The following is a 57,199-nucleotide window of genomic DNA, read 5'->3' on the forward strand; positions in this document are numbered from 1 at the left end:
CCCCCCCACACTCTCTCTCTCCCCCCACACTCTCTCTCTCTCTCCCCCACACACACTCTCTCTCTCCCCCACACACACTCTCTCTCTCTCTCCCGCCCAATCTCTCTCTCCCCCCCACACTCTCTTTCTCTCTTCCCCACACTCTCTCTCTCTCTCCCCCACACTCTCTCTCTCCCCCACTCACTCTCTCTCTCCCTCACACTCTCTCTCTCTCCCACATACTATCTCTCTTCCCCACACTCTCTCTCTCTCCCCCACACACTCTCTCTCTCCCCCACTCTCTCTCTCTTCCCCACTCTCTCTCTCTCCCCCACTCTCTCTCTCCCACACTCTCTCTCTCTCTCCCCCCCACACTCTCTCTCTCTCTCTCCCCCACACTCTCTCTCTCTGTCACCCACACTCTCTCACACTCTGGATCTCTTATTTACCCTATATATCTTAACTGCCTAAACTACACCGAAATAGACTATACTGCTTTCTTCCAGATCTGACTCAAGCTTCACACGGAAGACATCGGAACCCCCCCTAACCCAGAAGACAGGTAGGGAACACCTCCCCTCCAATGTGTAACATTGCGGGAATGAGGGTACCTGGACATTGAGGGACTGCGGATCAGGTAAGATCCCAGACGGGATTGCTACTTTAGATATTGTGAAGCGGGGACATCCAGACACTGGTTAAGGGGTTCAGGAAACTAGTCATTCACACCTGGATTTTATTTCTAGATCCGACATTTACACACACACACACACACACACACGTAACAAGGACTAATTGTAGTATAATGTAATACAATAAATACATTTATGTCAAAAACGAATGTTGTTCTGACTAGGAATTTATTACATGTATTTTATTTATATATTTTATTTTAAAGCGGGATTGGGAACGGGACTAGGGGCGGGGTTGGGGTGGGACTAGGGGCAGGGTTGGGGGCGGGACTAGGTGGCGAGTAGATTTTTTGGTTGGGCGAGTAGATTTTTGGGTGATTTGTCGAACACTATATATATATATATATATATATATGTAGAGGTATCAGTACCGTGTTAGCCGAGCTTCAATAATCAAAAAATAAATAGATGATACCGTTCTGTGGCTAACGATAGCCACAGAATGGTATCATCTATTTATTTTTTGATTATATATATATATATATATGTAATATTTGGGGTTTCTTAGAGCTTGTTGGGTATCTGTGTGTTTATTAACTTTGTGCAGCTGGTCTCAGCTGTTTTTGGGAGGTTAGTGTCACCAACCCCCCCCCCCCCCACACACAAGGTTTAAGCTCGCCCCTCCCCACTTTCCAAGTTGGCTGTTTCAATTTGCTGGGCTACGACAGATCCAATGCAGATCATTCTTCCTGTAATTATACAGGTAAATAAGAATTTTAACTCGGGTAGTGTTAGGACCTGCTGACGGTCATGCCTTGAAGGGGCAGCAGGCTTAAGGCACTTTGGCCAAAGGGTTAAACTAAATGAACCTTTTTCAAGAGAATATATAGGTATTGCACTGTGTATTTTTGTCACATTGGAAGTAGCTTTGGGCATCTTTGTTTGTTTTGTGTGTGATATTACTCAGTGCTAACGCAGCAGGGGTTGTTACCCGCTGAGAGGTATTGCTAAGCAATGTTACCTAATTACACCGAAATCAGCTTGATTTAAATCCTCACAGGCCAATTAGATGGGGTTAATTAAATCAGAAGGCTCTTGTGTTAATTAGCAGATGCATGAGTTCCACACCTGCAGGGCAATCTGCAGAGCTACCTCAATTTTTCCTACTTGTAAAATCACAAGTCAAAAAGCTGCCACTGAGAAGGTAAAACTCCCCATGTGATCAAGATGATATTTATATATAACCTGAACTTTATGTGCATTATTCTGTTTTACCTTTCAATATAGACTTCTTGTTAAGATGAAGGTGGAAAAACATCACTGCACCACCCACTGGACCTATGCTGGAATATTTATATGTTAGGTACAGGCTCTGTGAGGGATAAGCTCTTTCAATATGCCTAGCTTGCTATTGCAGCCTGGATGCATTGTTACTGTATCCGGGGATGGGCATAGCACCAGCCTGAGGGTGTCAGCCTTGGGGGAATACTGGCTGGGTCACAAAATAAATGTGATGCCTGTCAGTGTCAGACCTGCCCTGTTATGGGGCAGGGTTACAAGCCACACCCTGGAGATAGATACTGACACTCTCCCATAAGTTATGCAGTCTGTCTCTCCTCCCCCTGCGTAGTGGGAGTATGTATTATCCTGTGTTCCATCAGGGATAAAGGTGCTGGATGGGGCCTGCATCCTTCTGAGGGCAATCACGTCTTATGTGACCCTCATCCCCACACTCATAAGAGTAAAGAGCGTGTTCGGGTCCCGAAGTAAAGAGAGGAGCCAGGCTCCAGGACGCCTGAGAAGGAGTCCGAGGGGGTGGCCGGAGAGACACTTGAGTCATAGATTCACCGGGATCTCTCATTACCACGGCTCCCTTGGGGGGGCTGGCCGTGTCCTCTCTGCACCAGGGTTATTTAATTCAGCATTGTGGGCAATGTAGTCCTGGAATATGAGTGACTGGGCAGTTACGAAATACAATTGGTGCATTGCTATAGAGAAGGTGGGGCTCAAGAGCCAGAGCCTATCAGAAGGGGAAGGGGTGCCACTTTGGAAATGCTTCCTACATTAGAAACATTAAAACATTTCTTTAAAACATTTTGTTTTAACATTTTTAAATGCTACAAGTATGTTCTCATAGTACAGAACTGATTTATTTAAAAAAACACACATGTGGGATATTGCTTGAACTGCTGCTTTAAGTATACAACATTGTAACCATATGGCACATTGGAAGTGTCTTGTGGAAGCAGAGAATGGGGCTGATCTGTTAGCAGCTGCATCTGTGCAATAACCAGTATGAACTTTCTTATCTTGTGTTATCTGAAAATTACAACAAAGTTCTCCAAAAACCATATCCAATGTGATATCCAATATACCCTCATCAGCTTTTCAAAATGCACTGAAGATCACTAAATGCAAGTGCTGCATGAATAATATTACCGGCCAGAATATGCATTAACCCAAGTGCCCCACTGCCTTGGAACGGAAAATAAAAAGTACCACCTTCCCCCCCCCCCAACTTCAAATTAGCCATTACAATATATCAACTTAAAATAACTAAAGACTAAAGGCATTGTAAGGACTTTCTGGTATCAGCAAATCAAACCCAGAAAATGCTTAGGCCTGATCTGTAAGTCATAGGCAATTAATTTCCATTATTTTATCACAAGTTAAATCATGACACGTTCAGGCCTTTTTTTTTTTACTAGTGCCATACTAGTGCTCAACTATGGTCAGTACAGTCTGATTCCTCTACTGAGATGTACACACACAAAAAATGCCCTCCTTTTATCTTCATAACAGGACCATATAATATACCTTAATGTCTCAACTTCCCATCTATAAATTAGAAGTCTAACAATTAGTGTGAAGCTTTTACATGACCTCAGCCCAGACACAGTCCAGTCCTGCATCGTCCAGCAACACCACAGTCTCCTGACAAAGGGCTGAGCATCTCTGGGGGCCTAGTGCACCATTGCACCGCCCCTCCGCCATTTGGTTCCCTTCCAGATCCAACTGGAGCACCTGCAACGCTCCCTGCGGCGTCTGCCACCCTGCTCACATCCTGGTCTGCGAGTAACTTCGCTGGAGGCATAGAGCACCGGTGGTGCTCTGGCTCCACATCACGTGCTTCTTCCGATGATACGTATGTAGCTCACCCACAACCCCCATCGCTCGATTCAACACCTGGAGCTCATGGGGCATGCAGGAACTGCCTGTTATCGGATCAGCTACAGAGAGGCCCAAACAACTACGTGTGAGTGTCACGGAATTCCAGCTCACACCCCTGCCATCAGCCCAAATAACCTCCCCCACACTGGAGAATACCCTCTGGCTCCACAGCGGCAAGAGAGGGAAGGGGGAGCCTTGACCTGCCGGTGATGCGGGACAGAGAGGAAAAATTCCTGCACTATGTGTGTCTGATTTGCAGTTGCCCGGGAGGCGAAATAGGAGATGACGCCCGTTGCCTACGGTGCAATGTAGCCTACCTGTAACCGTGGCTGCCGGCCTGTGACTGGCCTAAATCGGCCTTCGCCCCGGTGGCGATGCAGTCGGGTCCAACTGATCCGTAAACTCCAGTGAGTGGCAGACTTCCACTACGGATGCAGAGTGGGACTACCTGACAATATTATCCGATCTTTTTCACTCTGGCCGTGATGCTTCCCGCATTGTCTTTTGCGGGGAATACTATAACCCCAGCCCGGACTCAGGAGCAGAGTCCCTGGGCACTCACCATTTACCAGAGAGCAGCGATGCCAGAACAGCAGAGCCCCGAGAACCCAAGGAGGACTTACCTGTTTCCACGTGGGCCGGCATGAGAGGTCCTGAGTTTTTCTCGTTTCCCTAGAGGGGTCATTGCCCAGCTTTGCCCAGCCAAGAGAGCCCTGCTGGATGCTCTCCACCCTGCATCCCATGACCAACCTTCCCCATGAGGTGACACTGGTGATCCCAGAGTCCACGTGGACGATCAACGAGGGTGCATCTATCATCGAGGTACCAGATGGTGCCTCCAATGTTCCCGATATAATGTCATCTCCGCGGATCCAGCGGCTGATGACTACTCAGCCACTGAGGAGCGTGTGGATGAATATCTGCGAGTGGGCCGGTGAGTGTACTGCAGCTCTGCAGACCCAGGCAGGGGCACCCCGATCAGAGTGCCAGCTGGTACTACTTTTGTTGCTGCTCCTACCGCTCCTCCGGCGCTGCCGGTGGGGGTTTATTTCCGCTAATGATCTTGTTCATCTGGATCTTTCGAGTGACCCTCCTGCTCTGGTGAGTACTTCCACAGCCCAGCCTGTGGTGTTGAGGTGCTGTGAGCGGGAGCTATACCAATCGCTTGTTAAGGCTAGCACTGGGGCCATGGTCCCTGAACCTCGAGGCCTGAAAATCCAGATCGGAACTGTCCAATGTCCAAGGCCGCTCGAGGCCATGGGCAATTGACTGCTTTCATTTGGGCCAGCTATGCTCGTCTAGTAGCGGAGTGTGAACCGCCCGAAATGTCCTATTTTACTGCCGACAGGGTTGGGGTTCAGGACACTGTTTCTTCACCGAGAACGGAGGTGACTGCTACGCCAGTCATAATGAAGGAGATGCCAGCCCAATCTCCTACTGCCAATTCTACTGTCCCCGCCACCTGCCCAGAGACCCCTGCTTTAGATAACAAATATCGTCCCGTCCCCTCGGCCACCATCACCTACTATGACTGTAGCAACAGAACGTACTGTTGGAAAAGTATATGATATACATGTATCTGATGGTGTCAATGATGTGTACAGGTGATTGGATCCTATATTCAGGGGCTATGTACCGCATTTAAACAGTACTCACTTTGTTCTGGAAAGGGACGATCAGGTAGATAATTGGTGGGAAAATGAGGAAACTGAACCCACGGGAGAAGGAGTGGCTCGGTGAGTAAAGACACTGACTAGCACTGAGTTTGAAGCAGGGGAGCCTGGTTCAATTCCTGGTGTCGGCTCCTTGTGACCTTGGGCAAGTCACTCTATCTCCCTGTGCCTCAGGTACCAAAAACATAGATTGTAAGCTCCACAGGGCAGGGACTTGTGCCTGCAAAATGTTTCTGTAAAGCACTACATAAAACAAGAAGAGCTATACAAGAACATGCTATTATTATTATTATTAGTTATTTATTTATATTATTATTATGTATAGATCAGGGACTACTTGCACAGCCAGAGAAGGTGAGGATTTCTGTGTTTCCCCTTTGGATGGACCACTATTCTGGGTATTGCCAGGCAGGGCTTGTGGGCAAAATCTCATTAAGAGTAGCCGTCCAGCGTTTTAGGCGTTCCCATGGGTATGATTACCCTTATCTCCCCGAAGAGCTCATGAGAGCCGCTGAGGCACATAGACATGAGTGGGTAAGGACAGCAGTGATTGAGTATAATATACTACAATCCTAAATACATCATACATTACATAATACAATACTAAATATAATACATCAGCTGTATTTAGGGCAGGCCGCGCTGAATATCTGGTTAAGGTCTGGAAGGTGGGACGCAATATTCATCTGGACCGAGTAGAGTACGTTAGTGAGTATGGCAAGAAAAGCTGCTATATAACAGTGACTGATAAGGAGGGTAAGCTTGTCCGGAAGCCAGACCCTGACCATTACTATTGATACAGCAGGGGCGGTACTGCGAATTGAAAAATGTGATAAAGAAGGGATATACTGCATAATGAGTCAGGAGTTATTACAGCAGGAATGGTACTGCACCCGGGCAAAAGGTTTTTTCTTGGTTATTGGTTAAGAGGAACCAGTTATGCCACCATTGTATTGTAATGTACTGTATTTTATGTGATTTATAATTCTGTGGGCCGGCACAATTATTGATGGTGCATAATTATGCTCCTCATGCGGGGTCGTGAGGAAGATTTTCACCAGAGGAGGATGTAGCCTAGGTCCACTGGCTAAAGCCTTCTACTGGCCTCAACACTATAAGTCCTGATAGGAACAGGCAGTGTTGGGGTTAATCTCCTGCACTTGGCCTAGCCTGCAGTTGCAGCCTGGATGGGTACTATGTTGTTATCCAGGGGCAAGCCTAAACCGGCAGTTGGAGTGTCATACCTGGGGAGGGTACTGACTGGGTAACATGTATATGGTGTGATGCCTGTCAGTACCTAGACCTGCCCTGTAATTGGGTGGGGTTACCAGCCCTTCCCCCCGGGTATAAAAGCTCTCACTCCACCAAATTGAGTGTGGTTGATTGTGGGACATTGTTATACTCTTTTCCGTACGAGTGTCAAGGAGATTAGGGGTCTGCTCTAGGGCTGGAGAACGATGATGCTGTTATGCAATAAAACTATCGTTGGACCTACTATGGTGTGTGATTATTGGGAAGGAGTATTGCATGTGGGAATCATCCTGCATCCAGCAGGATCTTCATGGGATGGAGGCCCTGCAAAGTAAGAGCCAATAGAAAGCCTGCCCTGTTGCTGCTCCCAAACTTCAACTGCGGAGCCCCTCAGACTTCCTGAAGCAGCAGGTGAGCTACAGTGCCCAGGGAAAACACCCATGTAGTGGCCAGATCTTCAGTGGCAGGGGGGAACAGGTGCTACATAAGAAACTAACATTTCTGGACAGTTCTAAATTATACATTATTCATCCTCTAATAAACTGGGGAAAGTCACATAAAAAGAAGGCTCATAGTTAGCATCTTTACAAAAGTTTCTAAAGTAGGCTTTTGTATGTGTCTTCACAGGGACACTCCATGGCTATGCCCAACCTTCCCGAGGCTGCTTTACACTCACAACTATGGGGGATCACTGGAACAAAATAGACTGGAAATGTTTATTCAGAAAACCTTTCAGTCTATATTGAATTCACAGATGCTTATGCAAAATCTTCTTTCTCTCTCGTTTTCACTTTCCCACAGATTACAATTGGAACTATTCGATATAATGTTTATTTTTATTTTACCTAGAATTGGCAAAAAATGCCCCCGACTTATTTACCAATATTGATGTATTTCAGCGTGACCCAACTTATTGTTTAAACATTTCAAAATGATCTTAAGCATACATTAAAGGGCATACTGTATGTTTATAATGGGTGCATCACTGTAACATGATATACTAATGTAGGGGAAAGCACTGTGGGCCATATTTAGTCAACTATGCTAATCTACAAGGTGCTTTACAGCTTAGTAAATATGGCACGGTATCTACAGTATACAGCTCAATCCCGTTATAGCACGATCCGCTACAACGCGGATCTGCTTATAACGCGGTTTGAGCGTGGCTCCCAATTTCAAAAGCCAAAAATCAGAAAAAGCAGAAGATCTTTCTGAATTCCCTTTTGCTTGCTTTTCTTGATTCTGTGCTCTTGCTGCCAGCGCCCCTCCACCCCCTCCCCCTCCTCGGCTCTGGCATCAAATGGCCCTGCAGGGTCATATGACGTCATGTCACCATGGCAATGGGGCGTGACGTGACACCGTGGGAGGAGGGGGGTGGCACCGGCAGCAAGAGCACACAATCAAGAAAAGCTGGCATAAGTGAATTAAGCGCTTTGTGGTGGGGCACAAATAATAATAATAGCAACCAAAATATTTTTCTCCCGGCTGGTTGAGATTGATTCTGCCTGCATCATTGATAGAGGTAAGGGTTAGGGTCCCTTTAACATTTGGTATTGAGGGTTTGTGAGTGGTCAAGAGGGGTACTTTTACCTACTGTGTACTCCATCATGGATAGAATTAGATTACATGTAAATGTAGGCCAATGATTCAGGCTGTTATCTATAACTTGTGGTGGATAAGCAACTTTTTTCCTTTACTGGTGTACACACACACACACACACACCAGGGAGAGGAGAGAGCTGATGCCGGGTAAGCCGGGATGCCTGCGTGAGAGTGCTGCTGCGCCGCCGGGTCTGGGACAGCTGGGAGAGTTATCCCAGCTCTCCCCCTCCGGTGGACGCGGAACCCCTGATCGCAGCCATTTTTTCCCCGCGATCCGGGTTATAACGCGATCGCATTGGGTGGACCCCAAGCACAGCGTTATAACGGGGTTCAGCTCTATGTGAAAATAAACAACAAATGGCAAGCAATACAGAATAATCAGGAGGAATTAGAAGGAAGGGCCAAACCACGAGGACATGTACATGCTGAGTATCATTCAGAATTCTATAAAGCAAAAAGAACGATTCCTGCGCTCCTACCAATTAGGCTAAATTAAAAATAATATTCTCATGAAAAAGGGTATTTTGTTAAACCCTTTGTCCAATTGGTAGGAGCGCAGGAATCGTTCTTTTTGTTTTTCTATATGTTAAGGCCTATCTTTTTACCAGCAGCAAACTTCTATAGGGAGGAGCGCGGTATTATGTACAGTTTTCACAAATATTAGGCAATCCTTTTCCTTGCTGCATACTCCCATGGGGAATTTTAAATATAGTATCTCTGAAACGTCATAGGGGGTAGGTTTATTGGCTCATCTGCTTTACATAGCAGTTACTGAGCCCCTACCAATTTTCTAATTAGTGCAGGTATAATACACCCCAGTGTCAGTCTGGACATCACCCTCCATTGAATGGTAGGTGAATGTGTAAGGCTGACAGAGAGATATATGTGTAAGTTTTATTATATTCACACCTGGGAATTTGTGCACCCAGTTTACCTCCATAGTAAAGGTAAGTATGATACTGGCTTTAGCCAGATTTTAATTGCACTACCCACATAAGCTTATGCTTTAATTAACCCCTTCAGGGCTTATACACTTTTTTCACTAGTCCATGGGACAACTATTACATGTATATATAGTGTAGGTACCTGCATTAAAAGGGTTGCTTTGACGTGGCATGCAGTCTTACTTGCTTTGGCCAAAGGGTTTAACAAAATACCCCTTTTCATGAGAATATTATTTTAATTTAGCCTAATTGGTAGGAGCGCAGGAATCATTCTTTTTGTTTTTCTATATGTTAAGGCCTATCTTTTTACCTGCAGCAAACTTCTATAGGGAGGAGCGCGGTATTATGTACAGTTTTCAGAATTCTATAAAGATATTACAGTTTCCAGCCAATCAAAATTGAGATGTTATAATTTTACATTACTACTATGTAAAATGACGCACACTAGATGACATTTACATTCAAACTACAATCTCTATGTGAGATAGTTCGTAGCATGAATTTAGGATGATAGAAGGCGTACTGTATGTCTCTATTCTAATGAATATATTCCTTTACAATAAATAAAACAGAAATAAAACAGACACATGGACTGATTTTAAAATTAGATTCCAGGCACATTTAGATACTTATTTTTGCAATCTCAAAATAAACCTTTTGTTATACTTCTAAATTATATATTTAAAATGTTTTCTAACGTGCTACTCACAAAGAAACTCAGTACTAAAGCGCATGTGTGTATATATATATATATATATATATGTATATATATATATATATATATATAATTATTATTATTTTTTTTACCTTGTAAGCATCTTTTATATTCAAAGGTTGACCAAATTCTGCCACGTGGCCCACAATCCCCTTACTCCATTCCAAACGGATGCAGTTGTTTGAAGCTTCTTCCAAGGTTGAGCCTTCAGCTACATCAAACAGTCTGCTGACCAGAAACTTCTCGTTGGAACTGTCCTCACAGACCAAAAAAAGTGAGTATCGATCAGCTGCTATTAGTTCATGGATGTGCAAGAAAATTTTGTGACACAGGGCAGTGACGTCGAGATGACTCGAAATATCTTTCACCAATTCCAGAAGCCTTGAGCACTGATCACCTGCACTGGATAAACTGGGGGGTTGTAGAGGCATCTGTTCCTTCTTTTCAGAATCGGAGAGGAAGGTCAGTGTTCCTACAGAGTCTTTAACAACAATGGGCCTAAGAGGCCTGTCAAACTCAGAAGCAGAGATCTTCCTAGCTGGAGTCCCCTGGATGCTGTTTTCAGAATAGGAAACCTGTTGGTTACAGCAAGGCTCTGTATTATATTTCCCTCCTTCCTTGGTAACTGGTATTGTATGAACTCTTTCAGCAAACCATGCATTGACCATTTCTCTGAAAGGCAAAAAAAATAAATACAAAAATTGATAAATATTTTAGTGTAAAAGGAAAGTGATTGATTGGAAATGAACACTGAAAATTGTCAATACTCAAACACCATTCATATTTAAAGTTTCCATTTGCACATGTAGTTCCTTTAACCTTTCATGTGACCACTTGATTACTTTTTTTTTTTTACTGTAATGTTCATTATAAAAAATTTTTAGGAAATTATGACATCATACTACACAACATAACTCGTTTAGAGTACCTTATCTATAAGATTTTGTAAAGTCAAGATAGACATAGTGTAAATATGTAATCACATTCATTTAAATATCAGAGTTTATTGTAGGCGACAGCATAATTATCACGATTAAATTAATATCTATAACAACTAAAAGGTTCATTTAACTTTGCAAGTGTCAGACTTATTTGAAATGCTCTTCTTCCTAAAAACTATTTGTAAGGAAACTTGCTATTTAAACAGTAACACATATTTTCTCTTGCTTAATTGTACTGATAAAAAAAGCATATCACTTTATTTGTAGTTTACCTAAACCTTAAAAGCATATTCATTATAAAATAATATATATGTTAAGTTGGTATGGATCCCTGGACAAGGGTTGCCACCTGACTGGTATTAAACCAGTATTTAACTGGTATTGACCTGTTTTTCAATGTTTTAGCCAGTGTTACAAAAAACCTTTCAATATAAAAAGTTGTCTTTATGGGCAGGTTCTCACCACTGGGGCTTATGGCTGCTTTTAAACTATTTCCTGCCCCACAAACCGCCAATTACTGCTGAGGCACATCCAGAATTTGTACATATCTTCAGCAGGCATCTGCTCCTTCTTCCTCCCTTCCAACTGGTTCGCACTTCTACTTGAGCATGGTAAGAAGGGAGGGAGAAGTAGCAGCATGCTCTCTGCTCTACCTTTTCCTCTTCTGCTAGCTCACAGTAGGCATGAATGCTCCTCCACACACAGCAGCACAGGCAAGATCACCCCCTTTCCAGTCACCCGTGGCCCAACATCAGTCCAACTTTGGAAACATTGGCACTTGACCACCAGAATTTGTCACAAAAAAGTGCTTAATGGGGTCAACAACGCTCTTAATAGAGCATAAAAGTGCAAATAGATTTATAGAGACTTTATCCAGAACTTGCCCACTTCAGTACCATTATATTATAGGCCCCTATCCTATATGGAATAAAGCTGTCTGCTCTGGAGTTAAATGGAGCTAAAATATACTCCATTACAGGACAGACAGTTTCACAGTCTACTGGATATGTCCAAAGTTTATGAAGACACGATTGACATAGGCTTTAGGTATAAATGTCTTCCGTATGCTTAGCTCGGGCAGAGGTACTGTAGAAAAAGTTCATTGTTAAGATTTCCCCTTGTGTTAGTGTACAAAATATATTACTCTGTTTTCATAAAATGAAACACAGCCACCAAGCAGCTTAATACCAAAAAATGCCAGCTTTCAACTTGAAACAAATGATATAAATATGAGAATGTGATAAACCATGAACTATTTCTGTTCACAATATGTGGTTATAGTGATACAGTATATACAGTCATGTGAAAAAGAAAGTACACCCTCTTTGACTTCTATGGTTTTACATATCAGGACATAATAACAATCAACTGTTCCTTAGCAGGTCTAAAAATTAGGTAAATACAACCTCAGATGAACAGCAACACATGACATATTACACCGTGTCATGATTTATTTAACAAAAATAAAGCCAAAATGGAGAAGCTATGTGTGAAAAACTAAATACACCCATACTGCTTCCATAGGAATTAAGATGTTAAGAAGCAGACAGGTGCTGCTAATCAAATGCCCTTGATTAATTGATCATCAACAAGTGTGACCACCTCTATAAAAGCCGAAGTTTTAGCAGTTTGTTGGTCTGGAGCATTCAGGTGTGTGTTAACACAATGCCAAGGAGGAAAAACATCAGCAATGATCTTAGAGAAGCAATTGTTGCTGCCCATCAATCTGGAAAGGGTTATAAGTCCATCATTCTACAGTGAGAAAGATTATTCAAAAGTGGAAAACATTCAAGACAGTTGCCAATCTTCCCAGGATTGGACATCCCAGCAAATTCACCCCAAGATCAGACCATGCAATGCTCAGAGAAATTGCAAATACCCAAGAGTTACATCTCAGTCTCTACAGGCCTCAGTTAGCATGTTAAATGTTAAAGTTCATGACAGTACAATTACAAAAAGACTCTTCTGCGCTCGAGAAGTCTACGACAGGGGAGAGGAGAGAGCTGAGAGTCGCAGAGAGGAGAGAAATGCAGAGAGGAGAGAAATGCAGATGCCGGTAACTCCTTGTGCAGCGAAATTTACGCGATCCCAGTTATAACGCGGTCTCATTCCGTGGACCCCAAGAACCGCATTATAATGGGGTTCAGCTGTATTACTCTTCAATGAGAGGTATTCTAATAAAGTGCTCATGATAAAAAATGATGACACTGAGCGTTTACAAGTGTACGACTTATTGAAGATGCCCAGAAGGGTAATAAGGCTCTTGTGGGGCTTACTTTTCTGCAAACAATCATCATTTGCCAAATTGTTTGAGATTGTATTCATATGTTTAAGGCATTGAAATAAACATATATTTTTCATTTTTACCTATACTTAGCTCAAAGTTATATTATCATGTATTTATAAAACACCAACATATTCCATAGCACAGTACAACGGGGCACAATTAGAACAGGAACATACAGTGATAAAGTAGGTCCAGGGTCACTGCTCCAAGGAGAATCAATCTCAAAATAGGGGACAGTGGAACCATAATGTACAGTGGATGTAAGAGGATTGTGCCCTGATAATGGTGTATATAGTGTTATATAATGGTAACTAAACACCTGTAGTGTTCAGCAAGTAGAAAACAGGTGATTACAAATGTAGCTTGCACATCCCCGGCAAGATGTAACATTGAAATTATTTCAGCACATGGATCATGGATTACATAGTACAGTATTATGGCTTGTTCATGTCTTTAATGTAGGTTCACACCGAGGCAAAAATTAGGTTTATGAATTAAAAATAGCTCATCATTGTTAGTAGGAAAAAAAAGTGCAAACTCTTGTACTGTACTACATCCAAATTTTCCTTGCCGTTTGTGTTGAGCTACATTAAAGAGGCAATCCAAGCAGCTCTACACTGTTCAAGATACGTTTATTATCATTTATATTAATTACTAGAAGCCTAACAAAGAATAATGCAGCAGCAAATTCTGCGCAAAACACAACTTTTCTCATGGGCATTGTAAGACATAAGGGTTTATTTACTGGGATTTCCCGACTACACAACTGAGCCAAAACCAGCAAAAAAACTGCACCAGTTTTATCAATGGAAAAAAATACCAAAGCATTCAAAATTCCTTTTCTTCAATAAAGCTTTTGCACCAACTTTGCTTCTTTTGCATAAATGAGTAAATAGACCACATATTTCTAACGATTTCTGGTCTGGGGCACTTGTACAAGTATTAAACAGAAGATTTCTCTTGATATGCACAGATAATATGTGGTTTTATTTGTCACGTTAGCGGTTACATTCTCATCAGGCAGTGAACGGATGAAGTGATTTGAAGTCTTTCCTTTTTTCCATTTACGCCGACACATTTGTGATTATCTTGTATTCACCTCCCTTTACTATTCCAGCTTCCTGTGCCAATTTGTGTTTGATTGATATGTTAAGTAGGAGTTTCCCTATTTTTAATTCATATCGAATTAAGATAAAAGACTGCTACATTGTGTAAGGGGAGAGAAAAGCATGAACATGAGCTATTTTTCCAAGTATTGTTCTGAGTGGCTGTCCATTTAAAGGGTCTTAAAGCGGAAATCCAAGCTGGCTGTTTTCCTCCACTGGTGTTTAAATTGTTTATATAGGATTGAAGCACAGAGACCCCTGCTTCTGGAGATACTTACCTCCGTAGGGTGTGCCTTTAGCCGCTTTGGCTTGTTAGCTGGGTACACGTAATGGCCAATTTTCAAAGCTCCCACGGTCTTGTGGGCCAATAGGAAGCTGTGACGTCATCCATTTCGGCTTGATATTGGTCCACGTGACGCGGGAGCTTTAAACTTGCAGGAGACATCGGCACCCCCTTTGAAGGTACGAATCTCTTGAAGCAGGGGGCCCCGCAGCTGAAATGATTGGGGTTCAGCTATGGAGACCCCATGCTTTAATCCTGCAGAAAAATATAAAAATGAAAAAACCTCCTTTAATATAAACATTTTGTTGACATTGTATTTTTATCTGCATAACATGCTTCATTGTAAAATACGCCAGCAATTCTGCTTTAGATTATATGTTGATATAATATTTATCTATATATTTTTCAAACCGACGTATGTGTCTGTGTCTGTATGTGTCTCCTTGTGTCCCTAGAGGACATCGCATTGGACCTTTGGCCTGTCACTCCGCCTCAGGCCAATGAGATGGCTCCCTTGGCCCGCCAGCCCCCGCACACCTCTCATTGGCCTTTTGTCAGAGTGACGGGCCAAAGGTCACACACACACACACTCACACACTCACGCCCCCCCCCCCCCCCCCAAGCTCACACCCCGGCGCCGCTACAGTCAGCGGGGGAGCGGAGCGAGCGCCCAGATGCAGCGGGGGAGCGGCCACAACACGCTGCCTCCCACCTCACATCCACGTGGGAGCGGCCGGACGGGTGAGGGAGCGGCCGGATGGGTGAGGCAGCGGCCGGACGGGTGAGTGATCGAGCAGGCGGACGGGTGAGTGAGCGGCCCACAACAGGCGGAACGTTTCGGGGGGACGGGGACAGACGAAAGGTTTCGGGGGGGGGGACAGACGACCGGCAGACACTGGGGGAAGGGGGAGCAAGCGGCCACATGATACATTAATTGTCACTTACCTCCCCCCTCACCTCCCGCACCCCACTACCCTTCCTCCCCCCCCTTCACACACGCTCACACCCTAGCAGGACACACGCCTCACATTTTTACATCACTTATGTCACCAAAATATACATTGTACTGTGGTGTGTTTACAATAAACCATTTTTATACAACATCGTATTACATTTTCTTCCATCTTTCTTTTCAACATTATTATTCAACCTTTCCAACAAATACTCAATCTATTGTTCCACCATTTATAAATAATACTACCTATTACACATTTACATCCCGGGCAACGCCGGGTATATCAGCTAGTATTTTATAATGTTGAGGTAAAACATTTTTGGAGAACTCTTCAAAGCACCCTTCATTGTGAATATTAAAACACTACTCTATACCTCAGTTCTAATCACTAGTATCTTTGAAATTACAGTACCCCACATTCCTCAGCTTAGTATCATTCTCCAACTACAGGTAGCATCATACAAAAGCACAATCTCCGGGATTCACTAACCTCCAATGTGGGTTATCGCAAACTACAATCTCGAGTAAACTGCCATTAGCTTGAATAGTAGTTAACGTGTGATTGCACGATATTGCACTGCAATACCCCATAGGGGAGCTAAGTGACTGTCCCCCATTGTGTTTTACAAGGACATCCATTAGTGAGGGATATCTGTTACACTTCTGGGTTAAATTACTGCTCATCTATCTATAAGCAACATGGTAATGCTCATGCTAGTGGAATTCATGCTTCTATTATTGTAGCCTCTCTTGCTTTATCTGAATTAACTTAACAGTTATGATCTAACACGGTGGTTCCCGAACCTTTTTTACATTGTGCACCGCCTGCTAGAAAATTCTGAGGTGCGATTTGGGGCCTTATTAAACGTATGTTCACCAACACCCTTTTGACTTATTACATTATTGTTTACAAAGGCCTTGTCATATAAAAAAGAAATACTGTATTTCTTAAAGAAACTTTTGCATCCTTTGTCAGACATTTTGCCACAGAAAATGTTGCATCTTTTAACTTTCGCCTATTTCAAACATTGTTCAGTAGTTAAAAAAAATGAAAAAAAAAAAAAAAACAGCATTTTCTTGTGTTTACTTTTACATTGCCAGAGGAAATGCCTCCCGTGCTCCATTTCCCCATAACAGTTAGAATGTCCTGTATATTTTAAAGCTGCAGTCCAAGCTGCCGTTTTTTTTGTATTTTTTATATGTGCATCAATACAATCCACATAATGATAAGTAATTAGATAAGTTGTCCATCTATCTGTTCTCCTGTGATCGATTGACAAAAATCCAGCTTGGGTGTTCACTAAATGTATGTCAGTGCAGCAGAAGAGGACCAAAGATGCAAAGTTCTGTAGAGAAGATCATGTGACCAGGCAGTCACTAGATACAATTGGTGCACTGCTAGAGAGAGGGCAAGGCTCAAAAAGGGGTGTGCCAGAGCCTGTTTCAGAAGAGAAAGGGGATGTGACTTTGTAAATGGTTGCTATAGAAACAAAAAATGCTGGTTACATTATAATACATTAAAAATGTCAACCATAAATATATATATATATATATATATATATATATATATATATATATATATATATATATTTTATTATTTTTTTTTATTTTATTTTTTTTAATGCTATGAGTATTTTCTCATAGTACAGAACTGATTTATATTTTTTAAAAAAACATGTAGGATATTGCTTGGTCTGCTGCTTTAACATTGCATCTCTAAATTGCAATTATAATATTTTTTATAAATTAAAAATAGTGTATGTAGGTACTATCTAAAAGCTCTAACACTGTCATCTTGACTATTATTCTCTACTACTAATGTAAAAAAAAAAGTATATTTTGACAAAAAGCTGTTTTATTTCTAATGTGTAGGAACAATGTTTCCCTATTGAGGCCTAAACATTTATTGCTGTGTTCAAATATTTTTCCACGTGTAAATAACTCTACTTAACCCTCATCTCTGTGTAACCGCAAGGAACGTACTCTAAATAAAGCTGACGGGCACAAACAACATATTATCACAGCTTTAGAAAATGATCGTTTATTTCCTGCATTGGACAACTGGGACTTTTTTCCTTTGGTATTTACAGAGAGAGAGAAAAAGACAGTTACTCCACAGCTGTTCTATAAATTGTCCGGCATCAACAAATCATGTCACTGGGAACCAATTTTATAATACAGGGTTGTGAGAATATTGTTTTACAACTTTATAACATGTTAAATCTATGGAGGAGTCAGTTTCCAGAAACACTAAACAGATTCTGTTTGATAATTTAATGTCACAGTCTCCTAGATTTGGGTACAGTATTTATAGAGAGAACTTGGAGAAGAAAAAGCTATAACACGTATTGAAAAAATATGCAAAAATGGAATACTTGGGCATGAGCTGCATGCGGATAAAACTGAATATTGCGACGTAACACAGGACATCGCAGTTTCCATAGGATTCAATGGCAGTGATTTATTTATTTTATGTGTTATGATGACAAATAATACATGGTTACAAATACATAGTTACATAACACATAACATAACAACATATCCCATCATATTGTTAACATAACCCGGGCTTCATCTGTATTTTAAAACAATTGCAACAGCAGTGACCATCTGGATTACGATTTACATGCATCATTTATTAAAGGAAATGGAAGTCCTTATTTTGCCGATGTTTCTTTCTTTTTTTCTTCTTAGTTCTTAGCCGAGTTAAAAGAGAAAATCGATGGTGATTATTTGATATTTTATATGACCTTTCCCCCCAATGAAAATAAATAAGAAAGGTCTTAAGCAGGTCATCAGGTCGAAAAATGGTGCATTAGTAGTTATTAAACAAAACACTATCGCAAGTAGAGGGGTTAAATGATGTCACTGGTATCTCTGTATTTACCCTTCTTCCCACAGAAACATGCTGTTCAGAGTGAAGTCATTTTTCAGAGATCCAGAATTCCCATGATTAGTACAGTACGTGTATTCCCACTTATCCCCACAAGTACTTCAAACCTGACATAATAATGTAGGAATTAAAACTACATCAAATATAGAACAGAATATCTGCAATGCTGACAAACAAAACAAGAGAATACACTTAGGGGCCTGTCGGAAAAAAAATCGCCGTCCAGTTTAAATTACCATTTTTGACAGCGTTGCTATCACGGTATGCATAAAGCCCAGAATACCTGTGATAGCAACATTTGCAAAACTGGCGAGTAGCCGGTGACGTGATGATCGCCTCTCTAAAAAGGGCTCACCCGGCGATTTATTTCTGCTGCATAAAGAGCCGTCTCTCCCTGCGCAAATCTCGCCAGAGATCAAACATTTGTAATGTAGCCAGGTCACCTGTTGCCCCCTGCGACCTCCCAGGGAGCCTCCGTGGCCAGGACTGATGTCGGGTACTGCCAGAGGCCAGCGGCAGACCCGACGGCCATTCCGGAGGGTGGGGGCCAAGGAGGGAGCAGCGCCTCTTCTCCGCGAGCGGGCCGGTTGCCGGGGACGCGATCGGGCCGTCGCTAAGGCCGCGGTCGCGTCTCTAAGGTCCCGGCGGCCGGCGAAGAGGGCGCCGCCATTGCCTAGCCACTCGCGCATGCGCCGTGATCGCGCAGGCGCGGGAGGAACCCCAGAGTCAGGGAGAGTCGCGCGAGTGCCAGAGCAGAGTAGGGAAAGGTTGAGGCGGCCCCCAAAGACTCGCGCATGCGCAGGGCAAGTGCGCACGCGGCCCCAATGCCAGGATAAGCTCTATGGGACTACAACTCCCATGGAGCATAGCGAGGGAGGCATCAGGTGCCTCATAGGAGCCAATAGGGCTGAAGGATTGTCCTGGAGCAAGTGGATACATTTGGCGGGCTTTCAGTTAGGGAGCAGTCAGAGACCGGAGCAGCCCAGGGAAGGAGGTAGGGTACAGGAGTCAGGGACCAGGGGACAGCACCCCCAGGGCCCGAGATAGCTCAGCTCCCCAGTAAGGTGAGTGTTGCCAGGGACAGCCCTCAGGTTAGGGACCCTGCCACTTACATTAGTGGGAACTGGGAAAGGAAGGTTACAGAGAGTTGGAGTCAGGGGCTGTGAGGGAAGGAAGGGTGCGGGGAGCGAGTGCAGCTCCTGCCCCATATAGGTACCTACACCCCAGGTAGGCCCCAACTCCCCACTAGTTTAGTGGGTAAGTGCTTAGGGAGGCCCAAGATAGGGACGCTGCCCTTAGTATAGAGTGCTGCCTTGTCAGAGTCACGGCTGTTAGTGCTGTGAGGTCTGACCGGCAGGCACCTTGTTGTGCAGCACGTTGGCTGCAGCATCCAGTGAGCTACAGCTTGCTGCTGTAGGCGCTGGGACTCGCTAAGTGTTATTGAGCATAGTCAGGCTGGGAAGAGCTAAGGGAGTGGGGCAGGTTATTAACCGCTTAGCTCCCAGATAGGCTCTCACTCCCCAGTTGTGGTGCGACAGGCCCTAGGTTAGGGTACCTGTCACGTTAGTGCCTAGGGTAGTTAGGGACTCAGCGGATGCTGGGGTTCCAGTGACGGAGTTCGGACCCACGTTGGGGTCCACAGAGACTTTCTTCAGAATAGGATCGCCCCTGGCGGTCCGCGCGTGCCAGGAGTTCGGTTGGAGGATCAGACGGATTCATCACACGTCTGATCCTTTGTGAAGAGTTGCTGACCCGAGCACCGGAGTGCTCGGCAGGTATCACACATTCTTAAGTGCACCACCGGGCCCTTAACGTAATTAGTGACTGCGCAGTCACCCACGTTCCCTCTGCAAGAGTGCGGGACATTGGGTGGGGGTTCTTTGGACACTGGGTGGGATCACCTAGTGTTGGGGAGCATCCTGCGAGACGTCGCAGTAAGTGTCTCCTCGTGAGAGGGACACAGGTCATTATGAATGTGATGAGTTGTTATGCATGTTAGTAAAGCCATAAGTTATTATACCCCACTGTGTATGTGATTATTAGTGATTGTCCTGCGAGGAACCACTCCCCCTCTGGCGGGAGCCATCGCAGGTGGAGGCGCTGCATCGTGTAAGTGATCACCCCTAGTATTGTGTTATGTCCCAGGTTCCCCGTGGCGGAAGCTCAGCCCTCCTGTGAGCCAACAGGTAACGCACCACACATATGGTAACACTGTATGTTCTCTTGCACCCCACATCAGATCTGCGATTGGGGGGGGGGAATACCCGTTACATTTGGAGGCCCTGCTGAGATAGACCTGGGGTGCCCGGTATATTTTTTTCTAAATTGTGCTATTTTTGTTCGCCATGAAGAAGTCACGTGCTGATTTCCCGCTCGCGCGGGAAAATGTTGCAATCTGTCCGAGCTTGGCGGGAAACCCTAAGCACCGCCCCCGCCAACTGAATAACTCTGTGCCGAGCCAGAGTCACTCCATGAAAGAGTGTGCTGCCCCTCCTTCAGATTCCACCAGGGGGAGCAAGCACAGTGAGCCTTCACCCGTAACTGCTGTCTCCATCAAAGAAAGTACTGGGGGCAAAGAAAATTGCTCGCCGTCATATGGACTCTGGCAGACGAAGGCCGGGGGCGTATCCTTTTTGTTGTGTCCGTGTATGATAGAATCATTGAGTCCGTCGGGTAGTATGAACTTTGCGGTTTTGACGTGCCTGATAGAAGGGCGGCTGGAAGACACAAACGAGGATGGGTGCCGGGAATGTTTCTGTAACAACGGTGACTGCTCCTTTTGTAAATTGGCCTGGGGACGCATATGTGGCTGCTGCAGGATACCGACTCTGCAACCCGTGCCGTGGGCGGCTACAGGACAGTCCGAGGAAGAGGGCACTGTGGCCGACATAAATGAAATACAGTAGACTCTTGGTTTTCTGATAATGATGATGAAACAGACTGTAAGGGAGTACACCCCAATGTGTATGTGGCCTGGCACGCGCCAGGAGTGAAAGCCCTTACATTAATGTGCACATGCCTGCAAAAAGCTTATGTCCAAGGAGCCGACCTATTTCAGCTACCGCTGGATTTCAAGACCGGCACCGTGGATGGAGAACTGAGCATACAGTATTTTAGCCCTACATGTGACTGTTCTAGAGCGGCATTGGCGTGGGAGCCTCAATGTGAAGATTGCGGTGCCTGGTTCTTAAAACCTATTGTGCCCCAGCCTGAAGAGCCAGCAGAGGACGATGAGCCGGTCAGTATAACTAACCCATCTACCCTTCTCATAGACATTTCGGAGGGCCAGTGCGCCCAAGTGAGCCTTCTAGACCTGGTTCCTGAGCAGGAACCACAGAACCCGGATCAGCCAATCCTGGAGCAAAGCAACACGTTGGCGGAGGATCCGATCGTGATGTTGCCAGCGGACAAGGTTGAAGTCCCATCGGTGGCGATGCGCCTACTGGCGAACCACCCCAGCAATGATACAGAGGAATCACATCTGTACCCCCATCTTCTTTTAGTGATTCCAGTGACCAACCCCTCGTGGTGATGCGCCTGCCAGCGGACCACGCGAGTGAAGTCATCAAGCCAACTATCTCAGTGAATCCTGATATGGGCCTGTGTGCCCTACAAAGGGCCGCCCGGCCTACAGAGGTGCCATCGGTCCCAGGCATGGGATCAGTACCTGCTAACGAAGACCAGGATGAGTCGACTGCCCCAGGGGTGTTGGGGGTGAGCCTACAGGCGACCGCGGAGCACGATAGCTCCTTGAGTCTGGTCACCAGGGCGACGGGCTCCCCTCTGCATCGCGTCCTGGCCGAGGTGCTCTCCCTGGAAGGTAGCTGTCCGTTGGAGATGACAGTGAAAACCGCTCCAACTACCGTTCATGCGGAGCAGAAGAACGTAGCTGGACATCCATGTGTCAGCACAGCTGATCTGAGTGAGAGCCCGTGCGCTCCAGCCCAAATGGTCCCAGGACTGGGATCCAACGCTCCCGAGTTTCAGGACAGTAAGTGGACTGTCCCAGAAGTGTTGTGGACAGACCCCAAGACCGTCGAGGTGGGAACTGACAGCGTCCCCGAGGACCTGTTGGCCACCGTGAGTCACCACAGTGGTAAGGTACCTACCCTTTACCCCTTGCCAGGTGACGCAGAGACTTTGAATGATGAGACGTTGTTCCTTTCTCGCTTCCCAGTGGAAGCCTCGCAAGTCTGTAGGGACAAGGACTGTGTAAAGGAAGATCCAGGGAGACTGGCCTCCTTTGTGTCCAAAAAGAAGTGGCCCAGTCGCCCAATAGTGGACCGCGGAAAAGGTCCTGACCGCCCGACCTGTTGCTTCCAGGCCATGGACGACCAGGTAAAGGCCGGTTTGATGGACAATGTGCTACTCCTTCCACCAGGGGGAGGAAGTAGCGAGGAACTGGTGACTGTCACTCCAGAGTGTGCTCTTCAAGAAATTTTTCTGGGGGAGGCTCACGGACGCAAAAGTGAGGTACCCCCACCTGATCAGTTAGGGGCACCCCACAAATGGTCTCAGCAAGCAGCTGATACTCAGCTGGTCTCGGGAATTAGTGGGTGTGATATGCCATGTAATTTTTCATTGTGTGAAAATGTGCCATGTTTTGAGGATGTTGCAGCCGATCTGTTAAGTGTACGGGTTATGCCATGCCATTTTTCAGTGTGTAAAATTGTGCCATGTTATGTCGTTCCCCAAGCGAGGGCGTTGGGTTTTTCACCAGTTTGAGAGTGTAGCCAGGTCACATGTTGCCCCCTGCGACCTCCCAGGGAGCCTCCGTGGCCAGGACTGATGTCGGGTACTGCCAGAGGCCAGCGGCAGACCCGACGGCCATTCCGGAGGGTGGGGGCCAAGGAGGGAGCAGCGCCTCTTCTCCGCGAGCGGGCCGGTTGCCGGCGACGCGATCGGGCCGTCGCTAAGGCCGCGGTCGCGTCTCTAAGGTCCCGGCGGCCGGCGAAGAGGGCGCCGCCATTGCCTAGCCACTCGCGCATGCGCCGTGATCGCGCAGGCGCAGGAGGAACCCCAGAGTCAGGGAGAGTCGCGCGAGTGCCAGAGCAGAGTAGGAAAAGGTTGAGGCGGCCCCCAAAGACTCGCGCATGCGCAGGGCAAGTGCGCATGCGGCCCTAATGCCAGGATAAGCTCTATGGGACTACAACTCCCATGGAGCATAGCGAGGGAGGCATCAGGTGCCTCATAGGAGCCAATAGGGCTGAAGGATTGTCCTGGAGCAAGTGGATACATTTGGCGGGCTTTCAGTTAGGGAGCAGTCAGAGACCGGAGCAGCCCAGGGAAGGAGGTAGGGTACAGGAGTCAGGGACTCCCTGTACAAGGCCAGCACCCCCAGGGCCCGAGATAGCTCAGCTCCCCAGTAAGGTGAGTGTTGCCAAGGACAGCCCTCAGGTTAGGGACCCTGCCACTTACATTAGTGGGAACTGGGAAAGGAAGGTTACAGAGAGTTGGAGTCAGGGGCTGTGAGGGAAGGAAGGGTGCGGGGAGCGAGTGCAGCTCCTGCCCCATATAGGTACCTACACCCCAGGTAGGCCCCAACTCCCCACTAGTTTAGTGGGTAAGTGCTTAGGGAGGCCCAAGATAGGGACGCTGCCCTTAGTATAGAGTGCTGCCTTGTCAGAGTCACGGCTGTTAGTGCTGTGAGGTCTGACCGGCAGGCACCTTGTTGTGCAGCACGTTGGCTGCAGCATCCAGTGAGCTACAGCTTGCTGCTGTAGGCGCTGGGACTCGCTAAGTGTTATTGAGCATAGTCAGGCTGGGAAGAGCTAAGGGAGTGGGGCAGGTTATTAACCCCTTAGGTCCCAGATAGGCTCTCACTCCCCAGTTGTGGTGCGACAGGGACAGGCCCTAGGTTAGGGTACCTGTCACGTTAGTGCCTAGGGTAGTTAGGGACTCAGCGGATGCTGGGGTTCCAGTGACGGAGTTCGGACCCACGTTGGGGTCCACAGAGACTTTCTTCAGAATAGGATCGCCCCTGGCGGTCCGCGCGTGCCAGGAGTTCGGTTGGAGGATCAGACGGATTCATCACACGTCTGACCCTTTGTGAAGAGTTGCTGACCCGAGCACCGGAGTGCTCGGCAGGTATCACACATTCTTAAGTGCACCACCGGGCCCTTAACGTAATTAGTGACTGCGCAGTCACCCACGTTCCCTCTGCAAGAGTGCGGGACATTGGGTGGGGGTTCTTTGGACACTGGGTGGGATCACCCAGTGTTGGGGAGCGTCCTGCGAGACGTCGCAGTAAGTGTCTCCTCGTGAGAGGGACACAGGTCATTATGAATGTGATGAGTTGTTATGCATGTTGATGTAGCCAGGTCCCCCTCGCGTGTAGTCAGGTTCCCCCCCCCTCGCGCACTCACCCCCTCCTTCCCAGTTGCGAGCGCGCGTGTGGATCGGGCTGGAGCGGAAGCATAGTGATCCCTGGTAGCTAGGGACGCGAGCGGCGAGCAGGCCGGTTGCCGGGGACGCGATCGGGCCGTCGCTAAGGCCGCGATCGCGTTGCCACCGGCCCGGCGGCTCGGGAAGCAGGGCGCCGCATACACAGGGCTGTTGCGCATGCGCAATGGCAGTGCACAGCGCGGGAGGCTCAGACAGCTTGCGCATGCGCGAGAATAGACTGCCAGCCCCCAGGGTGCTTTGGGGCAGAGACACCTGACGCCAGGGAGCCAATCAGAAGGCCGGATTCCCCTGCTCCCAGTTAGATACATTTCCCGGGGTTTTGCAGCTACGCAGGCACTCAGGATCCGGACCAGCTAGGGGTAAGAGGTGGATGCAGGGGTCAGTGACCCTCTGCATAGGCCAGCAGCCCCCAAGGTCCCAGTTAGGTCCTGAGTCATCTAATAGCTTGTGGAGCTTAGGGACAGGCCCTAGATAGGGACACTGCCCCTTTATTTGGTCAAGTAGTCAGGGACACAGAGCGGAAGCCGTGCGGCCTTGCGAGGTGGGTTCTGGGCTCAGAACACCACCCAAGACCCTAAGACTAGGAGAGACATTGTTCGCGCTGGACTTTCAACCCACGCGGTGTGGAGGACAACGTCGGATCGTGCGGATTGATATCGCGGTACCCGTGGCTGGAGCCCGGGCAGGTAACCTGCAACTCACGTGCACCAACCAGGCCTATCACCAAACATAGTGGCTGCGCAGTCACACACACATATGCACAGTGGTATTTGACTCTGGGAGTACGAGACATTTGGGTGGGGGTTACTGGACACAGGGTGGGGTCACATAGAGGTGATAGCGTCCGCCGTGACGCCTAGAGGTGGTAGCGTCCGCCGTGACGCCTAGTGTGGTTAGTGTCCGCCGTGACACCCAGTGTGGTTAGCGCCCGCCGTGGTGCATGATGATGTTATGATGTTATTGAGTGATATATGTGTTTCCATGCAGTAAAGCCAGTCCTGTTTTATATTCGCTCGTGTGGTGTGGTTGTTTCCTGTGAGGGCCTCCTCCCACTCCGTTGGGATCCCTCCCAGGTGGAGGCGTTGCACCTAGAGATGTATGATATGTATGTACCCCAGGTTCCCCAAGCGGAGGCTTAGGCTCCTGAGAGCCACACAGGTTGCACAGCAGGTAGTAGCGGCGGTATTCATAGGGAATACCCGTTACATTTGGAGGCGCTGCTGAGAGAGTCCTGGGGTGCCCCACTTTGTAGTACCGTTACCCTGTCAGTCAGCATGTCTGCGCTCACGCCCAAACAAGTGGCCGACTGGGCCGAAAAGCTAGGAGAGCTTCTGCGACACGTGGTCGCCGTAGACGGAGTGCCTGCTGATGTCTCCATGTTTACTGTCTGCAGCGCAGTAAGGACATTACCTGGTCTGGCGGACGCCCGCCTCATCAGCAAGCACTATGACATTGACCGGCAAGAGAATACCCTATTGCTAGCCACTGAACAAGCTATACTTCCTGATAGAGGCCCACGAGTAGTGTATCTACCAGAGACTTTGCCGCACGGATGCCCTCTAATTTACCCGGGAACTGTTTCCAGTCACGTCACTTCCCTCCCCAGACATGAGGATTGGGACGACAGAGATATGGCCGCCAGTACACCCATCCGATCAGATATATCCCTACCCAGAGTGACCTTCTCTTCAGATGCTAGGCAAGGGGCCACCAGTTGGGCCGGCAGTCCGACCATATCACCGGTTACTAACCGGTCCGTGAACAGTTCTACCCCAACCCCTAACAGGCAGCGAGCAGTGATAGCCAGTGGCTCCAACAATGACGGCTCCCTGTTAGGAGTGACATTCCCACAGCTAGTGGAAGCGATAACTACGTCCGCTCAAGCCCAAAATTATAGGAAATTGAAGGCGTTCTCAGGGACGGTCCCTGTCCCCACAGGCGAAGAGAGTATCGATTCTTGGAAGGAGCACACCCTCAAGGTGATCGACGAATGGCCCTGCTCTGAAACGGTCAGACGACAGAGAATCCTGGAAAGTCTACGACCCCCAGCGGCCACCATGGTCAGTGCACAGCGTGACCAAGACCCTGATCTCTCTGCTCACCAGATGGTAGACTTGTTAGTCCAGATCTATGGCAAGGAGGAAGAGGAGAGCGAGCTGTGGTTCAAGTATTACGCTCTCAGACAGAAGGAGAAGGAAGACCTGTCCGACTTCCTACAACGCATCCAGCTGGTCCTGTGGAAATTGCGAACTTGCGGCCTCATCCTATCTTCAGAGATGGACGAATATCGGCGCAAGCAGTTCCTCCGAGGGGCCATCCCCACGCATCACATTGTGATTATGATCAGGTGCTCACTAAAGGAGGGACCTCCCCCTACCTTCATGGACATTCTGGGAATCGTAAAAGGGCATGAGGCCTATACCAAGCTGCATGCAGGCACCAAAGCCAAAGATCCTCCGGCCAGTGCCACCCCGGGAGCGTCCGCTCGTCGGCCCAAGACCCCTGTCAAAGAGGAAGATGCGCCACCCAAGTCGCCCTCAACGAAAGGGCGGGCTTCGGGGAGATCCTCCCCCACCTACCCAAGACGACTGGACCTCAAAGACGTCGTCTGCTATACCTGTGGACAGAAAGGCCATTTCTCTAGAGAGTGCCCTAATGGAGACACCCAAGAAAAGGAAACGCTCCGTAAAGGAAGCTCGGCCAGGACTATGATCTGTCAGAGGCAGACCTCAGAAGCCAAAACCGCCGAGGCTACCCCCACGCCTCCCGAAGCCGCTCCTGACCTGAGCCCAGGCGAAGGAACTCCAGGGGGAGATGGCTACTGTCAGGTGGGCCCTTCGGCCATCGTACGTGTGGTAGTAGAGGGAGTCTATGCTGCTGCCCTATTGGACACCGGGTCTCAAGTGACCATAATATACCGGCACTTCTACGACCAGCACCTGAAGCATTGTCCCCTGCGGTCGGCGGAACATATGAAAGTGAGGGGGTTGAGCAACGAAGATTACCCCATCGATGGGATTGTGAGCGTTCAACTGGAGATACTTCAATTGAATACCGGCAAGAAACATCCCATGAGTGTGGAGGCAATGGTGTGCCCAAAACCTCAAGGACAGTGTCAGTATCCGGTCATCCTGGGGACAAATACGGATATAGTACGAGCTGTCATCAGAGCCTACTTGAAAGAGACTAATGAATTGCCAATGGCCGATACCCGCCTAGATCCTGTACTGAGAGAGGAGTGCAACCGAGTATATGCCCTAGAGCGTCACGGGGACCTCTACAATCGTCAACGCGGACTGACGACCATTTCACCAGGGGGAGTGAAACGCATGGCCGTCTGGTGCTGTTATCCGGATCGGGAGGAGACCGATCATCTGTTCTCACTGGAGAGTGATCCTGAGGAAGAGATCCAGAGAGGGTATCGGGTAATACCTGAAGTAAAAGAGTGGACGACCCGAGTTCCTCTCCGAACCCATGTGTATATCCAAAACATCTCCCCATTTCCAATGGACATCGATGTAGGAGAAAGTCTGGGCAGTATATATCCCGTCAGCCCGGTGGAAACCGCGCCCCAGGTGAACGCCGCTGTAGTAGGTGAGCGGTTAGTCGACCTGGACTTCAACTTCGGGGATTCGACCCTGCCGACCGAGTGGAAGGATCGACTGACAGCCAAGCTGAAGGAAAGAAAAACAGTATTTTCTACCAGCGAGATGGATGTGGGCCGCAGTCGCAGCGCCCAACACACTATTAGGCTGAATGACGCCACTCCGTTCCGTGAACGCTCTCGTCGTATCGCCCCCAGGGATGTGGACGATGTAAGGGATGTCCTGGAGGAGATGAAGACCGCTGGAATACTGACGGAGTCGCGGAGTCCTTATGCATCACCCATAGTGGTAGTAAGGAAGAAGAATGGATCTGTAAGATTGTGCGTCGATTATCGAACCCTAAATAATCGTACGGTACCTGACCAATACAATCTCCCTCGTATTGAAGAGATCCTGAACGCTCTGAACGGGAGCCAATGGTTTAGTGTGCTCGATTTGCGATCTGGGTACTACCAGGTACCCATGAGTGAAGAGGATCAGGAAAAGACTGCCTTCGTCTGTCCCCTGGGCTTCTACCAGTTCACGCGTATGCCCCAAGGTATATGCGGAGCCCCTGCTACCTTCCAGCGGTTGATGGAAAAAACAATAGGGGACATGAATCCTCGGGAGTGCCTGGTTTACCTGGACGATATCATTGTCTTTGGGAAGACCTTAGAAGAACACGAGGAGAGGCTACTGAAGGTGATAGATCGTCTTGGCCAAGAAGGATTGAAGCTATCACTCGACAAGTGTAGGTTTTGCCACACCTCAGTGACCTACGTGGGACACATCGTATCTGCCCAGGGGATTGCTACTGATCCAGCCAAAGTAGAAGCGGTGGTGAACTGGCCGCGTCCCGATAATGTCGCGGAACTGCGATCCTTCCTCGGGTTCTGTGGGTATTACCGTCGGTTCGTAGAAGGGTACTCTAGTCGAGCTAAACCCCTGAACAATTTGCTGAAGATATACCCTGAAGATACTGGGAGAAAGGCCACGTCGGCCCGTCAACCGTTTGGTGATAAGTGGACGCCTGAGTGTGAACGGGCCTTCCTGAATTTGAAGAAAAGCCTGACTGAAGCACCAGTGCTTGCATATGCTGACCCAGAACAACCATATGTCCTGCATGTGGATGCCAGTCTCAATGGACTGGGCGCTGTCCTTCATCAGAAACACCCCGAGGGTCTTCGGCCGGTAGCCTACATCAGCCGCAGTCTGACACCCAGTGAGCAGAAATATCCGGTGCACAAGTTAGAGTTCCTGGCTCTCAAATGGGCGATCACGGAGAAACTTCATGATTACCTCTATGGTGTTACGTTTGAGGTAAGGACCGATAACAATCCCCTCACGTACATCAATACTTCCGCCAAATTGGATGCCGCCGGACACCGATGGTTGGCGACACTATGTAATTACCGATTCTCCCTGAAGTACAAGCCGGGGCCTCTGAACATTGGGGCCGATGCGCTATCACGACGACCAGGATTGAGTGCCACCCCTGATGATGATGAATGGGAAGAGATCCCTGGACCTGGGATGCGTGCAATGTGTAGTATAGCGGCCGTCATCAATGATCAGGTCGCATTCTCTGAACTAAGAGTTGCCGATTCGTTAGGGTGCCAGTCGCAAGCGATCCCTGCAGCCTACTGCGGCCCCGCAGGGATGAACATAACCCAGGACAAAGTCATAAGATGGAAAGACTTGGTAGACTATCAATTAAGAGATCCAGTGATCAGCATAATTCGACAAGCCGTTCAGCGGAAGAACCCTGCTCTATTGAAGAGTGCTCCCCGAGATCTGGTCGCGTTACTCATGCGTGAGGTGGACAAGTTCGAGATAGATAATTGTTTGCTCTATAGGGTAGTTCCATATCATAACCACCCTGATAGGCGACAACTAGTTCTACCCCAAAACTTGAGATATATGGTGTTGAAGTCTCTACACGATGACCACGGGCATCTCGGGGTAGAGAAGACTTTTGGGCTAGTCCGAGACCGGTTTTTCTGGCCCAAGATGCGGGAAGCGGTGGAACAACACTGCCGCCGTTGTTCCCGGTGCGTTCAACGCAAGACGTTGCCTACCCGAGCAGCTCCCATGGCCCATCTAAAGAGTTCTGGTCCAATGGACCTGGTGTGTATGGACTTCCTGTGTATCGAACCCGATAGTCGAGGAATCGGTAATGTGCTGGTCATCACGGACCATTACACCCGCTATGCACAGGCCTTCCCCACAAAAGACCAGAAGGCTATCACGGTCGCGAAAGTTCTATGGGAAAAGTTCTTCGTTCACTACGGTCTTCCAAACCGACTTCACTCCGACCAAGGGCGAGATTTTGAGAGTACTCTGATCCGAGAATTACTTAAAATGCTGAACATCGCCAAATCCCGGACGACGCCGTACCACCCTGAAGGAGATGCTTTACCTGAACGATTCAACAGGACCCTGTTGGACATGCTTGGAACCCTGAAGGGAATGCAGAAAACAGAATGGAGTCGTCATGTGGAGACTTTGGTACACGCGTATAACTGTACTCGCCATGAGTCCACGGGGTTCTCCCCGTACTTCCTCATGTTTGGGCGGGAGGCCAGACTTCCAGTAGATGTGCGTCTCCGAGTATCAACGGATGGGATATTCAATACCACTCATTTTAAGTACGTGCAAAGGCTAAAAGACAGTCTGCAACAAGCGTACCAACAGGCTGAGAAGTCTACAGCCAAACTGAATGCTGGTAACAAGAGACGTTATGACAATAAAGTCAAGTATCGAGAGTTACGTCCTGGGGATGCAGTGTTACTTCGTAATTTGGGAATCCCCGGAAAACATAAATTGGCGGACCGGTGGAGAGATGGCGTATATGAGGTGGAGTCACAGATGCCTGGCCTCCCGGTTTATCGCATCAGAGACACCGATGGTCGGGTAAAGGTTTGGCATCGTAATCACCTTCTCCCCATCCCCCAAGTGGGAGATGAAGAAGAGGAACTACAGGCCACACCGCTCAACGGTGAGTTCGATCTATCAGAAGTGGGTCAAGAGACTGTAACTAACGAGACTCACTCTGAAACTCCGGAAGACCCTATGGAGGGACCCTCTCAAAGGGACCACCCCGCAGAAGGGGCATCTCCCGAAGGAGCTACGGGTAAAGGGCCCCGTAGGCCAATGCCTACTAAGGTGGCACCAACAGGCCAGCCTTTGGATCCACAGAGCCCGTGTTTTGTACCCTCAGAGACATTTCTCCCCTCAAGGGAAGAGGCTAGGCCTCAGGACTATGCTTATTACTCCCCCGAGGGAGTTGCCGAAGAACAACTCCGACGGAGTCAACGAGTTAGGTACCCGCCAACTAGGGTTACTTACGATCAAATGGGGGCACCCCATTATGAGGCTCAGCAGTGTTCTCGTAGTAAGATACAGTCTGTGATTGTGATGCTCAACGAATTATGCAATCTCGTTTAGAGTTACCTGTGCTAAGTTATATGTTTACTGCATTTTTATTATATAATTTTTGTACATTGGTGGGAAGTTATGTGGTCCAAGCGAGGACGTTGGAATTTTCACCAGGGGGAGGATGTAGCCAGGTCCCCCTCGCGTGTAGTCAGGTTCCCCCCCCCTCGCGCACTCACCCCCTCCTTCCCAGTTGCGAGCGCGCGTGTGGATCGGGCTGGAGCGGAAGCATAGTGATCCCTGGTAGCTAGGGACGCGAGCGGCGAGCAGGCCGGTTGCCGGGGACGCGATCGGGCCGTCGCTAAGGCCGCGATCGCGTTGCCACCGGCCCGGCGGCTCGGGAAGCAGGGCGCCGCATACACAGGGCTGTTGCGCATGCGCAATGGCAGTGCACAGCGCGGGAGGCTCAGACAGCTTGCGCATGCGCGAGAATAGACTGCCAGCCCCCAGGGTGCTTTGGGGCAGAGACACCTGACGCCAGGGAGCCAATCAGAAGGCCGGATTCCCCTGCTCCCAGTTAGATACATTTCCCGGGGTTTTGCAGCTACGCAGGCACTCAGGATCCGGACCAGCTAGGGGTAAGAGGTGGATGCAGGGGTCAGTGACCCTCTGCATAGGCCAGCAGCCCCCAAGGTCCCAGTTAGGTCCTGAGTCATCTAATAGCTTGTGGAGCTTAGGGACAGGCCCTAGATAGGGACACTGCCCCTTTATTTGGTCAAGTAGTCAGGGACACAGAGCGGAAGCCGTGTGTCCCTGCGAGGTGGGTTCTGGGCTCAGAACACCACCCAAGACCCTAAGACTAGGAGAGACATTGTTCGCGCTGGACTTTCAACCCACGCGGTGTGGAGGACAACGTCGGATCGTGCGGATTGATATCGCGGTACCCGTGGCTGGAGCCCGGGCAGGTAACCTGCAACTCACGTGCACCAACCAGGCCTATCACCAAACATAGTGGCTGCGCAGTCACACACACATATGCACAGTGGTATTTGACTCTGGGAGTACGAGACATTTGGGTGGGGGTTACTGGACACAGGGTGGGGTCACATAGAGGTGATAGCGTCCGCCGTGACGCCTAGAGGTGATAGCGTCCGCCGTGACGCCTAGAGGTGATAGCGTCCGCCGTGACGCCTAGAGGTGGTAGCGTCCGCCGTGACGCCTAGTGTGGTTAGTGTCCGCCGTGACACCCAGTGTGGTTAGCGCCCGCCGTGGTGCATGATGATGTTATGATGTTATTGAGTGATATATGTGTTTCCATGCAGTAAAGCCAGTCCTGTTTTATATTCGCTCGTGTGGTGTGGTTGTTTCCTGTGAGGGCCTCCTCCCACTCCGTTGGGATCCCTCCCAGGTGGAGGCGTTGCACCTAGAGATGTATGATATGTATGTACCCCAGGTTCCTCAAGCGGAGGCTTAGGCTCCTGAGAGCCACACAGGTTGCACAGCAGGTAGTAGCGGCGGTATTCATAGGGAATACCCGTTACATTAGTAAAGCCATTAGTTATTACACCCCACTGTGTATGTGATTATTAGTGATTGTCCTGCGAGGAACCACTCCCCCTCTGGCGGGAGCCATCGCAGGTGGGGGCGCTGCATCGTGTAAGTGATCACCCCTAGTATTGTGTTATGTCCCAGGTTCCCCGTGGCGAAAGCTCAGCCCTCCTGTGAACCAACAGGTAATGCACCACACCTATGGTAACACCGTATGTTCCTTGCACCCACATCAGATCTGCGATTGGGGGGGGGGGGAATACCCGTTACAGTAATATAAAATGTAATGCTAGTGTATTGTAGCAGGGGGTCTCCGGAGCAGAACCTCGCTGATTTCAGGTCCGGGGACCCCCTGCTTCCCGAGATACAGGCTCCGTTATGGGGTACTGGTACCTCCTATGCATTTTGTTCCCACGGTCACGGGACTATGGTAATGAAGCTGCTTTAATGTAATTTTTATTAACAGTGCACAAGAGCAGGGGGTCCCCTGAGATGAACCGCATTGATTTCATCCTTTGGGACCCTCTGCTTAACGAGTTACAGGCCCTGGAATGGGGTGCCGGTATTTCCTCCAGTATTTAAATCCCACGGTCACGTGCCGTGGAAGATTTAAAAGTGGCGGCGATACCGGCACCTGATGCCCCATACCAGGGCCTGTAACTCGGGAAGCAGGGGGTCCCTGAGGCAGAAACCAAAGTGGTTCAGCTCAGGATAGCCCCTGCTCCCGCACACTATTAATAAAAGTTTACATTAAAGCAGCTTCATTACCTTAGCAGGTAGCTGCTAAGACAATGAAGGGGCTAAGGCACAATAGCAAGTTTACTGAGGGCAGAGGGGGTGAGTGAAGCGGGTACTTGGCCCTTCACTCAACCACTCTGCCCCCAATAAACATTACAATATTGCACACCAACCCACCCTCTGTGCCCCCACATAAAAAAAAAACTATACACAGGATTTATACTAGAGGGCGGTGGGGGTCCCCGGGTGAAATACAAAGGTGAGGTTATTAGTAATAGGGCTGAGATACTAAGTGAGGTTATTAGGAATAGGGCTGAGATACTAAGTGAGGTTATTAGGAATAGGGCTCAGATACTAAGTGAGGTTATTAGTAATAGGGCTGAGATACTAAGTGAGGTTATTAGTAATAGGGATGAGATACTAAGTGAGGTTATTGGTAATAGGGCTGAGATACTAAGTGAGGTTATTAGGAATAGGGCTGAGATACTAAGTGAGGTTATTAGTAATAGGGCTGAGATACTAAGTGAGGTTATTGGTAATAGGGCTGAGATACTAAGTGAGGTTATTGGTAATAGGGCTGAGATACTAAGTGAGGTTATTGGTAATAGGGCTGAGATACTAAGTGAGGTTATTGGTAATAGGGCTGAGATACTAAGGGGCCTATGCAGAGAGCAGCGAATTTTAAAATTGGCGAATTTATTAAAAAGTAGCTTTTTTGGAGAGTTTTATTCTCCATATGCAGAAAAGTGCGAATTCTGCTATGTTTAACATGGATGCGTGTGGCGAGTTTAAATTGGCGAGATGCGCGCTTCAGAAACGTGTAAAAACAAATTCGCGCCTTTTTTTTCCCTTTGCAATGGCCGCGAGCGGCAGCTTCTTGCCAGTTTTTTCTGGCGAGGCAAAAAGGAGACAATCGCGCCATTTTATTGGCGCGAACAGCCGCTAGCTGCCATTCGCGCCTCTCTGCATACGGATATTTTTAAAACTGGCGAGATTGACGTTCTCGCCAGCCGCGAGGCGAGTTTTACAAATAGAAAAGAAAAATTGGCGCGTTTTTCAGAACTCGCCATTTTCTGCTGCTTTCTGCGCGATTTTCTCCAAAAAATGGCGAATTTCGAAATAGCGCTGCTCTCTGCATAGGCCCCTAAGTGAGGTTATTAGTAATAGGGCTGAGATACTAAGTGAGGTTATTAGTAATAGGGCTGAGATACTAAGTGAGGTTATTAGGAATAGTGCTTGAATACTAAGTGAGGTTATTAATTATAGGGCTGAGATACTAAGTGAGGTTATTAGTAATAGGGCTAAGATACTAAGTGAGGTTATTAGGAATAGGGCTCAGATACTAAGTGAGGTTATTAGGAATAGGGCTGGAATACTAAGTGAGGTTATTAGGAATAGGGCTCAGATACTAAGTGAGGTTATTAGGAATAGGGCTGGAATACTAAGTGAGGTTATTAGGAATAGGGCTGGAATACTAAGTGAGGGTATTAGGAATAGGGCTGGAATACTAAGTGAGGGTATTAGGAATAGAGTTCAGCTACTAAGTGAGGGTATTAGGAATAGGGCTCAGATACAGGTTATTAGTAATATTATAAAATAAATACAATAATAATTTATAAATTATATGTAACAGGTTTCCCCCCCCCCCCCCAATCTCACATTGGCCTGGGTACTCTAATAACCAACCCCCATTACGTGTTTGTGTTTGGTGGTGCACCTGTAGGCAACAGAACTCCTGAGTCTCCCGCTTGATGGTATTAGGGGATGTCATCAGGACAGGTAGCTGAGGTAGTGGGTGCAAGTCCAACTTACATCATGTGCAGCGCCTCCACCTCATCAGGATCTATGCTTCCGCAGGGAGATGGTCCTGGTGAGGAACTCCTTCTTGGTGGTGCCATCCACTGCTGAGTAATTTCACACTCACACAGTGGGGGTATCGTTAACAAGGTTATCTTTATTGTAGACGGTGATGTAGCAGCCTGCCCCATGCAGCTGCCGGCTCTAGCCGCACATCTCTCTGTGCTGTCCCTTCGCCAGGTACGCCCTCCCAAATTGAAGTGGGATTCCCTCTTCTCCTAGGGAGATCCTCTCTGTGCCAGGTCCCTGGATACAGAGTGGCTTCGACAGGCTGATTGGTCAACCTGGACCGCTAGTTACGTCACTAGGGTCACAAAGTGTTCCTACAATCCCTTATGCAGGAAAATACAACTTCCCAACAGCTTTCCACAGCTGCTAGAACACACTGTAACTAACTGTGTTGTGCCTTATATACTTCAGGAGGCAGGCGCATCCCTGATGTCACTATCCAGGGACTCAGAGCATACAGCCACTCCCCTCCATAACTAGGGCACCTCACCATAGTGTGAGGGAAAACCTCCATAACTACTGCTGGCATACCTGTTCTTACCAGGACTTACTGCCAACAGAGAGGAAAGCAATATACCATTATTATGCATGGCTATATATACATTATACTGTAATTAAAATAAAATAATTTATAAATTATTTTATTTTAATTACAATTTATAATTTATCCTTTCGGTGTCAAATATTTTTATGCTTATAATTGCACAAATAAAAAGAGACAACAATGGAAAATATATTGACTGGCATCTCTTTCATAAAAAATAAGTATTTTTAACAATTTTTTTCAATCGCAACTTTAAACCAGAGTATATTACCCACATTCCGAGAGAAGCATTGTGTATAGCCTGGGCTCATAACCAGGGAGGGGATTGGTAACCGTGGTCACAGCACTCCACACAACCAACGCTTGAAAAAGTAAAAAACTTTATTTAAATGCCGCAGTGAGCATACAAGCACCACTCTGACGCGTTTCGTCTGTAGAAAGAAAACTTTGAAAAAGTCTTTCTACAGACGAAACACGTCAGAGTGGTGCTTGTATGCTCACTGCGGCATTTAAATAAAGTTTTTTACTTTTTCAAGCGTTGGTTGTGTGGAGTGCTGTGACCACGGTTACCAATCCCCTCCCTACTTACGTCACTTCCGGATAGGAGCACGCCGACACCACGAGGAAGCAAAGATGGCCACCGGAGCATTCTAGGCAGCATGCAGACCGGGTATCGTGAGTAACGAACATATATATACTTAAGCCATACTATATTCAGGCAGCTATGAGGCTAAACAGCACCGGTTTTTGATTTACCTCTGGGTTTTTTCTTTGAAGAGGCTCCGCTGTATCTCTAAGGATTGACCAGCCCACTGCCTGTATCATCAATGCTTTTCCTCATTCAAAACTGCATAAGTTGTTATTTAGTGGTGTCAGCTCCAAAGTATATTGGATGATTGCGGATTCTATACCTTTCTGTGGTTTGGAGACTCGGTACTCCAAGGGTTAATACCCAAATGTTCCTGGGCTCATAACCATTTCACCGCTCCCACGTCCACATAAAATTACCAACCATCATGGTCAGACACTGCCGTCCACGGCACTAACTCCTTCACCTATTGTCTCTGGGAGTCTCCCAACATACAGGACCACTTAGTGTGCAAGCCCTGCAGGACAGGGAGTTCCTTTCCTATTATGTACTTTTATGGTTGTTGCACTTGTATTGTAAATCCTTGTACTCTATTATGTAAAGCGCTGCATACACTGTTGGCGCAATATAAATAAAAAAATATACACACATATATACATATTCAGTGTCAGATTTCCCGTTAGGCCTGGGCCTAAGGCGGCAAAAGTTTGGAGGTGGTAAAAATGTCCGCCCCCATTTGCATTTGCCGCCCCCTCTGGCCTATCGGACCTAATGGGAAGTGACTTATTTACCTGTGCCGGCCGCGTCCGTTCCGCTGCCCTGCTTCTCCTTCAAAATCGAGCATCAAATAACGTTGCACGGCATCTCTTTGCCACGGCAATGATGGCGCGTTACCATGGCAAGGTGACGCCGCAGCGACGTCACGTTGGTGGCTTCATTTAATGCTGGATTCTGAAGGAGAAGCAGGGCGGCAGCTACAGGCGGCAGATTTGTACATATGTACATATTATTACAGCTTTTTAAGGAAAACATGACAAATACTGAATTAGGAATGGGAATATTTTTGATGATGATGATCCAGTAAATTGGATGGGACTACGACGTACCACTGCTTTTTCGATCAGCCCTAACTGATCAGCACGGCACCAGAAGCCGCCCACTAAAGGGCTAAGTGTGTTTTAAATGGGGTAGGGGTGTTATTATATCAATGGGGACAGGGGGTTATTATGTCAACGGGGAGGAGGTTATTATATCAATGGGGACAGGGGGGTTATTATGTCAATGGGGACAGGGGGGGTTATTATGTCAATGGGGACAGGGGGGTTATTATGTCAATGGGGCATGGGGAGTTATTATGTGAATGGGGGGACGAGGGGTTATGTGTGTCACGGGAGACCAGGTATCTACACCTTTTTTACTGGGATCATTCACTGTGCAAAACAAGGTAGTAAAACAAATTGTCATTTATTTCATTGAAACAGACGTACACACAGTAGATTACAAAATAAAAGAGAAAACACACTTACTGGGGGTCTGGGCTAAAAAACTAGACTTTCCTAGGTGAAATAAGAGGTAAAACCAGGACTTGTCCAGAAATGTCCTGGAACTCAAATCGGCATGAAGTTCCTGAAGCCACCGCAGTATCTGCTCCGGAACTGCCGAAAACTCTTGACAGGGAGATAGTACCAAACGTCCTGGTACTCTTTTCAGCTTGCAATCTCAGCTGCGACCGCTACGTTCTCTTTTCAGAACTTGGCCCCGAAAAATGAGACTTAGAAAATATCTCGTCTTGAAATTTCTGAAGCTAGCTCGCTGGTATTTCTCTCAGCGCATCTTTTGGTGATTTCGAATTTGCCGCTGCTGTCTTGACGCTTAGAATCTCGCGAACGGATTGGCTGCTGGGTGTCTTATAGTATTTCAACTTCATTCATGAAATACTCCAGCCAATCTGAGCGTGGGAGAAATCCCTACCAGCCAATCAGAGCATTGCCAGTCTATCTAAGCCGGGCAATCACGGATTTGGATTCTGCCAAGGGCATGCGCCAACATGGCACCTCTGCCACTTGCGCTCACAGTCTACCCTGGGGCAAATGGTGGTCCGGGACCGCCATTCATCCCAGGACATCGGTTCTTGAGCATAACTCCAGTGCCCAAATGACTTTCACATATTGGCAACCTCTGAGGCTTTCATGTCCGGGACCCGAGCAGACTTGGTGGCACCAAGATTGGTAGCCACATTGTCTCTCGGAATCATGGACCTGGAAGTCCCCAGCTCATAATACCGTACACAAGCACATGTACTACTAAACATTATGAAACCAAAAAAAATTTCCCCCCCCCTTTTTTTTAAAGTCCCAAGGTAGAATGAAAAAAACGCTTAGGTTCATTCTCAAGGCTGTATCTCATTCCCTTCTTGAAAACCAGACTTAGGTTTCATAAAAACCCTTGCAGCCTTATATACGGTTGGAGTACTCCCAGAACCACTATACCAGGTTCTGGGTGACATGGGCCTTAACTGGTCACACCCCCCCTTATACTAAGGACCCCTTTACTGTTTCAGGGATACCACACATCCCTACACTCCTTCTACCTTTCTGGTCTGTGCTGAAGCAGAGAGTCCTAGCTGTGAGTCGTGCACGCGTTTTCAAGGGGAGATTTTGCCGGAGCAATGTGTCTCAATGTATCCGAGAATCCGTCCTGATTCCCGGGCACATTTTTGGGGTATCCAGCAACTCAGGAATCCTGCTACCTAGACACCTTCTGACAAAACTTTCTCCGTAAACCGCTCCTTGAAACTCATAGCCTAGCAATCTCTGCTTCCTGGCACACCTGGAAAGGTAAAACACAGAAAATTCTTTATTGTCGCACAATTACATACATGGTATGTACAACAAATGGGTTCAAGAGCTGACACTCTAAAACCCAAAATATGGATCAGAGGTAACCAGCCGGGCATAATACCTTTATTGATGGCCTGGTTACCCCCTCATCGTCACAATGTGTATTGGGGAAAGGGGGTTATGGGTATTGATGGAGGGGGTTATTATGTTTTTGAGGAAGGGGTTATGTCTATAGGGGGAGACAGAAAGAGGTGGGGTGAGGGAGAGATGGGGGAGAGAGGGAGAGCGTGAGGTGGAAGAGGCGAGTGAGAGAGGGAAGAGGGAGAGGATCTGAGGGAGGGGAGAGATGATTTATGAGAGATAGAGGGGGGGTCTCGCAAGGCCCTGGCACTGGGGTTGCAGGGGGAGCCTAGTGGAGACTGTAATACTGGGCCCCAGGAAAACTGTCTGCGACACTGGCCCCGTAAACTATGTCACAACATCTTCTCCCTAAAGGGTTCAGAGATTCATGTAATCATTCTACATCCTCTCCAAATTTTTTGTAGAATGCTTCAGTGACTCATCATAATGTATACCATAAATGTAAAATGTATTACAACTTTATAGTCTATCAAATATATCATAAAAACACTGAATTCCTATATTTTATGTTTGATACTGAGGTTTTTTTTAAAACATTGTATTTATTTATTGTCATGCAAATGAATAAGAATTATTTTTCTATAGAATTACTATACAATTAAAAGTAAAGTCCCGTTTGCAGTGAATTGCATATACAGTGGCCACCTTTAATTATTAATTATTTATAGTCTTTTTTTTTGTTGTGCTAAATCCTGCAGGATGAGTGTCATAACCATTGGGAAATAATATACATATTAAATATACTATACATAATGATATACTGTAATCATATATGATATACTGAAAAAAAGTATCAAGTATTTTACTAGACAGGCAACTTATACTTAAAATGGTTGTATCTGCATATGCCAAAGTCATAGTTTATAGAAGATTAAAGCCGTTCTCTTTGGAATGTGAGAAATAAGAATTAATCAGTGTATTTATTTGTGAACTTTGCTATGAGCTAGAGTAAGACTAACTCGTGCTCCAGGACCTAAACTTCCCCACTTCCTTGATGCCAATTACATTCCAAATGATTAAAAAACAAGTCATAAATGTCATGCTGAACTATTGAAATACCAGAGAATCCTAATGTATTATTGTGTGTTAGCTGACCAGTAGGTCCATGAAACTTTCCAGGAACACAAGGGACAGTGACAGCACAAGCGTTTCTGCCACTCTATCATTTCAAATGTGTTTACACGTCAAAGTAAAATTCAACTGAAGCATAAACATTTCTAAAAGAATGCAGCAATAAATCTTAGCATTTATTGAAAATTAAAACTGAAATTGATTTATGGCTCTTAAACTATAGTGTCATAGATATTTTAAAGAGCCTTAGAATATGCAAAAACAAAATAAATGATATGAATGAATGTTGGCTCATATTGTGTATTATATATAAATAAAGAACAAAGGGCGTAAAGCAAATGTTAGGATATAGAACATCTGTAGGGATATGGTACAATGAAAGTCCAAAGAGTGATATCCGGGACTGGATAGCGCCTAAATAACACTGTATACCAACAGTAGTAGTGCCAATGGACATCTACCTTTTTGATCCTGGTTCATATCCCAGTGTCAGCTCCTTGTGACCTTGGGTAAGTCTTTTTATTTGCTCGTGCCTCAGGCACCAAAATTATGGTTAGATCCACAGAGCTCCGGTAATTTTGACCTAATAACATTACGTTCCCGAAAAAGGGAACAGACATCATTACTCGTCTTATTAACAGGGACCCTCAAAACGAATGAGATGCAAAAATAACATTTGTTTGTCAAAGTAGTAGCACTATTAACCAGGGCCACAGACAGCTTTCCCGACCCCAGGGCTTAGGTTTCCACTGCCCCCCCCCCCCCCCCCCTCTCCCCTCCAGTGTCAGCGGTCTTTGCGACACCACCCTCTCTTTATCTCTCACCTCTCTCCCTCTCATCCCTTCCGTACCCCTATCTCTACACCCACACCTCTCTTTCCCACCTCCCCATACTCGATAACCCTCCCCATTACACCCAATAACCCCCTCCCAAATACACTCAATAACCCCCTCCCCAATACACCCTATAATCCCCTCCCCCAATACACCCTATAACCCCTTCCGAATACACTCAATAACTCCCCTCTGCAATACACCCAATTACACCTCCTCCTCAATACACACAATAACCCTCCCTTCCTGAGTAGACATAATACACCCTCCACCAATACACCCCATACCCCCTCTCCGCAATACACCCAATACCCCCCCCCCCTCAATACACACAATAACCGGCTCTCCCCAGTTCACACACCACCCCTCCCCCAGCACACATAATAACCTCTCCCCAATACACATAACCCCCTACCTCAATACACACAATACCCCTGTACCCCAATACACATAATAACTCTCCCCAATACATAAAATAACCCCCCTTCCAACACAGCGGAAAAAAAACCTCCAATACACTAATCTACCGAGGCCCGGGGTTAGAGCGGAAAGCACTGTCATCCCCTGAGCCCTCACCGAGCAGCCAGCGACGTGCCCGTCACCTTTCCATCCCGTACTCCCGGTGCGTTCCCAAAAGCTAATGCTCATTTGCATGTAATTTCCCAGAATCCTTGTCTGCAGTGGAAGCACTGTATGCTAAGAGATAATGGGAAAAGGCAGGGTTGCAGACCTGCCTGAGACATAAGAAGGTGCTCACAAGTACCCATCTATACGCTGTGTTCTGCTCAAATTTAGACCCTGCTATATACGGGGTCACTGTCAGAAATCTAACAGTATAATATGGCCTGACACTGCCAAAATCCTCCCGCTGGTTTTCCCCGTTGCCAGAAGAAAGCAGGCAGAGATATGTATCACATTATCCATCTCCGGACACCTGTAACACTAGCTTTTCAAACTACCAGCCAGCAGTGATCCAGACAATTTATTACTTACCTTTATGTGTCTTAAACCGGAACACAAGTAGATCACGGGCTATCAATAAAAACAACATCATTTGATAAATACCACCTGGGAACTCTCCCTCTCGGCCATAGGCATCACCATCTAATGTAACATATACCAGGTGACATACAGACCGCAAACAGAGCACAGTTTAGCTTGCTACATTTTTTTTTATATTATTACTTAAGTTTTTATTCATCATTTTTCCAAAAGTAGGAGGGGTACAAAAAGGGTAAATTTTTAGCATATCCCATGCTCAGGCTGTCCTAGTTATCGACTGCGGGATATCTGCAAATAGCAGTAACTGTTTTCAAACATAAATATCGGGGGAGAAAAACAGAGAACACTATTTCAGGCAGCACCATTAGAACGTGCTGAACCAAGCCATGCATATGTGTATATATATATGTAAACTGCCCCCTTTCCCCCCCCGGGTGCAGGGGTAGGGTGTACATGTGTGAACAAAGTCCTGCTCCGCTCCCGATGGGATTAGAGTGTCAGCTCCTTGGTCAGTTACCTGTGATCTCTGGTGGGTTCAGGCCATGGCTGTAATGGAGGATAGTTGGTGGTTGGAAGAACAGGACAATAAATAGGGCGCCAGGATCTTTTGCAACTCACAGGTGTTTTATTGTCAGGCACAACAGTTCCAGGCTTGCACAGGATTAATTATTCTCATATAGAGCACAATACTTCATTAGACAGGTTCCCTGTATAATGCTCTCTTCAGGGCAAGTTCCCTCTGTGCCCCTTCCCATTCAGGATCAGTACTTCTAGGTCAGTATTTGCCTCTAGTCCACCACACATCTTTTGACTTCCTATCTCCTAGCACACTGACTCACTATCTTCTAGCTCAATAATTCACTCCTAACTCCTCAACTGTCTCTCCCACAACTGCCTGAACTAATAAATAATAATAATATTATCCCTTTTTAAGGGATAATAGGGAACTGTCCCTTTATCACTGTGCTAACTGTGTCTCTCAACTGTTATCATTGCCATCTCCTTTAACTGTCTCCCTCAACTGACTAAAACTGTCATCTCTCACAGCCTCACTGGTTGCCTAGCAACATGTAACTGTCCCTATTCAAAACTGCCAATGCGAGCTCCCTTGCACTAAAAAGGCCTTAACTGCAAATACAGCCGCCCTATTGGCTAAACCGCAGCATGTGACATTCCCCTGAAGCTCATGGGACTAGTAGTCCCTGTCTTTAGCCTTTCCCTATTAGGCCCGGGCCATAGAGGGGTGGGGAGAGCGGAGGCGCGCTAACGCTGAGGCTCGCCTGCTTCAGTCAGCGCGATTGCACGGACTTGCAGGCGAACCAGCGTGCGCGAAGGGAGCCGGGGGGAGGTGGTTGGAGGCGGGGCAGTGACGTCGCTGGGCCAATCGCCCGCGACGCACTGACGTCAATGTCACGGCGCCGACATCACGGCGCCGTGACGTTGACGCTGCTTAAGGCTGATTGGATGTTTTCAGCCGACAGCGTGCTGAAAAACAGCTTGGCGCTCGGCTGAAAACTCCAAAGCCTCCGCACGCCTGCGGACGCTCGCGTGAGCCCCCTCTCAAGGCATCCTCATTGAGGATGCAGGGGCTCAGCGCGGAGCATCCGCACGCCTCAGCGCTGCTTGTCCGTCTATGGACGCAGCCTTAGCCGCCCTCGTGGGGTCCTACTGCGCTTGTGCGAGTTCTGCACACGCACAATCAACTACAAAATGGTGGCAGCCTGCAAAGGGAGCCGCCGGAGCCTCCGGCGACCGTTGGTCCTATCTATGGGCCGCAACTGTCGCGCACCTGATTGCTTCCCCCCCCGGCAGCACCTCACCTCTTGCGCAGGCGCGAAGCTCCCTAATGGCCGCCGCTCGTGCTGTCCGTTCTGCGCATGCACGGCCAAACGTAACATGGCTGCCGCGAGTCATCACGCGCATCTGCACATGCGCTAGCCCTGCGCATGCATAACAAACATGGCGGCGCCCAGCAGAGGGCGGCGCCGACAAGCCCGTCGCCAACCACAACAGCCACACACAGCAGCGGAGGTAAGGGGGGAAAACGGAGGACCGGGGAGTCAGAGGGGACCCGGCTACATATATATTATATTTGATAATTCATTTAGTGTTCAGTTTTGTGTGTTTAGCGCTGTTTTTTCTCTAAATATAAAATAAAAAATGAACAGGTGATACCGTTGTGTGGCTAACGAAAAGCTTTTATTTGTGCGAGCTTTCGAGATGCACTGATCTCTTCTTCCGGCTAACACGGTACAGATACACACACACGATAAGATCACTTCTTATGTGGCTAAGTACAATTGATACATAACACAAATATTCAGGGGTTATTATTTCAATACAGTAGATACTTGCAGCTAGAATAAATATATCTGATTAACACAGCATTCTACCAACTTGCCATATTTCAGATCATTGTATAAAGGAGAGAGTTGACATTATTTGATACTAACTAGTATATTTGTTACCAAACTAAGTTATATCATGAGAGATTCTCAGTAGCCTCAATTAACTAGCCACATCATCCTCAACCATCATTGAGTTGGGTGCAGAGATTCATACAAATGAATGAGACCTGCGATACTAAGGATTGTATGCCATCCTATTTTCACTGTATACTGTATATTATCAACACCGTTTGATCAATTCTTATATTTTCGCCTCTATTTTAAAACTATGCCTATTAAAGTTTGAAGTCTTAAATAAATCATTGTTACAAGGTTGTAGTGCCCCATTGAGGGATTTCTGTTCTCTATAAGTACACCAGCGTACTTCTCCAATATTGAGAAATGTATGATTTTTACACTTTTTAGCTTTTTCACTTACTGTAATTATATTGTATATAATGTAATAATGGCTGGACCAATCTCCACCCTATGCAGCAGCCCCCCCCCCCCCCAAAAAATAAACCTTAATGACTTCAGCTGTCAGACTGGGCCATAGTCTAATTTGAGCCACACCTTATCCCACAATGAGCAGCCACCTTACTTTCTTGTTTCAACATTGTCCCTCATTCCCTCTAGATTGTAAGGTCTCACTAGCAGAGCCCTCATTACCTGTTTGTATCTGTTTGTACATGTTTGCCCTCGCTTGTATATAACTGTTTATGTAATAAACATAACTCTATACCCCACAGTACCGCGCTGCGGAATATGCTGGGGCTTCACAAATAAACAATAATAATAATAATAATAATAATTACTGTATAAAGTATGGGTGTACAATAATGTACATCCATAGATACGTCAACAATATAAATTACTATATCATTTTTATTAATGTACAATTAAAGTAAATGAAGTAAAGTAAAAACACGGACATAATTCCAAAAAGTGTGGAAATAATCTAGTTATTTATTTTAATTGTACATTAATAAAAATCATATATTCATTTATATTGTTGAGGTACTGTATATATGGATTACTGTACACCCATACATTATACCGTCATTATTACATTATATAAATTCACAGAAGCATATCACTTTAATAACTAAAAACATAATATAGTTTATGATGTGTTTCAGACATTTATATGATCCCTAATACATATCTTTGTATGACACGTGTAACTTTTTGTAATGAAAGGGTTAAGTCCCATACTCATTACATTGCTTTTAGGCTATTCCCAGGAATAGTGCAATGATAAGCAGGGTCTGGATGGGCGTAAGGGCGGCTTTTAGAAGGTGGTAAATACCGTAGTGTTATTATCATGTCCTAACAGTAACAGAGGTCTGAGGATCTCCGCTGCTAGGTAAACTGCTCATTACCATATCATTTGCATATGAGTAAGCTTAAGGTCTGTTAAAATGTATCGTTCCCTAATTTTTAAGGAAAATGGCTGCACATCGTAGAGCTAAGCACCTTTGGGGATATACGTTACTGATATTGATACGTTAAAAATAGATAACATAGCGTAAAAAAATGTAAGGCCTTCTGAGGACCTACCCCATAGGTTGTAAGATCTACAGGGCAGGCACTCATTGTGCCAGCAACATTCTGTGTACAGCTCTGCACACACTGTCAGCGCTATATAAGAAATAATATTATATGAAATATGTAAAACACGTAATTCCCCTTCATTTCAAGAGTCAGAGAAGAACTGACATATGACAGCGAAGGGGTTAAAACCTAAAGCGCGAAAAACTGCAATAAAAAGGTGATGTTGTTTAAGATTATCCCAGAAACAGGTATATATAGGAAAAGAAACCTTATATAAACAAGTAATGTTCCACATACAAACTAAATTAAATAGCCTGCCAACACCAATTTAAATCACCCCTTATTAGCTAGGGGTCCTTACATTGCGTTAAATTATTATTTTGCTGGAGACTGTATATAGTTAGTTGACTTTATTTTTCTGCCATTTAGGCCAAGAATAAGTTCAAGTACGGGGTTAAAGAATTGTGTCACTTTGAACTCTCCCCTTATGGAGACAGAAAGCCCCAAACTTTCTTAGCGACATGTCTATGGTCACAAGCTGTACATTTCAGTGAGGTGCTTAGACGTTTACGTGTAAGCAAATGTCATAAAATTAATAGATATTCCAGAGATATCAAAAATGTTTATAACAGCTGTATGTATGTATGTCTTTATTTATACAGTATGGCGCCATTAATGTACATAGCGCTTCACAGCAGTAATACATGTGACAATCATATAAATAACAAATAATACAAATAACACGTGATGGGAAGAGGTGCTTCAGATATAAAACAAACATTTAGGAAAAGGAGTCACTGCTCCAAAGAGCTTACAATCTAATTGGTAGGAAGAACATACAAAGACAGTAGGAGAGTGTTCTGGTACAGTAAGTATGTCTGCAAGGGGCCAAGATTTATGCATGAGATGTATAGTATCAGCCACTGTGCTACTGATATGCTTCGTTAAGCAGGTGTGTTTTAAGGTGGGTCTTAAAGGTGATAGAGAGGGTGTATGATTAGCATACTACATTGACAGAAGTAAGACACAAGTAATGTGCGCTAGGAAATAAACGACAGTTGCCGCATTATGAATTAAGGAGAAATAGCCGTGTTAGTCCAGTAGTGATAATGCAAAGTAAATGAGGACTTCAGTATTAGGTGATACCTTTTTTTATTTGTACTAACAATAGATATTATAAGACAAGCTTTCGGGAGTTCTCCTCTCTCTCAGGACAAGCAATACTCAAAAATTACCTTTATCTTTTCCTTTTTTTTATGCATGGGAACGCTTTCTGCGGTAATGAACCAAATTATTATTTATTCTTCAGAGCCAGAGAAAAAAGGTATTTTGTTAAAAATATTATTATTATTATTATTATTTATAATAATAATAATAATAATGATATATCCACATTTTTATTTAATTATGTCCATGTTGCAAATAGTTTTTACTTTACTTAGTATATACAATTATTCTGGTTGGTTAATACTTTTTAGAGTGAGCTACACTTCAAATATCTTGTGTAAAAAATGACTTTTGTGAAAACTTATTACACGCCGCTATGTACAAGTACAGTAGTTCACAAAACGTGATAAGAATCCAAAGGAAATCTCACCATCATCTCATGAAAAAGTGTAGGCGTGGAAACTTTCAATGTACCCCAGAGTAATCATTTACAAATGAAGAGTACAGTATGTCAATGTAATGTAAAATAAAAGAATACCATAATGCTTTACGGCAACAAATGTAAACATAATCAGTGATAATATTTAAAAGAACAAACAAAAGTTTTTAACGCGTGGAAAATAAGTGAGCAATGTCCTCTCTAAAGCTTGTTAAGTTTACTGTTGCTCATATGAAATCTATATTTCTCATGAAATGAGAAAATTAGAAGCACCAGCTCAATACCTTAATTAGACGTAATCATTTTCTTGGAAATTATCCGTCCGCAAGTTCAATCAATGCACAGTATAATAATAATAACTTTATTTCATATACTGTAGTGCTTTTCTCCCAATGGGACTCAAAGCACTTCCCAGTTACTGTAGAGTGCATGGTAACAGCACATAGGATTGTTATATACAGTATACAGTATGTCTACATACACAATATAATACTTCCAAATCAACTTCAGAAAAGGAATAGCTTTTTAAAGTACTTTGTGTTTAAAATACAATATGACTTTTCCTTATGCTCTCAGAAGTGCTATGGGACGCTGGCAGATGGTTTTAGGGAAGCAGGTGGTTTAGATAGAAGACAGCTCACTAATTTTAGTCAATAATTAATCTGAGTTTCCTCCACATTCCCTCTCAGCCATATGAGCTTTCAGCGTGCATTGCACACGAGCATGCAAAGTGATCCACGCACGTTGTTGTTGGAGATATATGGATGTCAACAGCTCGCGTGGAACAATTTAGAAACCATTAGCAGCCACAATCAAAACCTGTCACTGCCTCAGGGGCCATCACTGGATTGATCCCTCAGAAATTAAAGTATCCTAACAAGGCCGTAACTTGAATATGTTATATGATTACAGATTTGTAGTTTGCAGAAATCAGTGACTACTGTAATACTGTGGTATACTGTAGTACTGTGGCATCCTTACCCCTTTCTCTTCCATAGTGGCCCACTGTTCAGTGAGACGTGCTCCACAGAGGAGAGGTGGAAGTCCTTTGTGCATTCATTATAAAACAGTGTCATTCTGCTCACTGTGCTATTGAAATGTATGTTTCTTTGCTTATTCAAAAAGGTGCTCTGCAGCTGGAAAAATACTCTGCAGTTTTGTGTATTCTGCAATTCAAACTGATCTCGCACTGCTGAACTATATATAGGTAGATGTAATGATGTGGAATCATGTTTCCTATCCCTATATGCTTCACAAAAGGTTTTAACAGTGGTTTTCGATCTGTGCTCTGTCAAAACCTGTGGTTTATTCAGCAAGAGGTTTCATGACAAAAATGTGGTCTTTGGGGATATTCTTTCTGTTCAAGGCACCATACTTACTTGTCCTATTTTTTTTAATTTGGTAATTAAAAAGATAATGTTATATGTTAAAATGTATTATGTATATAGTCTATATGTCATTTACTGTATATTATAAAAATTATTAAACATAATATAGAAATCTGTTATTGTATAGTATTTAAACTCTCTCGCTCTCTCTCTCTCTCTCCTTTGTTTTTATATATATATATATATATATATATATATATATATATATATATATATATATATATCTATTAGCAATATATACAATGAGGGTCTGCGCTTGTGTGTGGAAAACCAGAAATATAGGATATATAAAATTGAATTAACTGATAAAAATCATAAATGGATAAACAAATAATTAATAAATCAATATAATGAATGCTACTATAAAAAATCCTGAATAGTGAAATCAATTCATATACCAAAAGTGCACTGTGAATGTCTGATATAAAAAAAGCTAAAACATACAATTATACAAAAAAATGTGTGGTGCTGTGAACTTTGCCTTAATCTGCTAATTGCAGATAGTCCTCTAGAGTCCAACAAATAGGTCCAATAATTGGGGAGTGACAGAAGCACTTTTAGGATCAACCGGCAGCTTCTTAAAAGGGCACAACGACCTCCCTCTCCACCTGCATAGAAAAATATAAGAAAAAAAAAAAGCGCCAAATCCTAGTGCATTACTGTGCAAAAATCGATATATTTAATTCCCAAAAATCTCAATAAAAATGAACTCACAAACATAAAACAATTAAAAGCATTGTATGAGTAATACTCATGCTCCTAGGACCAGGAAACGCTGCTTTGCTGTTGAAGTCCCTCCGTGGCTCCACTGGAACAGATAGCTGCCTCCGTTGTTCACTGCCTGCAGGAACTGACGAATCAGGCACTCCACGATGGTCTCTCCCCCGGTGCACACCAACCAGTTGCTTTTTAGTTCCCACCGGGGACGGTTGAAGTCGCGGACCAGCGGATGACGTCACGGGAACCGTTCTTAATACCGGACCGGTATAGATATTCAGCAGTTCAATTGCAAGCGTTGAAAAGTCCACTGCACACCTTCCCTACGCGTTTCATCTGATTAACAGACTTCTTCAGGGGATGGACTTTGGGTGTGTGGTGTCTCATATTATATACCCCCCAAAGTCCAATTAGCTTAATTAGTTGAAAGGCAAAAAACACTGTGTTGGCAATCTAAGTTTTAAGTGGAACAGATTAAGTACACATGTGAACACCTAATTTTGCATCCACATCACTGAATACTTGCCAGCACATAGAAATGTATATAAAATACTGATGAATACCAGTTGTACTGAAAAAATGAATAAAAATAATTAAAATTAAAACAAACATGTAGTTGATGTCCTTGTCTATATTTTTAGTATTAATACGGACTATAAGGGTATATCTTAGGATATCGAGAGAGTATACTATAGTTGCCACCACCTCAATATAAATGATATTTAGCAACAGTTGGACATTTCATATGTTAAACGCAAAATTATTATTCTTATACAACAAAAATTATTCTGTAATCAATGTCCTTATTTGTTTTGATTAAACATACTATAAGGGTATATCTCAAGACATCCTAAATACCCCAATATATCTATTAGTAAACAGAAGAGTTAGATATGTAGTTAGTACAATATAAATGTGGCTTACGGAGGGTGGATCAATTAATGAACAAGAAGGAGCACAATACTCTATTAGATATTAATTGACTTTTATCTTAATACATTGTATTTTTCTTAGTGTCATCATGGATAAAGATTAGAGGTTGAAACCATAATCCCTTATGGATGGTTCTACTCTTGATATTGTAGAATCATTTAATTAATTTATAAATATGAGTATTAGTCAATGTCCCATAAAATAGAGGTTAAGGTATCTTTAAGTTTATATGTATGCAACCAATTTGAATTATGAAATAGAACCAGCGTGGAAAAGAGCAGTATTTAACTCCATAGAAAATATAATATGGAGTTAAAAAGAATATTGGGAAGTTTAGACCGGGCATGTATCCTAGGTCACTTGAATCGTCAGCCCAGCAAGATTGCATGGTTCAGCTTACTCCCAACACTCCTCAGTAAGGGAGAGGGGGGGGGGGGGGGGGGGGGGGGGGGGGGGGGGGGGGGGGGAAGGGGGGAGGGAAAGGGGGAAATGTATAAGTGAAAAAAGGGAAATCTATATGTATGTGATAAGTGAGTGAATTTTGATGTGGATGTGAATAAAATTCCAAAATCTACTGTAAATAACAAATATTTAATAATTATTAATAATAAGTGTGTCCTAGTGTGGCACTATGCTATATATATATGTGTGTGCTACCAATAATATGAACCTTTAACTACATGATTACGTGCCAACATAAATTGTTAACACCATGTTGCGTGAATTAATATTAATAATCACTTATGTCTGGCGATCACGAAGGGAACATGTGACCATGTTCAACCCAGACCTCCGTGGTCACCAGACATGTATGGTACCTGTCCTATAGTGACGAGGAGCAAAAAGGAAAAAAGAAAAACAGGAGAAAATCACGTCCCAAGACATAGACAGAGGTCAAATTAGATGACTGTGCTGACATCAATACAATCATTCAGGCCTTCTGGACTCAGTGTATTCAATTCATAGATCCAGTATGTTTCTCTAAGATTGAGCAATTTGTGCCTGTCTCCACTTAAAAGTGTAGAATTTATAGCCTCTACCCCCATGATTACTAGTGAGGACGGATCTTTATTGTGCTTCAATTCGTAATGTCTGGATAGGCTATGTGTTTTTAACCCATGAATTATATTACGTCGATGTTCCAGGAATCGTATACATAAGGCCCTTTTGGTTCTACCAATATACTGAAGCCCACAGGGGCATGTAATGGCATATACAATGTGAGTGGACAGACAGTTGATATGGCCTTTTATTTGATGTACTGATCCATTTGAGTGGGATGTAACACTCTCAGTCTTTTTTAAGTGTTTGCATGTAAGGCATCTTGAGCGATTGCACAGGAAATTGCCATTTTTAACGTTCTTATTTGTTTGTACAGTATTACTGAATTTTTTTAGTCTACTGGGTGCCACGATTGATTTTATATTTCTGGCTTTCTGAAATATCACCGGTATTTTGGGTGGTAAATTTTTGCCTATGATTGGGTCATTGAGCAAAATTCCCCAGTGTTTGTTTAGTATATTTTTAATTTTTTGTGAAGAACAATTGAATTGTGTTATAAATTGAGGGACAATGATCTCATTCTTGTCCCTTGTCTGCCTCTTTTTGTTTTTTCTTTTTGAAATTATATTGCCTTTTGACTGGTCTAAAAGTTCTTGTCTATCCAGTTTGCCAACTTGTTTAAAAGTTTCTAGGACCTTATAATGATTGTAACCTTTATCCACAAACTTTTTTACAAGAGCGTCCCCCTGGGCCAAGTAGTCCGAATCAAGAGAACAATTCCTCCTGATTCTGAGAAATTGGCCCCTGGGGACGTTCTCCAGCCATTTATGGTAGTGGTTGCTATTAAAATGTAGGTATGCATTTGTGGATACTTTTTTGAAAAATGTTTTTGTTACAATTTCGTTCTTATTGTTCACCATTAGTTCCAAATCCAAAAAATTGATACTGTATTTGTTTATATCAAAAGTAAACCTCAAATCCATCTGGTTGTCATTAAATGCTGTTAGAATCTCACTCAGTGCTTCCTGTTCACCGTCCCAGATGAAAATCAGGTCGTCTATGAAACGACCATAGTACACCAAGCCTGCCCCCAGCCCAGCATTGCCCCACACATGAGTATCCTCCCATAGGCCCATGTATAGGTTTGCATAGCTGGGGGCAAAGCGGGTGCCCATAGCCGTCCCACAGATCTGTAGATAGTAATCATCTCCAAATAAAAAATAATTATGTTCCAGAATGAACAGGATAGCATCTAAAATGAAATCTCTCTGTGCTTTGTTTATAAGATTGTCCTTATCCAAATAGTGTGCTATTGCTGCCACTCCCTTTGTATGACCAATGCATGTATACAAAGAGGCCACATCACATGTGGCCCAAATGTAAGTGGATTTCCAAGGTATCCCTGAGATTGAGTCTATAACATGCAGCGTGTCCCTAATATGTGATCTTAACTTGACCACCATAGGTTGTAAAAAATGGTCAACATACTGGGACACGCTGGACGTCATAGACTCCACCCCAGAGACAATGGGTCTCCCTGGTGGGTTAATGGTATCTTTGTGTATCTTGGGTATGTGGTAGAACACCGGTGTTCTAGGGTTTCGTTTGAATAAGAAATCAAACTCTGCCTGGGTGATGATTCCCTCATGTTTTGCCTCTAAGAGGAATATTTTGAGATCCTTTTGATAGATGTCCATTGGGTCTCTTTGTAGAGGTATATATGACTTCACATCACCTAACAGCCGGTTTGCTTCTGCTATGTATACACTCTTATCTTGAAGCACTATTCCGCCCCCTTTATCTGCCTGTCTTATTACAATTTCACTCTCTTCACTCAACTCTTTTAGAGCCTGTAGTTCGTTTTTGTGTAAATTCCTTTTATGTAATGAAGGTGTGTTTTGACAGAGGGATTCAAAGTCTTTCAGTACCAGTGTGTAAAAAGTATCAATGAATCCCCCCTTAGCTTGATAGGGAAAGAAGGTAGATTTTGGGATAAAAGGTGAATGTTTGATATTGACTATAGGAGATTCTAAGGAAATAGTATCTGCAACAGTGGAGGAAGACAATACTGGATCTTCCACATTTTCTACAATGTCCAATGCAACATCATTCAGATCTGTAATATGTTGTGTAAAAATGTCCAAATTTGGGCCACAGTTTGTATCAATGTCCGCTATGTCAGAGCCATCTGCCAAGAGTGAAGTCATGGCTTTAATGCACTCCCTCTCTTGAGAACTGAACATCTCCTCCTTTTCCTTGCCCCTCATAGTGAAAAATCTCATAAGTGTGACCTTCCTAATATATTTATTTAAATCTACAAATAAATTGAATTTTTTAGGTGAACTACTAGGTGCAAAGGAAAGACCCTTAGAGAGGAGTGCGGTATGATGTGCTGATAGTACAAAACTTGATAGGTTGAAAATACCGTGACTCTCCGGCATCAATGTCCTTAGTCTGCCTTCCTTCTTTCTTTGTTCACGCTGCCCAGATCTTCTTCCTCGCTGTCTCTTTTTCTGCGTTGTGAGGAGTGTTCCCGCGCTGTGGGATGTCTGTCCCATAGTGGGTAGGTTCTCCTTTTCTCTCTCTCTTCCTCCTTCTTCACCAACTCTAAAAAAGAAGCAGTATGTGAGGTTATTTTAGACCGAGGTGGTGTTGGATCCCTACTAGTATGTTTGGGAATGGTCCCCCTATTCTCTCCCCCTTCTTTAGTAGCCAGATCTAAATTCTTGGGGGAATCTGTCAAAACCTCAAATCTATTCTCTATAGAACACCCCGGTGTAGTGGGTTTGTTTTCCTTCTGTTTGTTCGTCCTAGGTGTATGTGTTCTAGATGTTCCTCCTGAGGTATGTTGGTAGTCCCTACTTCTTTCCCTATATTTATGTTGTTTCTTCCCTTTCTTAGGGGGATAGTGGTGTTTGGAATCATCTCGCTTAGCTCTTTTCCAATTGGTAACCTGATTAGTAGCATAATCATTGGTATCTCTCTGATATTTTGTATCCTTACGTTCCATAATATCTTTTTCATAGTTTAATACTCTCTTGTTCACCAATTGATCCAATTCCTGGAACTCTTCACTATCCACATGTGGCAATAAAATATGTTGTACATCCTCTATTTCCTTCTCAGTGAATTTCACTCTCTCCTCTCTGTATGAGATTAATAAGCGAATCAATGAGAAGGAACATTTCTCCAAAATGGAGTTCCATTTTGAGGAAAAATCCTCACTGGTTTCAAATGTTGGTTTCTTTGTTACTCTTAAACCTCTAGGAATTATATTTTCATTCAGATATCTTTCCAATGAAAGTAGATCAAGCCAATGCTTCATCTCCTCCTTTGCCAATTTCTCAAGCCTAAAGAAATTGGTTTTTAAATCTATACCCTCCTCCATGGTCTCAACTATAATAGACTCAACTGGTTTGAGATAGTTTTGCCTTCTTGCTAATCTTTCCTTACTATTAGACATCATAATGAAAACTGTATTTCTGGCACCCAACCAACAGCTGCTGACCGTGGAGTTGAAAACTATTAGCAATATATACAATGAGGGTCTGCGCTTGTGTGTGGAAAACCAGAAATATAGGATATATAAAATTGAATTAACTGATAAAAATCATAAATGGATAAACAAATAATTAATAAATCAATATAATGAATGCTACTATAAAAAATCCTGAATAGTGAAATCAATTCATATACCAAAAGTGCACTGTGAATGTCTGATATAAAAAAAGCTAAAACATACAATTATACAAAAAAATGTGTGGTGCTGTGAACTTTGCCTTAATCTGCTAATTGCAGATAGTCCTCTAGAGTCCAACAAATAGGTCCAATAATTGGGGAGTGACAGAAGCACTTTTAGGATCAACCGGCAGCTTCTTAAAAGGGCACAACGACCTCCCTCTCCACCTGCATAGAAAAATATAAGAAAAAAAAAAAGCGCCAAATCCTAGTGCATTACTGTGCAAAAATCGATATATTTAATTCCCAAAAATCTCAATAAAAATGAACTCACAAACATAAAACAATTAAAAGCATTGTATGAGTAATACTCATGCTCCTAGGACCAGGAAACGCTGCTTTGCTGTTGAAGTCCCTCCGTGGCTCCACTGGAACAGATAGCTGCCTCCGTTGTTCACTGCCTGCAGGAACTGACGAATCAGGCACTCCACGATGGTCTCTCCCCCGGTGCACACCAACCAGTTGCTTTTTAGTTCCACCGGGGACGGTTGAAGTCGCGGACCAGCGGATGACGTCACGGGAACCGTTCTTAATACCGGACCGGTATAGATATTCAGCAGTTCAATTGCAAGCGTTGAAAAGTCCACTGCACACCTTCCCTACGCGTTTCATCTGATTAACAGACTTCTTCAGGGGATGGACTTTGGGTGTGTGGTGTCTCATATTATATACCCCCCAAAGTCCAATTAGCTTAATTAGTTGAAAGGCAAAAAACACTGTGTTGGCAATCTAAGTTTTAAGTGGAACAGATTAAGTACACATGTGAACACCTAATTTTGCATCCACATCACTGAATACTTGCCAGCACATAGAAATGTATATAAAATACTGATGAATACCAGTTGTACTGAAAAAATGAATAAAAATAATTAAAATTAAAACAAACATGTAGTTGATGTCCTTGTC

At 45.1% G+C, this 57,199-nt stretch overlaps 1 long non-coding RNA gene across 1 annotated transcript; it reads right to left on the reverse strand.

Moving 5' to 3' along the window:
* Positions 1-10,064: 10,064 nt before the first annotated feature.
* LOC142477106 (uncharacterized) lies at positions 10,065-43,978 on the reverse strand. Its single transcript, XR_012792180.1, has 3 exons — positions 43,486-43,978; positions 42,960-42,998; positions 10,065-10,639 (listed from the first exon to the last, which is right to left on the reverse strand). It is a non-coding gene; the product is annotated as an uncharacterized LOC142477106 (long non-coding RNA).
* Positions 43,979-57,199: the final 13,221 nt, after the last annotated feature.

The sequence above is a fragment of the Ascaphus truei genome, unplaced genomic scaffold (genome assembly GCF_040206685.1).
Source record: "Ascaphus truei isolate aAscTru1 unplaced genomic scaffold, aAscTru1.hap1 HAP1_SCAFFOLD_1944, whole genome shotgun sequence".
Lineage (NCBI taxonomy): Eukaryota > Metazoa > Chordata > Amphibia > Anura > Ascaphidae > Ascaphus > Ascaphus truei.